Raw genomic sequence first — 72089 nt, 5'->3', positions numbered from 1 at the left:
TCACTATGTAGATCAAGGTAACCTAAAACTAAAAAATATGTTTGTCTCTGCCTCTACTTCCTGATTTCTCAGAAGAAAGGCATGATGCAGTATGCCCAGGAGGTCTGGGTGCTTTGACAGTAAAAAAAATAGTCATCTCTGAAAAAAAAAGTTGCACTCAAGAATAACATGACCAAGGTCCGATGAGGCTATTATGCTTTAGAATTGCCTATTACTTGATGACATCATCAGCACTTCAATGTGAAATGATGATACATTATTCCAGTGTCTGTGGTAGTATTATAAAAAACAACTTACTCCCTTATAGGAAACTCTACCATGCACAGTCACATGGAGTATATGAGACTTGGAGTGCTTGTGTGTGAATGTGTCACTGGCTTATATATTTCTTTCACTATTCATTTAACAGTATTTTGTGTTCTATATATAAATTAAAGTTAACTGTAAGGGACTGTGCTGTGTCAAGCTGGTGGCAACTTCATACATCTTGTATTTAGCTCTGTCCTTAATTGCACAAAGCATCCACTTTGATTGATTGACTGCTATTGTCTAGATTCGTGTTATGTTTACTCCATCATGTTCATTAACACTGAGATCTCCTCAGGAGCTCCTTTTTAGCAATGCCTAGCTGTAAAGAGAGATAGTTGTCACCTTAATCATGTGGGGCTTACAGGGTTTTATTTGAAGCAGGAAACTCATAAATACCAACCACTGTTAGATGAATATTGATAGGAAGCATCAGACTGACAGGGATATCTTCATCAGCGTGGAGGGTATGAGCTGTGACAACTCTTCAATTCCTTGTACCAGGAGTAGTTTTAGTTAAGACAGAGTTCCTCTGAGTGGGAAGTACATTACTGAGGCACTTCCTTAGCGATGCTGAGAATCAAACCGATAGAGCTTTGCATGCCAACCAACCTCTTGACTCCTGAGCTGTATCTACAAACAATTATAAGTAAAATATAATTATAACCATCATAATACTGCCATATCCACTGAAAGCTGGGGAAGAATGTGTGAGTTCTGTGAATTGGACATTGAAAAAAACCTAAGGTTAGAATCATGTTTGAATAATCTGTACTCCAGATGCATGGAGCACGCAGTGTTTCTCAGAAAAGAAGGGTTTAGGTCACCATTTACACATCATATTGGTGTCTTTCTAACACCATTCGTTTATATCCTAAAATCAGTGTTGCCATGGTATGAGATTAATGCAAGTTCACTGATCTTGTTTCTGCTCCCTGAATATATGTACCACACTTTAGACAGGGTAAAGCTTAATTTAGGAGAAAATGATTCCATTATTTCTGATGTTCTTTCGACTGAAAAGTGCTCAGAACCTTCAGGTTAGTTCAGTCTCAGATCTTCAAGTTTTAATTTGTTTTGTCTCCATGTCAGCAAAGGATCACTTTTATATACTCAAAACACTTTGCATCTAATGTTATGTCCATTGTATATTAAAAGAAAAAGTATTGGCTCAGGAACTCCAAGACCAAGTTCTCACCACAAAGGAGAATTATTTACCAGAGGAATAGGGTGCAGGGGAACCAAACACAAGGATAGAAAATAGAGAGTAAGGGAGAAGGAGAATGTGAGCTATCTCTGAAACTATTTCCTGCCTGTGGATCCCTTCCGCTAACTGGATCACTTTGTCTGGCCTCAGTGAGAGAGGGGGATCCTAGCCCTGACCAACATGATGTTTCAAAGTGATCAAAGTGTGTTGATACTAAGGTGGGGGTGGCTTCTAGGAGAAGGGGAGGAAAAGGGGAAGAGGAGCTGTTGGGAGGGGGGACTGAAAGGAATGGGGGTTTTGATATTTTATTTTGATAATTCCTAGTCTTTGTGCCTGAAAAATCTAAGTAGTAGCCTTTAAACTTGATTATTTGGACCCTTGTGTATTTATTGTTATCATTAACGTGTCTCACAATTATGAGGAATTTAATGTGGATTTTTCTTTCATTCTTTCATATTTCCAGTAACTTCTAAAAGATATTTAATTTGTAAATATTTAGTGTATATATGACAGAAATAAAGCAAGAAGGAAGGTAGACAGGAAGAAGAATGGGGAGGAGTGTTGGGAGTGATGCCCTTGAAGCCCTCCATTGTTGATATTATTATGGTTAGAATTAAGTATGACTGGGTTCATGGAAAATCCCCAGCCAGCTGCAGAAGACTAATACAAATCTGGTGGTCAAAATGAATAATAATATGATACGTCAAGATACCCAATGTGATGACCTGTAACCTTTCTGAAAAACCAATATCCTTCTGACTAATAGATATGACAAACCTGTGACCTATCTGACATCCTGTCAACATCAGACGATTCCCTGACCACACGAATATTGTGTCCTTGGCCTGCGTAAATGTTTCTTACTTCTCCCCTCCTTCTGTTACCCATGTTACAGTATATATTCAGACTTGGAGAAAAATAAAATTGTTGCCTTGATCAGACTCTTGTCTTGGTGTCCTTCTTTGTGTCTCTTGCCCCCTGTTCTCTTCCAGGTACACCCAACACCCTTCGCTTACAGAGGAGAAAAGAAGAAAAGCAAAAGAAAAAGAAAGACAATTAGTAGTTGGAACCATTCAGATCTAAAGAAAATAGACGAGCTTATTTCAATGTATCTAAAATATATTGGAATCCAAAAATAAAAGTGAAGAAACAATGAGCATTTTGTTCAAAAACACTTATCTGAACACAGCATTAAAATAATACTCTTCAGAAATACTATTTATTCTCCAAACTATAACACATATTGTAATTTTCAGCTATTGTTTTGTGGATAGATGTTATTATCTGTTTAAAAGCACTTTCAACTACTAGTTATTTAGTAAGACTTATGCCTTTATTTTTATCACTTATTTTGCACATACATAGTGTAGGTGTTAAATGAATAGTTGTTCATTGTTAAAATTAAGTATATAATTAATCATGCAAGTGACATTACCAGGCGTGTTGAACACTTAGGATTATAATGTATGTAACCTATTCTTAAGATGGTTATAATTTTTACCTGTGTTGAATGTACATTCTTATTATGATGAACATTGTAATTTCATTCGCATAAAATATTTTATTTAATACATTAAAAAGGTATAAGATGTACTGTGTGTTACCTCAAAATTTTAAGAAAATATTTACTGGAAAGCTGTAACTAGGTAGTTTGTCTATTATTTCATATATCTAGTGTTCTGAACGTCTACCTCATCAACAAAACCTAATATTTGCATAGTAATGAGGAGATATGCTCTAGGAAGGGCAATAAATCACTCGTTCACATTTGCTTCTTTTTCTACAGACTTTTAATTCAGAATTCCTCTATAAACATCTTTGTCTTAATGATTTATTTGGAAATATTTAGGCATTTGTATTCCTCTCAGCATCTCAATTTCACAAAATGATTATTTTGTTATTTAAATAATCTTATTTGTCTCTGGACTATTTATCACTGACAATTGTGAGTGTCATAAAGACCCCTGTAGACAGCACAAAGAAGAATGGAAATCATATAGCTAACTCTATTTCAAACGTCATGATGATTTGAGAATTTAAGATGGGGAGCAAGTCAACTGGAACAACTAAGCTAAGCCAAACTTTGAAGCACAATAAGACTTTGCAGTATATTCAATGGCAAACACATCACTGAGAAAATGAGTTCGGATCCTTATTCCCCTCTGTCTGCCCTAGAGAAAACACAAGAAGCTCTATGGAATATGGATTTAAGAAGTTATATAAAATTATTGGAAAATATTGATTGTGAGAAAGAGGCAATGTATTTTATTAGCAGCAATATGATTCATAATTTTAAGCAATAAAGGAATGATAAATCAATTTATACATGCACCCAAATCTGCTTTACTACAATAGAAAAGTATAGAAATTAAAACAATGTGATAAATATTTTTTAAAAAGTGATGTGGGAAACAGAGTTATAAAATATCGATGAACCATAAAGATTGAAAATAAAAAAGAATGAATGCCAAATTAGAGGAAAGGAATTCTAAGCTAGAAGCAATCCACAAAAAATCTGAAGGAAATAGAATCAGTAATGGTCTGGACCATGAAATAGGATGGACACGGGGCTGGGGATTTAGCTCAGTGGTAGAGCGCTTACCTAGGAAGAGCAAGGCCCTGGGTTCGGTCCCCAGCTCCAAAAAAAAAAAAAAAAAGAAAAGAAAAAAGAAATAGGATGGACACAAAGAAGTATGGGTGGAGATCGAGATCCTGTGCACAGGGAATGCAGTCACACTGTTCTCCCTTGTGGGTTGGGCATACTTTTAATTGCTCTGCTTTTATAAATGCCTCAGGCAAGTACATTTATCAGATATGCACTGATGTTCTAAGACTGTAACCACAAAATTAGCAATATATTGTGTTGTAGTCAGAAAATGTTCTAACGTCCAAAAAACAAAGTACTTTATTTTGGGCACTGTCCAAGACAAAGTATTCTTTAAAGTTTCTCAATTTCATATGACTATGACTAAAATTCCTACACAAAATATATAAAACAAGACATAAGGATGGTAGAAATATAGAAATGCCATACGGATTGGACAGATAAGTTACATTTGAATAAATGTGGACTCAAACATAAGATTTGTATTCTCATTTGCATATTTATTTCTCTTACTTCCATACGATAAAGCAAATGGTGTTCAGAGGACATTCTTGGTTACCACAGACACAACTTAGAAATATTGGAAGGAAGGAAAGAAGGAAAGAATGAAGGAAGGTACAAAAGGAAGAAGGAATAAAGAGAAGAAGAGGGAGGAGGGAGGTCCTAAGCTTGATGAAGGAGATAAACAAAGATGAAAGGGGGAGAAAATCAAAAAGAAAACAAAAAGACAAAGCAAGCAGATAAGCAGAGATCAACTACATTTTTTTAAAAGTTAAAATCAGAAAAACTAAGTAAGAAAATAGGGTTTGTTTTACAGAAACATGTTTGTAATAAGAACAGTACTAATTTAATTCAATTGCTGGAATAACAGTTGTGGAATGATAGAAAAAAATACCCAAGTATATGTGTGCTTTCTGTTATTTTTGCTGTTATTTAACACCAGTCATTGGGCATTCTGGTCTGATAGGATGCATGGTATTATTTCAATCTTCTCTCCTATCAGTTGAGGGTTGTTTTGTGACCAATTATATGGTTGAATGTGAAGAAGATACTGAACTTCAGAGAAGGATATGCTTTCTTTGTTTTATGGTGAAATGATCTGTAGATACCTTTTAAATTCATTTGGTTCATAACCTTTCTTATCAACACTATTTCTGTTTTAGTTTCTGTTTCAAGACCTGCCCATTGGTGAGAGTGAGGTTTGAAGTCTACCACTATTGTTGTGTGAAGTACAGTTTGCGTTTTGAAATTTCTTAAACTTTAATGAAGAATGTAAATGCCATTTGAATTTGGGGCATAGAAGTCCAGGATTGAGACTTTCTTTTTGTTTCTTTTTTTTATGTGATATTTATTCATTTACATTTCAAATGTTATTCCCTTTCCCTGTTTCCTGCCCATAAGCCCCCTATCCCTTTCCCCTCCCAATCTTCTACAATGCTGTTCCCTCCCCATCCACCACACTTACTGCCCTCCTACCCCTGACAATCCCCTATACTGGGGGTCCAACCTTCTCAGAACCAAGGGCTTCTCCTTCCATTATTGCCCATCCTGGCCATCTTCTGCTATGTATGCAGTTGGAGTCATGGGTCAGTCCATGTATTGTCTTTGGGTAGTGGTTTAGTCCCTGGAAGCTCTGGTTGGTTGGCATTGCTGTTCTTATGGGGTTGCAAGCCCCTTCAGCTCTTTTAATCCTTTCTCTAAATCCTCCAAAGGGGGTCCCTTTCTCAATTCAGTGGGTTACTGCTAGAGTTCACCTCTGTATTTGACATGTTCTTGTTGTGACTCTCAGGAGAGATCTATATCCAGTTCCTGACAGTATATATATATATATATATGGCACATGTGGGACAGGTTCTCAATGGCCACTACTTCAGTCTCTGCTCTAAACTTTGCCACCACAACCCCTCTTATGGATATTTTTGTTCACACTTTTAACAAGAAGTGAAGCATCTGCATTTAGGTCATGCTTCTTCTTAAGGTTCATGTGGTCCATGGATTTTATCTATGGTAATTTGAGTTTTGGGGCTAATATGTACTTATCAGTGAGTGCATACCATGTATTCTTCTGTGATTGGGTTACCTCAATCAGGATGATATTTTCTAGTAAATTCCATTTGCCTATGAATTTCATAAAGTCATTGTTTTTGAGAGCTGAGTGGTACTCCATTGTACCACATTTTCTATAGCCATTATTTGTTGAAGGGCATCAGGGTTCTTTTCAGTTTCTGGCTATTATAAATAAGGCTGCTATTAAAATAGTGGAGCATGTGTCTTTGTTGTATGTTGGAGCATCATTTGGATATATGCCCAAGAGAGGTATAGCTGGGTCCTCAGGCAGTGCAATGTTGAATTTTCTGAGGAACCTCCAGGCTGATTTCCAGAGTATTTGTACCAGTTTGCAATCCCACCAACAATAGAGGAGTGTTCCTCTTTCCCCACATCCTTGCCAGCATCTGCTGTCACCTGAGTTTTTGAGCTTAACCATTCTGATTGGTGTGAGGTGGAATCTCAGATTTGTTTTGATTTGTATTTCCCTGATGATTAAGAATGTGGAACATTTCTTTAGGCGCTTTTCAGTCATTTGATATTCCTCAGCTGAGAATTCTTTGTTTAGCTCTGTACCCCACTTTATAATAGGGACATTTGGCTCTCTGGAACCTAATTTCTTGAGTTCTTTGTGTAATTTGTTTATTAGCCCTCTGTAAGATTTAGGATTGGTAAAGTTCTTTTCCAATCTGTTGGTTGCCATTTTGTCCTAATGAGAGTATCCTTTACATTATAAAAGTTTTGCAGTTTTATGGGGTCCCATTTGTTAATTCTTGATCTTAGAACATAAGCAATTGGTGTTTTGTTCAGGAAATTTTCCCCAGTGCCCATGTGTTTGATAATTTTCCCCACTTTTTCTTCTATTAGTTTGAGTGTATCTGGTTTGGTGTGGAGGTCTTTGATCCACTTGGACTTAAGCTTTGTACAGGGTGATAAGAATGGATCAATTTAGATTCTTCTACATGCTGACCTCCAGTTGAACCTACAGCATTTGTTGAAAAAGCTATCTTTTTTCCATTAGATGGTTTTAGCTGCTTTGTTAAAGATCAAGTGACCATAAGTGTGTGGGTTCATTTCTGGGTCTTCAATTCTATTCCACTAATCTATCTGCCTGTCTCTGTACCAATTCCATAGAGTTTTTATGACTACTGCTCCATAATACTCCTTGAAGTCAGGTATGGTGATTCCCCAGAAGTTCTTTTATTGTTGAATATAGTTTCACTATTCTGGGTTTTTGTTATTCCTAATGAATTTGCAAATTGCTCTTTCTATCTCTTTGAAGAATTGGATTGGTATTTTGATGGGGATTGCACTGAATCTGTAGATTGCTTTTGGCAAAATGGCCATTTCTACTATATTAATCCTGCTAATCCATGAGCATGGGAGTTCTTTCCATCTTCTGAGATCTTCCACAATTTCTTCAGAGAATTGATGTTCTTGTCATACAGATCTTTCACTTGTTTTGTTAAGTCACACCAAGGTATTTTATATTATTTGGGGCTATTGTGAAGTGTGTCATTTCCCTCATTTCTTTCTCATCCTGTTTATCCTTTGGGTAGAAGAAGGCTACTGATTTGTTTGAGTTAATTTCATACCCAGCCACATTGCTGAAGTTGTTTAGCAGGCTTAGTAGTTCTCTGGTGGAACTTTTAGGTTCAGTTATGAATACTATCATATCATCTGCTAATAGTGATGTTTTGTCTTCTTCCTTTCCAATTTTATCCCTTTGATTTCCTTCTTTGTCTTATTGCTCTCACTAGGACTTCAAGTACTATATTGAATAAGTAGGGAGAGAGTGGGCAGCCTTGTCTAGTCCCTGATTTTATTGGGATTGATTTGAGCTTTTCTCCATTTAGTTTGATGTTAGCTACTGATTTGTTGTATATTGCTTTTACTTTTTTAGGTATGGGCCTTGAATTCCTGATCTTTCCAGGAATTGTATCATGAAGTGGCATTCAATTTTGTCAAATGCTTTCTTAACATCTAATGTAATGATCTTGTGGTTTTTAATCTTTGTGTTTGTTTATATAGTGGATTTTATGAAGAAGAAGGTAAATCCTTTCATCTGTTAAGTCTATTTGTTTCATAACTTCTATTAGTTAGTTTCTCTATGTCTCTGTTTAATTTCTGTTTCCATGATCTGTCCATTGATCAGATTGGAGTGTTGCAGTCTCCTACTATTATTTTGTGAGGACTTTTAGTCCTTTGTGTCAGTTGTACTGCATGCCAGAGCCTCCAGGAGATCTTCAATGTGTGATTTGATCTTTAGGAAGGTTTCTCTTTTGATGAATATGAAGTCTTCTTCCTAATCACACTTTATACCTTTGGTTGAAATTCTATTTTATTTGATATTTGAATGGCAACTCTAGCCTGCTTCTTTGGGCCATTTTCTTGGAAAACCTTTTCCCATCCTTTTATTCTGAGATAGTGTCGGTCTTTGTTATTGTGATGTGTTTCTTGTATTCTGCAAAATGCTGGATCTTGTTTGCATATCCAGTCTATTAGATTATGTCTACTAAAATTGAGAGTTCATTAATATTGAGAGAAATTAAAGGCAGATAGCTGTTGATTCCTGTTATATTTGTTTTTGTAGGTACCTTTATGTGCTTGTGGTTCTTTCCCTTTGGCTTTGTTGTGAGATGTTTAATATCTTGTCTTTTCTTTGATGTAAGTACCTTCCTTGTGTTGCAGTTTTCCTTCTAGGATCCTCTGTAGAGTTGGTTTGGTAGATAGGTAATCTTTGAATTTGGTTTTGCCCTGGAGTATTTTATTTTCTCCATCTAGGTTGATTGAGAGTTTTGCTGGTTTAGTAGCCTGGGCAGGTATTTCTGTTCTCTCAGAGTCTGCATGACCTCTGACCAGGCTTTTCTGGCTTCCAGTCTCATGTAATTCTGATAGGTCTATCTTTGTAGGTTTCTTGGCTTTTTCCCTTACTGATTTTAATTTTCTTTCTTTGTTCTGTTCATTAAGTGGTTTGATTACTTTATGCAAGAGGATATTCTTCTTTCATCCCATTTGTTTTGTGTTCTATAGGCTTCCTGTAACTTTATGGTCATTTCTTTCTTTAGGTTGGGGAAATTTTCTTCTATGACTTTGTTGAAGTCATTTCAGGTCTTTTGAACTGGGCATCTTTATTCTCCTCCATTCCAATTATTCTTAGATTTAGTCTTCTGATTGTGTCCTGAATTTCCTGGATCTTTTGGGTTAGGAGTTTATTATGTTTTCAATTTTCTTTGACAGTTGTGTCAATCTCTTCTACAGTATCTTCTACACCCGAAATTCTCTTTTCTATCTACTGCATTCTGTTTAGGATATTTACATCTGTAAATCCTGACTTCTCTCCAGATTTTCCATTTTCTAGTTTTCCTTCATTTGTGGTTTATTTATTGTTTCTACTTCCACTTTTAAGGTCTTAGACAACATTATGAAATTTTTGTACCTGTTTGCATTTTTCTGTATTTCTTTTTAAGGGATTTATTTGTTTCCTCTTTAAGGGCTTCTACCTGTTTATCTGTATTTCTTTCAGTGAGTTATTTATATTTTCCTTAAAGGACTTAAATATCTTTATGAGATAGGATTTTAGGTGTGATCACAATTTGCTATAGTAGAAGATCCGGGTTCTGATGATGCCCATGTATATTGGCTTCTGTTGTCTTTGCCATCTGGTTATCCCTAGTGTTTGACGGTCACAGTGAGAGTGTCTGGAGTTCTTTTGCCCCCAAATTGCTTCAGGTCTCCTGGTAGGCCTGTGGCCCTGACTGTAATAGACTTCCTATGGGGCCTTCCAAATGGAGCATCTTCAGAGTGACAGAGAAGCTGTTGATCTGTTGCCCTGCCTGCAGTAGATCTCCTGGCAGGCCTTCAGACTATTGGGTCTCCAGAGGAGTAGTCAATCTGCTATCCTATGTAAAGCTCTATTCTTGAGGGTGTGGGCTATGGACTGAGGTTTCTCTTTCCCTGTGTGCAGCCAATTTCCAAGGAGACTTTAGTCCTTTGGATCACTTGCCCTGCATGCCGGAGCCCTCAGGAGTTCTTCAGACTGTGATGTCTGTAGCCCAGTTACCCTGTGTAGAGAGGAACTCCTGGGATGACTTCAAGTTGTGGTGTCCTTAGTGCAGTGGATCTCCTAGGATATTTCTGGCTGTGGTGTCAGATACCCTGAGTGCAGCAGGTCTTCCAGGATGCCTCAAATGTGGTGTTATTTACTGATTCTATATGTAATTCTGAATCTTTTTCTAAATCTATGAATAATATCATTTGAATGGAGAAATTAACAACAAGAGATACTACAAAAAACATACAAATTCTTACAGATGAATAAAGTTTACCTTAGAATTAAGTGTAGTCATTGAAAATACATGGGCAAAGTTACAATATACTTAGAAACAAATAAAATGAAATTACAACTTATCATCTACTCTGAAACACAGCTACAGTGTCCTATGAGGAACATTTATAGATGTATGTACTCAAATTAAGAAATTGTAATGATCTCAAAATGATAGCCTGGGAATGCATGATAAGACTCCCAGGAAACAATAAGAATGTATAAGATTACAAAAAAAATAAGAATAGAGTACAAATTAGTGTGCTAGAGAAAAGAATAATATACAGAATCAACAACCAAAGAGCTCATTGAAAAAGTTACATGATTGAAAAGCTTTTACCCACATTATTCCCCCCAAAAAGGAAGCCAATAAAAATAAAAAAAGTAGAGAGAAGCACTTGTCCATGATGGAAATTGCATGAAACCCATAGTTGACTTTAGACAGTATGACCAATTTTACAATGTCTATTAAACTAATATAGTAGCCTGGGCAGCATCACCAACTTCTGTTATCCCCTTTCTTTATTCAATGACTAAAGAACATTCTTAATTTTTTCACATTCTCATTGAGATCTATTCCAACATACTTTATGGCCTACTGTTTGTTCAGTTTTTGAGATGGTTGCATATGCTGTTAATAAGAATGTTTATTATTTATGTCAGTCAATGTGCTCTATATAACTCCCAAATTCAGTAGATCTGTTGTGTAATTTAGCTCTGATATTTCCTGGAAGATTTTTATCCTAGAACATGTATCTAGATATGAAAAGGAATTTAAAGTAGAAATTATTATCTTGATAAAAGAAATACTTCATGACATTTAAATGTATTGAAGACAGATAAAATTATATTTGTTATATATGAAAATCTATTTGCTATAAGGAGATAAGACTTTATTTAACAATTTTCATCATACAAACCTAATAAAATTTGATTACAATCATCAGACATGTGTAAGGTTTTCTACAAGTAAGCCAATAGAGGAAGAAAGATTCTAAATATGATGGCGTCTCATCCAGAAATCATATACAAGCTTGACTCCGAAGATGTTATTTTGATTTTTATTTGTATAGTGTCTACAAGAATTTCTGCAAGAATTTTTGGTATCATTTATATGCAACTGAGATAGTATAAAATTGTCTTTAACAACTTTTATTCCACAGACATATCAGAAATGCCTCAGACATAAAATTGAACTGAACAAATATAAGAACAAAGATTATCAGAACTATTAATAATTATGTAGGAAATGGTATAAAATGTGACTCAGAGATTATTTTTACTTCAATGCTATATTTATCAATTTGCAAGGAAACGGAGCTTCTGTGAACATCAGAGAATACTAATTTGATTTGGATACACTACAAAGATGTTAATGAGTTTGGAGATTGGAATCAATTTATGTCTGGAAGGCTCATTAAAAGTCATTTGTTACTTTTTCTACTAATGAATTATATTAATAGCAATAATCAGATATCCTACAGTGCTGTGATCAAGGAATACTCATTTTTTTTCTAAAAAATAATTTAAGAGAAAGCAATAGATCAAAAATGTTCATTTTGATGCAGAAATGTGTTTTTAATATGTTGATGCTAATACACTTAAAGGATTGCACAGCATTTCATGAAATAAGAAGTGAACATAAAATGAAATAGAGTGCTTTATTACCTGGAGGCAGACTCTCTGAGATTTCTGTTAAAATCATCAAGAAATATCACATAGGTAGAATTAGAATTTTTTGCATTTATGTTGGCTCTCTATTTCCAAATTTGACATTAATAGAAATTATTAAGTCCAAATATAAAACAATATAATAGGGAAAACTAAACAGCCCCCAAGCCTAAAGTTTATTTTAACAAATTAGCTAATTGTCATACTCACACTGTAGCACAACACATATGGGAATAACTAACTATTCTATGTAGTTCTGTCTCAATTTGACACAAGCTAGAGTCATCATATAGGAAGGAACCTCATTTGAGGAATTCCCTCCATAAGGCTCAGCTTTAAGGTATTTCTCAACTAATGATCATTATGACACAGCTCAATCTTTTAAGGGCAGTTCTATACCTGCATTGGCTGTTCTAGGCTCTATAAGAAAGGATGAGCAAGCCAAGGGAAGCACACCAGTAAGCAGCACCTGTCCTTTTCCTCAGCATCTCCTCCTGCCTATAGATTGCAGCTCTGTTGAGTTCCTGACTTGAATTCCTTCAATAATGAGCAGCAATATGGATGTGTAAAACAAATACCCTTTCCTCCTCAACTTACTATTTGGTCATGGTGTTTTGTCAAATAGAAACCCTAACAAGTTGGTACCACCATAGTGGGGATTTGTTGTGACAGACATAACCATGTATTTGTGAAAGAACTTTGGAATGTTGGACTTAGAGGAGCCATTTAGTATTAAAATCTCAATGGAATATTCTGTAGGAGCTTGGAAGATAAAAATGTTGGGAGCAGTGAAGAAGATAGAGTCCTGGTTTGGGAAGTCTTAGAGGTAAGTTTGAAGACTAAATCAGGGCAATTTGCTATCTAAGATTTTGTGGTTCTGATCAGCTGCAATTCACAAGACACAGGAACTACTGAAGTGAAATATTTGCTGGAATACTTGATGCTGATTGGCTGGAGCTGAGAATTTAGTGGTAATTAAAAGGAAATAATCACCATAGAGGTGAAATGTTGGAATTCTTTCCTAAGAATCAGGACACAGATAGCTAGGGTCCTGAGTTGATCACATTTGTACCTCACACTGGCAGCCAAACTTGGTGATGTGTAAGAGTCATCTAGGTCATACTTGTTTTGAAGGCATGAAATGTGCCAAAGAGGGCATATATGAGTCTTGGTTTGGTGAGAAACCAGGAGAGGCTGTAGGTAAAGGTGCAGACTCAATAGCAGTTGAAGGCCCAGGACTGAAAGGGTCATGCAAAGAAGTTGAGGCTTGGTAAAACAAAAAAGAGCCTGTTAGAGGCTATTGGTGAATGTGCAGTCCAGTTGCAGCAAAAGACCTCAACATTTTTGATGATTCTAGTACCATGGGATTGCTACCAAGAATAGCAGTAACAATGGACTTGAGCTGGGCAAAATCTAGAAGACATTCTGCGTGTGCTATCCAGACATGGTCATGAGTTTGAAATCAGGCTCCAGTTGAATATGAGAAAACGGACTTCAAAATTTTCCTCTGACTTCACACACCAATGTGCAGTGGCATCTGCATCTATGCATATAATAATAATAATAATAATAATAATAATAATAATAATAATAATAATTGTTTAAAAGAACAGAAAGGATTATGAAGAGAATGCATAGAACTATGAACTATTAATAATTCTATATATTAAAACTAACAATGGGATTGATCACATCACCACCCAAAATTGGCCAGTTCAAATTTCCACTAAGGTACTTAAGTTTTCATTCTTGAAACTGGTTATATTTTTTAAAGTTTCTTGATTACCAAAACTAAATAACTAAATATATATATATATAATATATATACATATATATATATATATATATATATATATATAAGCATGTATGTTTTTCTGTATCTATCATCTGTCTGTCTTCTATCATCTATGAATCTCTCTTTCTCTATCATCTATCTATCATCTATCCATCTATCTTTCTATCATCTATCTGTCTGTCTGTCTATCTATCTATCTATCTATCTAAATTAAATATTACCATGGTGACTAGGGAGATGATTCAGCTGTCAAGAGCATATGTTACTCCCCCCACCCCCAGAGGACATGTATTTGGATTTCAGTATGTTAGTTTAGAGTCATCTGTAACTACCATCCCAGGGAATGTGATGATTGCTTCTGACCTCATAGGACACTATACACACATGATGCACTCACATACATCCAACCAAAACATACATATACATAAAGTAAATCTAAACGAAATTAAAACACTAATAATAAATGGTGGAAAATGTGACAGAGGCATCTTAGCAACTATTATTGGTGTAGCCAAGTGCAAATAAAAAAAAATATTTGATTCACAGGTTCTCACTGTTCATTGTGGCAGAAAAGCATAGAGGAAGATGGCTTCATGGTGGCAGGAGTTATATGTAGGAATCACTACCGCCCATTTTGGCAGTACCAGCATAGAAAGTAGATATGAGGTATCATTGGAAGAAAAGACCTCAACACCTACTTTCAGTTCTTTCAGTGAGGCTCCTTGTTCTGATTGTCCACAACATTTTGAGATAGTACCACCAGCTGGCACAAGTCTGTGAAATATGTCTAATATTCAGATCATAACTAAAAGTGACTTTAAAATTTGCAAAGATATATGCAATAATATTCATTAATGTGATTTCTGTGAATATATCTGGAACATGTCAAATCACTATGAGAAACAGTTGTATTCATTGTTCACAGCAGTTGCAAAAGTAACAAAATATGTGTATCAAAGGAATGATGAATAAAAAAGTGGAGAATTGAGCCATTTTTAAACAAGAAGTCCTACCTAGATTTTCTATGTGAACTTTGGATGAGAGAAGTACTGTGTTAAGCTGAATGAGTCAGAACCAAGTGCATTATTATATTAATATGTGTAGTCAAACATACTAATCACAAAAGAAGCAAGAACAGAGTGACTGTCACCAATGCCAATGGAAGGGAATATCAGATGCTTCTCAGTTACAATCCCCTTTTTTTCTGGACTGTTCTGTTATTAGTTGAGTAGGAGGATTGAGCTTTAGAGTTCTATTCTACAACATCATGACTAAAGTTAGCAACAACTATTTTCTTGCAAGAGTCAGTTAGAAATGTTCCCACTGCTAAAAGTGGAAAGCCAACTAGATTGTGTGTATAGTCATTGGGGGCCTGCTGATCAAATGACACAAAACCTAGTAAGATAGAAGAAACAAGTTAAAGAGATATCCCATATATCATAGTGGCTATAATTAATCAAAATTACATTGTATACTTGAGAATTATGCAAGACTATATGGTGCCTCTACTAAATTACTTGAGGTGCCACATTATATATGACACAGGATGAAGCTTATATATTTTAATGTACGTTGCATTCATGCCTGACACCTGTGGAAGTCAGGAAAATTGAAACCCTGGAAACAGTTACAGATAGTTGGGAGCTACCTTTTGAGTGCTGTGGATAAAATATAAATCCTCTGGAAGAGCAGCTAGTGTTCTTATCAGTGGAATAACTTCTTTTGTCCAGAATAAATGGTTAATTTGTATTTGTTAAAAAAAACAAAAAAATAAATAACTTATATTTAAATTAGAAGAATGTATGTGGAGCTTCCTGTGGTGTCCTACTGGTGCAGATTTTAAATTTTCATTTGGTTTGGCAGACCCCCAAAAGCCTCAACTGCACAGACTGTGTTGACTTGATCTGAGCCAAAACTCACAGTAAACAGGTTTTACTCCAGACAGCGTGTTGACAGGAATCAGCACCAATATTTCAATATCACAACTCACTGAGCCAGTGATGCCAGTTAAGGCAAATGCAAGGTTGAACAAAGCACTTAAAATGAGCATCAGAGCATAGTGTCCAGAGAGGGTTTGTAAAGCTCTCCAGTGTTCCTGAAGAAGAGTAAAGAGATATGTATAATGCATGCTTAGGAAGACCCACAAACTTCTAAACATCTCGTGTCAAGTGTCCTTCAAAATCCCAGTCAGAAGAGCCTTATGATAGAGGTTGAATAAGCAGGAATAGTAAAGATTATGCCCTGACATGAGCATATGACTGCTCAGAAGACAGGCATTCAAGGAAACATTTCCACTTAGATACATATGCAGAAGAGTAATTCATGAATTGAGAAAATACTTCATTATTAGTTCAAAATTTTACTAAAGCAAATAAATGCTAATGGTAAGTTATATCTCACCCATAAGGAACTGATAGTTTTAGTTTCAATATTAGCTATATTATCTTGGTCTAATTTCTTCCATTTGGAAAAATCATGAAACATAATAATCAATCAGAAAAAAATAGTACATATTCTCAGAAAAATAAGTTAAAATAGGTGTCCATGGAAAATCTAGGTTAGTCCTTATTTTCAAGGACTTGTACTAACTGTTAAATGCATGTTACAGGGACTTTAGCCATGACTCAGCACATACTGATCTTACAGAGTATCACACCATTTTCTTCATAACCCATATAGTGCAGCTAAAATCATGTGTGACACTGGCTGAATGACATTTGACATCCTCTTCTGGGCACCAGGAACACCCACACACATTTGAACACAAATAAACAGTGAAATACTTTTTTTAATAAAAGGTAAGCAAAACTCAAAGTAAGAGCTAGTTTCAGGTCCTACATTAAAGTATTATTAATGAGCTACTAGAGAGTACAAAAAATGTGCCTTTAAAAATGGAAAATTGTAATAAAGTGAGAAATTACAAAGAAAGTTAAAAGTATGGAGAGTGACAATGACATCCAGCCATAGCCATTAAAAGTGATCATTCATAAGAAGGTGTGAGTCTTAGAACTAGGCCGCTAGGTGAAAGTCTCAGTAATATTTTGGGTAGATCACATGTGCTTTTTGAGTGTAGGCATCAGAAACTTTAAAAGGGAAGAAGGTATTAAACTGGCCTTAGAGACATATATGGGGAAAGATCATTACACCAAAACTTGCATAATACAAATTAATAATGCAAAACATTAAGAAATGAGAAAGAAGGGAACAGTAAGTATTTTGCCTAAACTAGCCACTAAATAATTTGGTGTGTGTGTGTGTGTGTGTGTGTGTGTGTGTGTGTGTGTGTGTTACATTTCTTTGGACACAGGTTACAATGTTATAAGCAAAATGACTCACTCAAACTGCCAATGCCTAAACACAAACAGGAAACGTGGACCATCCCATCAGAAGAAGTAGTCACTTCACTCATGGCAAATACGGAAGAATCCTCAGAGGCCAGTTTCTTAGGAGAAAAATGAAATCAGCAAGACCACGTGCATTGAAGGGATGAAAAGATACTGTAAGCCAAGAATCCATATGTACCATAATCATCCTTTAATTATCAAAAGCAGATGAACTCATTCTGCAACAAACAAAACCCAAGTGAATACTTGTCTTACAGTTATGAAGTGTGTGAAACACTGACAAAAGGCCCTCGATCTGAAAGAAAGTAGAAAAACTAAACAAATAAGCATATAGAATATATCAGAACTAACCAATCACAGCACGGACACAGCCAAAGGGCATTGGTATGGATCTTACTGTCTTCTTTACTATTCTCTTTGGATAGTAAATTCAGGTAGGCACGGAGATTCACTAGGACAATCCCAGCCCTCATGCTGCTAATGAAAGAGGAGTACCACACATAAAACACTGGCTGTGTTACAGTAGTGAATTGTAGGTAAGACCACCTATGAAGCAAGACCTTGTCTTATAAACTTAAATAAATAATTAATAAATATTTAGGAGAACCCAGGAAACTTAATACTTGAAGTTGTACAATATAGAAAATACAGTATAAATGAAGCCACAATGAGGATAATTATCTAAGAGAAAAGCTTATATTATTGAAATTAAGCTGTTACTAATCCCAAGAAGGTTGTACAAATTAGTTCCCAAAGCAACCACTAAAAAATAGAAATAATAATAACTATTTTAAGGGAAAACAAAAAATTAAGATCACATTATAAAACTGTTTAATGTTGACAAAGTTAGCAATAGAGAAAAACAGAAATAAACTAAATTCTTAAATTGCAAAAATTAGCCCCACTTCATGAGTAATTGTATTAATGTTTTATGGAATAAATATTTCAATAATGAGACAATAATTAGAACAGTGCAGTAAAAAAATTAATCCAATTATATGCTGCCAATTTATATTCAGAGATGCAAATACTTTGAAAAATGGGACTGAATAAGTATGTCACTGAAATTGTTATCAAAAGATCACTTGATTTTTTTCAAATAATATCAACAAGATATACTTTAACATGAGCCTAGCTATTTATAAGGGGTGACATAGTATTAAGCCTACCAGACTGTTAAAACGAGGGAGATACTGTGATATCGCTGTCTAAATGTATCTGTACCTAACTATGTGAATTCCAACTAACCTACAGCAAATCTCAACAGAATCAAATAGAGAATAAACTATCTCACCCCTTTGTAGGGAAGTTGGCATTAACACTTAATTGTAGGTAGAGCAGAAAGAAATTTAATATAGAAATGAAGCACTTAAAAGGTTTTTTTTACCACTTAAATCTAGTACCCATTCTTAGTACACTCAATGTTTGTGAAATACAAAATATTTTCCCGAAATATTTACTTCATAGTCATTATAAATAAAGATCAATGAAAGTAGAAAAAGCAGAATGTAAAGCTAAAACAAGTTTATAGGACATTTTTTTGTATCTTAAACCCTGTATTTATAAACAAAGATGCAGGAAGCAAAACAATTACCTACATTTTCACACAGAGTAATTATAAGTTCTAAGAACAGAGAGGGAAAGGAAATGAGCTGACACAGAGTATATGAGAATAAGCCGGAGAACAGAAAATCAAAAATGATCAACAAACTTCAAATGTAAGGACAGAGGAGGTGACTCAGTGAGTCAGTGCACATATGTACATTCTGAAAAGCTGAGTTCCGCTTCAGTGTCCCCTGCAGTAAAGGAAGAAGAGCTACAGAAAGAAAAGTTGTCTTCTCATCGTTACACAAATGTGTACACACAATAAAAATAACACACATAACAATACAAAAGAGAAATTCTTTGAGAACAATAAGAATGAAGACAAGTTGTGCTTAGCATGACCAGGATAAAAGATATGATTCTGAAATCACTCAAACTGGAAATGAAGGAAAGGACGTTTTTATCTGCTTCGCAAATCTAATATCAGAATAAACATTATATACTAACAGGTGTTCATGGAGCTAGATAATACACAAAGGACAAAAACTAGGGAAATAATTAAAGTTTAAAGACAATAAGTTATTAATCACAGCCATTCAGGAAAGAAATCAAAACTTCACAGTTTTCCCTAAGAATGCTTCTAATGTGTTCTGTCTTCGAACAAAAGAGCCTGTAAGCATTATACCCATAGCTATGTACTTGCCCATGTGAAAAATTGGAACGAAAAGAAATTTTAGATCATGCCTCAATTTTATATGAAGCCATAAGTGGTCCCATATCAAAATGAGACATCATAAAAAGAGAGAAAATACAACCATTATATACACTCCACCACACACAAACAAAAACCAAACCAAGATAAAAGAAACACAAGTTGTCAATACAACTTTTGCAATACAAATTTGAACTTAATAAATTTTATGAGGATCCAGCTATACCTCTCTTGGGCATATACCCAAAAGATGCCCCAACATATAAAAAAGACACGTGCTCCACTATGTTCATTGCAGCCTTATTTATAATACCCAGAAGCTGGAAAGAACCCAGATGCCCTTCAACAGAGGAATGGATACAGAAAATGTGGTACATCTACACAATGGAATATTACTCAGCTATCAAAAACAACGACTTTATGAAATTCGTAGGCAAATGGTTGGAACTGGAAAATATCATCCTGAGTGAGCTAACCCAATCACAGAAAGACATACATGGTATGCACTCATTGATAAGTGGCTATTAGCCCAAATGCTTGAATTACCCTAGATGCCTAGAACAAATGAAACTCAAGACGGATGATCAAAATGTGAATGCTTCACTCCTTCTTTAAAAAGGGAACAAGAATACCCTTGGCAGGGAAGAGAGAGGCAAAGATTAAAACAGACACAGAAGGAACACCCATTCAGAGCCTGCCCCACATGTGGCCCATACATATACAGCCACCCAATTAGACAAGATGGATGAAGCAAAGAAGTGCAGACCGACAGGAGCCGGATGTAGATCTCTGCTGAGAGACACAGCCAGAATACAGCAAATACAGAGGTGAATGCCAGCAGCAAACCACTGAACTGAGAATAGGACCCCCGTTGAAGGAATCAGAGAAAGAACTGGAAGAGCTTGAAGGGGCTCGAGACCCCATATGTACAACAATGCCAAGCAACCAGAGCTTCCAGGGACTAAGCCACTACCTAAAGACTATACATGGACTGACCCTGGACTCTGACCTTATAGGTAGCAATGAATATCCTAGTAAGAGCACCAGTGGAAGGGGAAGCCCTGGGTCCTGCTAAGACTGAACCCCCAGTGAACTAGACTGTTGGGGGAGGGCGGCAATGGGGGGAGGGTTGGGAGGGGAATACCGATAAGGAAGGGGAGGGGGGAGGGGGATGTTTGCCCGGATACCGGGAAAGGGAATAACACTCGAAATGTATATAAGAAATACTCAAGTTAATAAAAAAAAAAGAAAGATTAAAAAAAATTTTATATGCCAAGGCCATTTGAGATTTATCATATAAATGTAAGATTGGTTCAATTTTGTCAGATATTATTAATGTTAATAGAATAAAAAGAAACATATGGTCATATCAAGGTATACAGGATAATTTGACAAAATTCAATGGCTTTCAGAACAAAATTATTACATAAACAATGAGCATGAAAGAGGTTTGCTACACTGATACTGAGGATCTTTGGAACTCCACATCTAACTGTATAGCTATTGTGTGGTTAACATAAAGAGATGAAACAAATCCCCACTCCAAGGTTAGGATCAATAAAGAGTATCCACAGTTTCCATATACATTCTGACTGATACTAGAAGTTCTACCCAAAGTTATCAAGCAGGAAAAATAAAAATATTCATGGAGATGGAAAATTAGCTTATGCTTTGTAAATATGTATTCACAGACAACTCATATTGATTTTAAGCTCTTTACATGCATGAAATACCAGAACTAAGCAATCAGTGTAGCGAGACTTCCGTATACAAAATTAACCAAGCATTTCTATATAAGAGCAAGCAGCAATCCAAATTTAAATTAAGAAAACATCTTTGCTTACAAAAATACAAATATGAAACATTTAAATAGTAATTACATAAATGCCTATAAGGCCTGTTACTGAAAAATAAAAACATTTTTTGAAGGAAATTAGTCTGGGTAAATGAAAACACATCTCAAATTTGGATCCAATGACTTAACACTGTTAAAAAAGCCTAATAATGGGCTGAAGAGAAAGCTCAGTGGGAAGTAATTTGACTCAAGCATCAAGACTTCACTTCAAATCCCAGAAGCTATATAAAAGCCAGGTACAGCAGCATGCATTTATAACCTCAGAGTTGCAGTATTGTGTCAGAAATAGACATCCTTCTGGTTTAGATTGGTGAGCTTCAGTTCCATAAGGGGCTCTGTGACAAAGAAATAAGGTGGAGAGCAATCAAGGCCAATGAACATCAGCCTCTGGCCTCTGGTCTCCACATATAAACACACAAAAGTGTATCTGCTTACATAAACTTGTACAACACATACATATGCCCTTGAAAATGCACAACACCAATAAATAACCCAAATTTGACTTACAGATTCAATGCATTCATTATTGAGTTTCATCTGTTTTGTTTCATAGAAATTGAGAAGCATACTTCAAATATTTTATTCCAGAGATCCCGTATAAATAAAATGCCTGGAAAAAGAAGAAAGTTGTAGGTTTTTCAAAGTTACAAAGTACATTGTCTTGACTAGAGATGTAGTTAGAATTCTCAATCTGTTAACAAACAATAAAAGAGAGAATGTGATTCAAGTGATTTTTATAGGAAAAAAAACAAAATATATTTACTGGCAACCTATAACTCATGAAAATAAAATAAAATATATTGAATGATATACAAATGATTCAAAGGAAGACATTACATTTAAAAATGATCTACTGCATGGTTCTGAAAATATGTAGGAAACAGTATTGAATTCTCAGAAGAATACAAATGTATCGATTAACTTATACAGAGAACAACTTGAAAGGATTTCCCAGAATGCACTAAACAAAAGATGAAATACAACAGAAAAATGCAAATGTATGGAGGCCAATTTGAAATGAAGGTTTATTAATGATTCTTTGAAAAGCATAAAAAGAAAGGGTATAGAAATGGCAGCTGTAGTCAGAAGCAACAGGCTTTTTGAGTGGGGAGGCAAAATTGAATCTTTTATAATTTTTAAAATTACTATGTTCTCAACAACATAAATCTAAAGACACTTTCATATGAATAAATAGAGGGAGAAAGCTCTGTGTGGCTCTTCTGAGGTATGTGAACAAGTTCCTTCTGATTAGACACTGAGAACAGAGCAAATCATTATTTCTCTAAAGGCCAGCTTGGCGATTCAATGCTTGTGCTGAGGTTACTTACAAGAGCATGGGTGATACAAAGTCAGCTAGATGTCTGCAAAGCATTTTCATCGTGATGACTCATGAAAGTGACATCATGGTGTTCTCTTCACAAACTGTAGAGAGCACTATGGGAGAGTCTATCCATAGAAGCTGTCATATTATATGTAACTTTGGGCTGGGAACTTGGGGACTTTATAAGCACTGAGCATCCGGGTAATCGGATATAAAATATGGAGAAGGTCATCCTAAAAAGGCACAAAGATGTAATTATTAAAGATAAAAACAGTCTTCATATATTAACTGATAAGGTACTGGCTCTTTCTGCTAAAACTTCAATAGAAATAAAGATAGACAGCATTGGAAATGGTTACTTAATTTTACAAAATAAAACCCTGTGATCATTTGTTGACGATTAAATAAACAATTTTTTTAATCTTTATTAACTTGAGTATTTCTTATTTCGATTGTTACTCCCCTTCCCAGTTTCCGAGCCAACATCCTCCTAGCCCCTCCCCCTACCCTTATATATGGGTGTTCCCTTCCCTATCCTCCCCCCATTGCCGCCCTCCCCTCAACAATCATGTTCACTGGGGGTTCAGTCTTAGCAGGACCAAGGGCTTCCCCTTCCACTGGTGATTTTACTAGGATATTCATTGCTACCTATGAGGTTGGAGCCCAGGGTCAGTCCATGTATAATCTTTGGGTAGTGGCTTAGTCCCTGGAAGCTCTGGTTGCTTGGCATTGTTGTACATATGCGGTCTCGAGCCCCTTCAAGCTCTTCCAGTCCTTTCTCTGATTCCTTCAACGGGGGTCCTGTTTTCAATTCAGTAGTTTGCTGCTGGCATTCGCCTCTGTGTTTGCTGTATTCTGGCTGTGTCTCTCAGGAGAGATCTACATCTGGTTCCTGTCAGCCTGCACTTCTTTGCTTCATCCATCTTATCTAGTTTGGTGGCTGTATATGTATGGGCCACATGTGGGACAGGCTCTGAATGGGTGTTCCTTCTGCCTCTGTTCTAAACTTTGCCTCCCTATTCCCTGCCAAGGATATTCTTGTTCCCCTTTTAAAGAAGGAATGAAGCATTCTCTTTTGGCCATCCTTCCTGAGTTTCATGTGTTCTGTGCATCTAGGGTAATTCAAGCATTTGGGCTAATGCCACTTATCAATGAGTGCATTGATAAATAAACAGTTTTAAGGAAAGTGGTGTGATAAATAGGGATCAAATAAAGAATGCTGAGTATAAGATCAAAAACGCAGGACACTGCAGGGATGTAGAGAAAGAGGAACACTCCTCCATTTCTGGTGGGACTGCAAGCTTGTAAAACTACTTTGGAAATCAGTCTGGCCATTCCTGAGAAAATTGGAAATAGTTCTGCCTGAAAATGTAGCTATAACACTCCTGAGCATATACCCAAAAGATATTCCAACATATAACAACTTCACATGCTCCACCCATGTTCATAGCAACATTATTTATAATAGCCAGAATCTGGAAACAAACCAGATGTCCCTTAACAGAAGAATGGAAACAGAAAATGTAGTACATTTACACAATGGAGTACTACTTGTCTATTAAAAACAATGACTTCATAAAATTCTTAGGCAAATAGATTGAGCTAGAAAATATTATCCTGAGTGAGGTAACTCAGTCATAAAAGAACACATATGGTATGTACTCAGTGATAAGTGGATATTAGCCCAAGAGCTTGAAATGCCCATGATGTTATCCACAGACCATATAGAGCTTAGAAGGAAGGAAGAGCAGGGTGTGGATGCTTCAGTCCTGTACTGAAGGGGGAACAGGTTGATCATAGGAGGTGTAGAGAAAGGAGAACCTGGGAGGGAGAGAGGAGTGGGAGGAAGAAAGAGGAACAGTATCAGGAACTACAGATGTGAGAAAAGTAAATATGTAGCGTGTGTGTGTGTGTGTGCCTGTGTGTGTGTGTGTGTGCGTGAGAGAGAGAGAGACAGAGAGACAGAGAGAGAGTGAGAGAGAGAGAGAGAGAGAGAGAGGATGAGGGAGGGAGGGAGAGAGAGAGAGAAACTGAGGATAGACACCATGAGGGAGGGAGGGAGAGAGAGAGAGAAACTCAGGATAGACACCATGAGGGAGGGAGGGAGAGAGAGAGTGAAACTAAGGATAGACACCAGAGGGTCCCATATACCAGGGAAACCTTAGAATTCCATAACCCAACCTGGATGACTTTAGTTGAAATTTGCAGAGAAGGGGTAGATAGAACCTGTAGAGACCACATCTAGTAGATAGGCACAGCCCCTAGTCGAGGGATGGGTCACCCATCCATCTCAAAGAATTTAACCCAGAAATGTTCCTGTCCAAAGGAAGAACAGAACAAAAATATGGAACAGAGACTGAAGGAAGGGCCAACAGGAGACTGCCCCACATGGAGAAACCATCCTGTCTACAGTCAGGAAACCCAACACTGTTGCTGTGTTCAAGTGGCACTTGGTGACAGCAAATTAGTGTGGTGGTTCCTTGGGAGGTCTAATCAGCAACTGACCAGTGCAGATGTGGAGCCAACCATCAGACTGAGGTCAGCGAGCCTGGTGTGGGAGCTGGTAGAAGGGCTAGAGGAGTAGAGAGGGCTTGCAACTCCATTGGAATAACAACATAGGCTGGCCTGGCCACCCAGCTCTCCCAGAGACTTGACTACCAACCAAGAAGTATACCTGGAGACATCCATGGCTTCAGATACATATGTGCAGAGGATTTTCTTGCCTGACAGCAATGGTAGCAAAGGCCCTTGGTCCAGGTTAGGTTTGATGCCATAGCATAGTCGGATGATGGAATGGTGGGGCAGGAAAGTGTGTGTGGGTGGGGGAGCATCTTTATACAGTCAGAGTGGAAAAGAGAAGGGTGATGTGGCATGGGTGTTGGTGAAGGGGTCACTGGAAAATGGGATATCATGCAAGATGTAAATGAATGGAATGATTAATAAAAAAAGTTAAAAATGTTTTCTAAAAATATATACTAAGGGATGAAGAGAAGGGTCAATACTCTTACAGAACACTCAAGGTTTTGTGTCTAGCACCCATGTTGATGCTTTCATATTAAAATCCTTTTCCACAGTAATGTGCACAAATTTGCAAACACACACACACACACACACACATAGACACACTCACATACACATTTAAAAATTCTTTAACAACAAAAACAAAACAGTTATCTTCTAGCCAACCAAGAGAGAAATAAGAATAAATGTCTACAAATTCAAAAACAGCTTAATAAAAATATTTGACATTAAGACAAGGATAAAATTTACATGTTTTTTAAAAAATTGTCAAAATTGTTAAAAGAAAGTTATTATTAATGTTATGAAATATACAGTTGGCCATTAAAGCCCAAACAAATTGCGGTACCTAGTTGTATGCTCTTCTAATGTGCTAGTTACAAATACTTTCTTTTTCTCACATTTACTATTTTTGCTTCTGTCTGTAATTCTGTTTTACAAGAATTTAAATCAAGACATGTCATTTATATATCCAGATCTTTGACATATTGAACTTGGGTTAAACCTGTTCTAATTCCTTATGCCTCAAACCACAGAATATAAATTCTAGAATTTTATATAGGCTTGTGGAGCTTATAGTAGACAGTTAGAAGTACCACTATATGGATCACAGTCACACATTAACAAAGGCAATGTAATGATCACCTCTCTCTCTCTCTCCTCTCTCTCTCTCTCTGCCCTTACACCTGTGTGTGTGTGTGTGTGTGTGTGTGTGTGTGTGTGTGTTTGTGCACACATTTCAGCATGTAGTGTAAGCCAGGTTACACAAAAGAACTTTCTTGGATGAAGAGTAAAATAGCATAAACAACTTAATGAAGTCTTTAGTCCCTGATCTGCAGAATCAAATTATAAAATGGATGACTTTTCAAAACCTTGTTTTCAGGGTGGTCTGTTCAGAAACAATAGTTTCTAAATAGACCAAATCTCTAAGTATGATATAAGTTGTACTTAGATACATAATTGGTAAGAATGAGCACACAGTTCCAGCTGAGTCAGTAGAAATTGAGATTAATGGGTTAATTAGATTTGACTTGATGTATTCTTTTGTCAAGGTCTGGAAGAAGAGGCAGGTAGATGGATTGAAATGGAAATTAGAAAAGCTGTTCTTTCTATGTGAGGTCATAAGAAAAAATAAGTGCTTTGTTAAGGGGAACATTTGCAACCCACTTTAAGATGTTGATGATAAGCTGCATCGCAAAGCAATCAATAATTAAGACTCAGAGTAGGGAAACATTTTTATTCCCAGAGACCCTTTTCTATGACATCAGCGCTTCTAAATTTCCTTCATAGGATGAAGACCTGTGAGTTCTTTCTTGTGGCTTAATCTAGTTGGAACCAATGTCATGTGTAATCCAATAACTATGGATTAATTTGATGGTACACTGCGTATTGTTCTCCCACCAGTCTGAATACCAAAGATTTTTTCTCAGAAGCAAACATTCTCTTCCATCAGACTGTTTCTTTAGGATGAAGTCTCTAGGTCCTCAAGAGACTCTTCATCAAGAACATAAATTATCACTGCAGTTGCTTGGGTTAGATGTCATTTTAGTAAATTAATTGTAGGAAATGCTTTACAGGAGTCTTTGCTTTTGGGTGAGATAAAACCAAGTTACTATAAGTCAATATTTACTATAAGTCAACTACAAACATCGAAATTTTGGAGAACTCATCTGACTTAAATAATTTAAAAGAATGAATTAACACTGCATCATTTACATATTTATAAAGGAAGGCAAGATTTAGTTAGGTAAAGTTCCATGTGTAGTAATGTTTTATACATATTTGTTTAGATCAATATTTCAATCACATTAGAAGCTATGCATAAGATATCAAAAACTAATCATTAAATCAATTGGAGAATTAATATTGAAGCTTCTCAACTCAGTCCTTTACAGTCATAGGACATTGATATCTGACAACTTAGCTAGCAACATTCAAAATAATGTTTTCTCTTCTAAATATCTGGCATAAAACACACAGCACCTTTTATCACAACTCATAAAATATTTGAACTATGTTTTTCCATTAAAGCTGAAGCTGTTTACATTGTATGAAAGGACACGAAAGTTCTCAATAGACTAGGAACAATTTGGAAAGAATAAAATGTTAAATAAGTCTGTCTTTGTTTCCCTGTCTCTCTACCTTTCTGTCTCTGTCTCTCTGTCTCTCTCTGTATCTGTGTCTCTCTGTCTTTGTCTCTGTCTCTCTCCATATCCTTCTGTATCTGTGTCTATCTCAGCACTTATGCATGTTGAATCCTCCCTCTCACTCCACTTTCTCTACCTATTCAGTCTTTATAGACATCTAATTATACAATTAGAACACCCACAGTATAATACAACAATGCAAAAATCCATTAGAAATTGAAAGTAGGGCTGGTACACTGATTTTTTTCCATCCATGCTATCATTTTCTAAGACATATTGTAATTTTTTGAAAGACATTTTATCCATGAGTTACTGAACAACTAATTTCAGAAAAAAGAGGACTATTAGACAGGAATATACTATCCAAAATCTACCTTCCACCCTCCTCCACATTGACTGTGACAGATCAGACCTAAGGGAACAGAAGATTTTCACAAAAGAAGATGCTTTCAGATATGGAGGAAACAAAAATGCTCCAGAGTCCAATGTTACATAGAAAGTTCTTGTTTGTTTGTTTGTTTCTTACCACACATATTTCACATGACTGTCTAATAGATGCCAATAGCTTTTATTAACAGCTCCTTAAACAGTAAAGAAATGGAGGCATCTGTTTCCTTCCTCTTGCTAGGCAGAAACTCTTCTGTCCTAGGGGTTTCTGTGTTTCTGTGGGTTTGAGAAGACGATTGGCTGAAAAGTGGTATTGCTGCCTTTCATGATCAATTTAAAATATTTACAAGTTTAAATTAAAAGAAAAAAACCCCAAAGATGGTAAGACAGCTATATATCAACAAAATATTGGATCTTAGTATAATAAATCCTTTCATTTTTGAGAAAAGGCATATACAATTTGCCCTTGTTGTCCTCCTGTGAGCTTTGTCTAGAGTTAAGCAAACCTCCAGAGAGTGGTGCTACAAAGGCACTGTCTAAGACATCAAGGCATATCTGTGCATACATGTGATAACACCCATGAGTGTCAGAGCTGGAAAGGGCTCTGCGTTTGTCAGCACATATATTCTTGCCATTGGAGTGGAATGGTATAGTAGAAAGATGGACCACTACAACTTTGGCTTTTTCTCACTGAGAGAAGTCCATGCAAACAAGTTCCTGAGTGTGTCACAGAAGCAGAATTTAAAGGAAAACAGATGATAAGTTCCTGCAATAAAGCAGAAGGGGAAAAAGTCTCTAAATATCTTTGATATGGGTAAAGTCGAAGGCCTTGATTAAAGATGTCTCTAGTCAGTGAGTAATTTAGGCAGATGTAAGGACTTGAACAGGAGCTGATCTGCCTTCAATTCTTGATTTGTTTGTTTGTTTTCTCATATGCAGGCTTTCAGTGGCTATTCACCAAGTCAGGCAGGGCAAGTGCAGTTTTCCCTGTGAGATTTTCCCAGGGAAAGCACCCTCCTTTTGGTTAAAAATTAAAGGAGAATTTTAGTATGGAGTTTCAGTTCCCAGGTCTGTCTGGCTCCATGATTTTCCAGGCAGGAGATTGTCACTTAAGTAGGTATTTTTAGAAGAGAGCAAAATTGAGCCCCATATGGTGGGACCCCTCACAGACAAACAGGCACTTTCTACACTAGTTAATCTACTCTGGTGACTTACTGTCACTCCCACAGACTTGTCTTATACCTGGTTCTAGGCCTGCTCTAGTGTGACAATCAACGTGAACCACCATAGTGTTGTCCCTTCTTGTGTTGAATATGTCATGGACATTGCAAGAAGTTCCATTACAAGGTTAGGAGAAGGGGAGCAGGAGAAAGTAGGAGAAGGTTTCCTTCCTCATCATTGAACTTAGGAAACTGCATGCTACACCAGTGTCATACCAATTAACTAGGTACCCAAACTCTTTTAAACTTTTTATTGTACCCTATGTGGCCTCTAATCCTATCTCAACTTATTGAGTGTTTTGGCATGGTAGGCCTGCATAAACAGGAGCAATTCTTCTCTTGTACTAAATCCCTTCAAAGGAATCACAAAAGTTCAACATGTTGGATACTTTGGTATGAACTCTCTCACTATCAATCTCCTACATCTAATTTTTAAGTTTAATGAGCAAAAGAGCCAGTTAAGATGTTTCAAAAGACTTACTCAGCAAATCAAAATTAATATTGCTCATGCATACAAAAAATATATATACCCAAATGAAAATTGCTGTCCTTAAAATCATTTTGAAAATCTAAAACTCTATTTTAATCCCTCAATAACTCTGATAGATAAATCATTGACTCATCACTACTTATACATATTTATCTTTGGAAAAAAAACTAGAGGTATCATACAAGTTGTTGTGATAAAATAATCTAAACGATACAATTTAGAGAAAAATGTGTACATATATTATAGAGCTCCTGGCCACAGTACATGATTGCAGAAAAGTTTCTGGGAAAAGAGCTTGAAGGAGCTGGTCACACTGTAATGATATTCAGGATCAGAGAACGATGAGTGCTTTAATGCTCATGTTCTGCTCACTTCCTCTACCCTTCCACAGATGAGAAGACTCTGTTTAGGGAATGCTTAAATTCCTAGAGGCTGCATTTTTCTGGGTTTAAACTGATATAAAACATCCAATTTTGAGGAGCTTGCTATCTCTTCTGGACTCCCATTGTACCCCCATCCCCTTCTCTGCCCACCTTCATCAGATCCCTAGATCCTGAAACATACAGGTTAGCTTCAATTCCATTCATCTTCTCTGTTCACTGAGTTCTCTGCACTACAACTAGCTGCCCTGAGGGGTCTGTTAGCCCAGACAGATCACAATTTTCCTACCACACTTCTCTACCAAGCTTCACTGAACATGAGGCTCCTGAATTCTGGAGAGTGTGGCTCCTGAACCATACCAACCTGCTGATCTGGAACCCTACAACACAAAGATACCATCAGAGTCCTGCCACACAAGGACTGTTGAGCTTAAACCCCTTCCCAATACCTACTACAACAGGAACATCCAGTGACCAAACTAAAAGCTCTCAATAGAACAGTTAACAAAAGCCAGGACAATATCACACATTCAAAACACAGCTACCTTACTACATCAAGGCCTGAATATCCTAACACAAATAAAGACAAAAAAATCACCTTAATTCCAATTGTATAAAGATGATAGAGGCCTCTTTAAAGCAGATACAAATTATTCCCTTAAAAATACAGAAAAAAATACAATAAAACAGGGTAAAGAAATAAAAGTACAAGACCTAAGAGTGGAAATAGAATTAATAAAGAAAACACAAACTGAAGAAATCCTGGAGATGTAAAACCTAGGGAAGAGAACAGGAACAACAGTTGCAAGCATCACCAACAGAATACATAACATGAAAGAGAGAATCTTGGGTATATAAGATACAATCGAAGATACTGATACATCACTTAAAGAATATGTTTAGATCTAAAACAGTCCTTACACAAAACCTCCAGGAAATCAGTGATACCATGAAACGACCTATTTTAAGAATATTAGGAATGGAAGATAATGAAGTGTTGCTGCAGGTAATTTTTAAAACACACTTGATCCTTCCCTGGGGTTCTACTTAGTTCCAAGATCATGTTCCCACCAGCCCATACTCTTGACTTAGCTCTGCCAATTTTAAGCTAGCTCCACTCCAGGAAACTAGACCTAAATTCCAATCTTTCCAGATTTAGCTCTGAGATCAGCTGCCACTGGCCTCACCCACAATTTGCCAGTTCCTTTTGACTAGCTTTGCCAAGCTGCCAACAACCACCCCATCTTCTTTCTTTGCCCTGTCTACTTTAGCTCAGTAGAAGAAAACCACTACACCACCTTATTATTTTAAAACTTGCCAGATAACACAAATACTAGGTGAAAAATGTCCTGTACTAACCTTATCAGCTAGCCTATTTCAGTCATCCACCAGTGGCAGAGACTTTCTGGTTGCCCTAAGACCTAACATGGTTGTTGTGTTCTTCCAAAGCCTGGTCAAAAAGACCTCCTCTTTCTCTCTGTTCCTTTTCTTCTCCCTCCCCCTAGGACCAGAATGTTGAACATTTTTCCTTTTCCCAGCAATTGACTTCTGCCTCCTTTATTGACATAATCAATAACCAATTAGGGAATAAACACCCCCCCATGTAGAGTGCCATGTCTAAGACTTAGAAAATATTTTCAACAAAATCATAAAAGAAAACTTTTCCAACTTAAAAAAATAACTACCTATAAACATACAAGAAGCTTATAGAACACCAATTAAAATAGATCTGGAAAAATCCTCCCACCAAAATATAATTAAAACAAAATCTTCAGAACAAAAAGTGGATATGAAAAGCAGCAAGGGAAAAAGGACAGGTGATATACAAAGGCAGAACTATCAGAATTACACTCCAATTCTCAACAAAGACTGGAAAAACTAGAAAGGCTTGAGTTGATATATTGCAACCTCTAACAAAACACACAGATGCCAATCTAAACTACTGAATGAAGCAAAACTCCCAATCACCATAGGTGGAGAAAACAAGATATTTGAAATCAAGTCACAATTCAAACAATATCTCTCCACAAATCTAGCCCTACAGAAAAAAACAGAAGGAAAATTCCAACTCAAGAAGTATAACTACATACATGAAAACAGAGGAAATAAAAAATTCCATACCAGGAAAAACAATGGTAGCACCCCCACCCCTACAAGCATAAACACATTAACCACCAACATCAAAATAAAAAGAATTAACAATCATTGGTCATTAATACTTTTCAGCATCAATGGACCCAATACTGCAATAAAAGGACAGAGGTTAACAGTGGATTCCAAAACAGGATCTATCATTCTGCTGAATACAAGAAACACACAACAGTTTTTGTGAGTTATTGTGATGGGTTGCATATGCTTGGCCCATGGAGTGGCACCATTAGAAGGTGTGGCCTTGTAGAAGGAAGTGTGTCACTGTGGGTTTGGGCTTGAAGACCCTCCTTCAAGCTGCCCAAGGATGCTCAGTTTGTTCCTGGCTTCCTTCAGGTGAAGATGTGGAACTCAGCTCCTCCTGAACCATTCCTGCCTGGATGCTACTATGTTCCTCCTGCCTTGGTGATAATGGACTGAACCTTTGAACCTGTAAGCCAGTCACTATTAAATGTTGTCCTTTATAAAACTTTCATTGGTCATGGTGTCTCTTCTCAGCAATAAAACCCTAAGACAGCCATACAGATAGATATTACCTAAGAATAAAGGAATGGAGAGAGGGAACAGGGAGGTAGAAGATGGACAGGGGAATGGGTGGGCATTCAGGGTCAGGTGTGGAAATGGACAGGAGACATTGCCAGATGGGCATATGAATGGATGTTAATTTGCACTGCTGAGTGTGGGGAGGTAGCAGACATTTCTAAGGTGTGATAGGGACATGGGATAAGGGAAGTTCTCAAGAATCAGTGGATGTGACCTTAGTTGTGACTCACAACATTGGGAATATGGAACTTGAAGATCCTCTTGTAGGCAGGCAGCAACCTCAGTGAAACTACAGGAACTCCAAGCCAACCACAAAAATTTTAACCCAAAATTTATCATGACTATAAGAAATGCAGAGATGGGGATTAAAGTATAGAGTAATAGAACATCTATCCAATAAACCAATAACTGTCCAAACTTGAGACCCATCTAATGGGCAAGCACCAATTTCTAACACTATTAATGATGCTCTCTGTTTTGCTTGATTAAGAAGTCTTTCAGGAGCAGTAATACAGAGAAATAGTGAAAAAAAACTGTATGTTATTGCTACAGAGACAGGCAGGTAAATCAATGGAATAGAATTGAAGACCCAGAAATGAACCACACAACTATGGTCACTTGATCTTCGACAAAAGAGCTAAAATGATCCAGTGGAAAAAGATAGCATTTTAAACAAATGGAGTTGGTGTAACTGGAGGTCTGCATGTAGTAGATTGCAAATCGACCCATTCTTACCACCCAGTGGAATGCTCAAGTCCAAGTGGATCAAGGTTCTCCACATAAATCCAAAAACACTCAAGAGCATTCACTTCTGTATTTGTCACACTCTGGCTGAGCTCTCAGGAGACAGCTAGATCAGGCTCCTGTCAGCATGCACTTCTTGGCTTCAAATAATGCTATGAAAAATGGGGGTACACGTGGGAGAGAGAGCTCACCACCCGGATAGGTGGGCACTGCGGAGACTGCAGAGCAGAAAGAGACCACCAACACAGCACACCCCTTCCCACATCCCTGGCCCAAGAGGAAACTATATAAGGCCTCTGGGTTCCCTTGGATAAGGGCACAGGAGCAGCAAGTCCACTGCGTCTGAGACACCACCAGAACCTGAAGGGACCGACCAGATAAACAATTCTCTGCACCCAAATCCCGTGGGAGGGAGAGCTAAACCTTCAGAGAGGCAGACACCCCTGGGAAACCAGAAGAGACTACACTCTGCCCACATCTCTGACTCCAGAGGAAAACACCAAAGGCCATCTGGAACCCTGGTGCACTGAAGCTCCGGGAAAGGGCAGCACAGATCTTCCTGGTTGCTGCCCCCGCAGAGAGCACATAAGCAACACCCCACGAGCAAACTTGAGCCTCGGGACCACAGATAAGACAAACCTTCCTGCTCCAAGCAACCTGCCTGGTGAACTCAAGACACAGGCCCACAGGAACAGCGGAAGACCTGTAGATAGGAAAAACTACATGCCAGAAAGCAGAACACTCTGTTCCAATAACCGGCTGAAAGAAAAGAGGAAAACAGGTCTACAGCACTCCTGACACACAGGCTTATAGGACAGTTTAGCCACTGTGAGAAATAGCAGAACAAAGTAACACTAGAGATAATCTGATGGCGAGAGGCAAGCACAGGAACCCAACCAACAGAAACCAAGACTACATGGCATCATCGGAGCCCAATTCTCCCACCAAAGCAAACACGGAATATCCAAACACACCAGAAAAGCAAGATCTAGTTTCAAAATCATATTTGATCATGATGCTGGAGGACTTCAAGAAAGACATGAAGAACTCCCTTAAGAAACATAGGAAAACATAAATAAACAAGTAAAAGTCTACAGAGAGGAATCACAAAAATCCCTGAAAGAATTCCAGGAAAACACAATCAAACAGTTGAAGGAATTAAAAATGGAAATAGAAGCAATCAAGAAAGAACACATGGAAACAACCCTGGATATAGAAAACCAAAGGAAGAGACAAGGAGCCGTAGATACAAGCTTCACCAACAGAATACAAGAGATGGAAGAGAGAATCTCAGGAGCAGAAGATTCCATAGAAATCATCGACTCAACTGTCAAAGATTACGTAAAGCGGAAAAAGCTACTGGTCCAAAACATACAGGAAATCCAGGACTCAATGAGAAGATCAAACCTAAGGATAATAGGTATAGAAGAGAGTGAAGACTCCCAGCTCAAAGGACCAGTAAATATCTTCAACAAAATCATAGAAGAAAACTTCCCTAACCCAAAAAAAGAGATACCCATAGGTATACAAGAAGCCTACAGAACTCCAAATAGATTGGACCAGAAAAGAAACACCTCCCGTCACATAATAGTCAAAACACCAAGTGCACAAAATAAAGAAAGAATATTAAAAGCAGTAAGGGAAATAGGTCAAGTAACATATAAAGACAGACCTATCAGAATCACACCAGACTTTTCGCCAGAAACTATGAAGGCCAGAAGATCCTGGACTGATGTCATACAGACCCTAAGAGAACAGGAGCTGGATGTAGATCGCTCCTGAGAGACACAGCCAGAATACAGCAAATACAGAGGCGAATGCCAGCAGCAAACCACTGAACTGAGAATAGGTCCCCCGTTGAAGGAATCAGAGAAAGAACTGGAAGAGCTTGAAGGGGCTCGAGACTCCATATGTACAACGATGCCAAGCAACCAGAGCTTCCAGGGACTAAGCCACTACCTAAAGACTATACATGGACTGACCCTGGGCTCTGACCTCATAGGTAGCAATGAATATCCTAGTAAGAGCACCAGTGGAAGGGGAAGCCCTGTGTCCTGCTAAGACTGAACCCCCAGTGAACTAGATTGTTGGGGGGGGCGGCAATGGGGGGAGGATGGGGAGGGAAACACCCATAAAGAAGGGGAAGGTGGTGGGATTAGGGGGATGTTTGCCCGGAAACAGGGAAAGGGAATAACACTCAAAATGTGTATAAGAAATACTCAAGTTAATAAAAAAAAAAAGAAGGGAAAGGGGTTGAATAGGGTAATTATGGATGGGAAACTGAGAAAGTGAATAGCATTTGGAATGTAAATAAAAAATATCCAATAAAAAAAGAAGTCTTGCAGGACTGCCCTCTGAGAAGATCATCCCCACAGCTGAATCAGACAGATTCAGAATACCCAGAAAAAGAGTAGATGGAGCTTGGGGATTCTTATGGAAGAATAGGGGTAAAGATTGTGGGCCCCAAAGAGTATAGGAACTCTAGAGGAAGTCTAATAGAATAAACTAACATAGACCCCTGGAGCTCTGAGAGACTGAAGCACCAACCAAGGATCATACACGCGCTATACCTAGGCCTCTCCACACACATGTAACAGATGTACAGCTTGATCTTCATGTATGTCCCCAAGAACTGGAGCAGGAGCTATTCCAAAGATCTTGCCTGTCTGTGGGATATGTTCTACTGGCTGGCCTGCCTTTTCTGGCCTCAGTTGGAGAAGATGAGCCTAGCCCTGAAGAGACATGATATGCCAGGGTCAGGGGATACCTAGTGTACCCACTGCTCAGGGAAGAAGAGAAAGAGGGAAGGGGGAAAGGATTGTGGGAGGGAATGTCATGGAGAGAGCAGTGAGTGGGATATAAAGTATATAAGAAAAGAAAACAATATGAAAAAAAACAAAAATACAAAACAAAACAAAGAAACTCACACAGAACTGTACAGAGAATTATTTCCAAGGTGATTCTACTGCCTAAAATGACTGTCAACTGCTGACATATATTATAAAAATTACACATATAATTAAATTTATTTTTTTCATTAAAAAATTCTAAGTATCTTCTAATATAGGAGTTGTGAAATTTGAGAGTCAACTGTTACTTGCTCAAATGGCTATTGTCTATGCAAACATGTAGTTCCCTAAAGATGAAAATTCGTTTTAGTTTCATGAAAATATGAAAATTGTTGAATAACAAATATTCCCCCAGACTCTTAATTCAAAAATCCTATGTATTATTTCCAAAACATAAACCATTCACATACTTTATAATAATTATCATACAATATGTTATATACATACATACTTACACATATGTAGTATATTTGTCAAAATACATCTATGATAGAAATTAGTTATCTAAGGACAAATACTATAATAATACTCATAAGGAAATCATACTATTATCTCCAGTGAAGGTATTGATAGAAGGCAGTGACAAAGTGTGCTTGCCCTGGACTTCTCCCTAGGTGGCTTTCACGGGCACTAAGTTCTTGTAAGATATCCTATGGCAACTGTCCCCGAGGCTCCTCCCTGCATGTCTGTGAACACTATCATTGATCCTGTTACCTATCTGTTCCTCGTAGCTCTCTGTGGCTTTCCTTGAACTGAGTGATGGTCCAAGTTAGTAATTGATTTGGAAAAGCTTCTGAGGATTGATCTCTTCTTAGAATTACCAGGAAGGAAAGTCAGACAATGTTGCTGGCAGTAGTAACTGACAAAAATGTTTTCATAATATTGCAGAAAAAAAAAAGAAAGAGAAAACCCTGGGCAACTTTAAAACTTTCCAACACCATCTTCTTGCATTCACTTATATTTTTTTTCTGATTCCACACATTCACTCTCCCATTTTCCCATTCCCATCCCTGCTATGGGCACAAGATGTTACAGAGGAATCCCAAAATGTCTTGAAATAGAACAAAAATTGTTGCCACACAAGAATTAATGCTGTTATATGTCTAGACCAATTTCATGAACAGAAAGAGGCAAAACCTCATATAGTCTAATGCTAGGTTGCACTTTAAATTTCCTTGTTCAAATAGATGATGTTTAGAGCCTAGAGCGATGATACCATGGCAAAGAACACTGGGTAATCTTCTATAAGACGAGGTTTCAGTCCTAGCATCCTCACATCAACATACAACAATCTAAAACTCCAGTTCTAGATAGTTTAGCACCTTTTTTAAATATCTTTAGATGAAGTGAGTATTCACGTGCTACACAGATATGCATTCCAGTAAAAGATCTTTCACACAAAAATATAATAAAAAGTAGAAGACATTTGAAAGACATTGGTATCTAAGTCTGAATTTCAAAACTTTTAAAAAAGCAAAAAAGCAATATCACAAACAAAGCAAAACAAACAAAGAAATAAAAACAATTTTGAAAATGCGGAAATGATCTCAAGAGGATATTGGCACAATTGTAAATTCACAGAGCCAAGGATTGGGACAGAGTCAATATTGGGAAGGATTAGATTTTGTCTTTTGTAGCTGAGGCTACCAGTAATCTGTAGCTGAGGATGATTAAGAATGTCTCATTTAATTGTTCTTACTTCTAAAGTCATGATCTAACACACCAAGATTGGACAATGCTTTTAAACTTTACATTTTACCCACAGAGTACTTTTCTTATTCAGCTTAAGGCATATCGAAGCACCAGGAAAGGATATGTCAGACTTAAATTGCCAGGAATAGTTTTGAGTTCAGTTCCCCAATACATGACATAGAATCAATGGAGTTTTGTGCCCAATATAAAAGGGAGGTACTTCTGGTTATGGTTTTCTTTCTCAAGAAATCTCAAACTTCAATCTTTCAAGGTAAGGATGTATTTGTGTATTTATTCATAGTCACATTTTTATGTAATGTTACGCTTTTTCTCCTTCCGTACCACAAACTGGGATGGCAACTTGTTCAGTTGGTGATAAAAAAAGAAAGCAGGACTAGAAATGACAAGGCAAAGAATACTTTACACTGAGTTATTACATGGGTCTGGTGAAAAAGCCAAAAATTGTAAATTTAATGAATTTACGAAAGATATTACTGGCACCTAGAGAAAGTGAGAAGGGCTAACATAACCTTGGAACCTTGGGAAAGGATAAAGTACTCAAAGCAAGTTCAATACATTTCTGCGGGGAGAAGTTGAATATTCTTTATTGCGTCATCACATCACATAGAGAGAATGCAACCAAAGGTATTTAATATGGCTGAGAAGGGTATTTATAACATGCTGATGTTCTTTATAGGCACAAAGTAGCTGAACAGCTTATGAACAATTTTGACAAATTTTCTTTTCTTTTTGTTTTTGATTACCATTGGTGCCTACAATTTTAGCATTTTTACCTTCCTCCTTCTATTCTCTACTCATCAACTCCTCCATGCTTTTGCTCAAACTCATGGCCACAATTTTTATTAATTGCCATTGCCCATATAATATGTATTTTTTACACATATATTCTTAAATATAATGTACTCATTAAAAGTTCATTTTTCAACAAATACTGTTTTAAAACTAAGTTAAGGGAAAATTAAACTAAATTGATTTATAAAATCTCTACTTTTACAGAGTCAGAAAGTGAAGTCATATATTAAGTTTGTATAATGCTCTTCCAAAGGAACTCTGTCCCACAGTACAAAGCTCAGTTACAGCACCCAAGGTTATAGCTCATACTCACCTGTAACTTCATCTCCTGGGAACCTTATGCTCTCTTCTGGCCTGTCTGAATACCTTCATACACACACACACACACACACACACACACACACACACACACAAACACACACACACACACTATATATAAATACACATATAATAAAATATATTAGTACATTAAATATTTTAATTATTATACTCATACTTTTAACTACTTAAGAATGTTCTCCAGTGTGATCAAATACAACTGGAAATTATTTTTAGTTTGATAGTTTTGTGTTGGCATATTTTAGGACATAAGAAGATGTTCATTCTCTTTGTCTGTCTATCTTTAGTCTAAAAATAACAAGAATCAAAACTTCTGAGTCTCAATATCTATGAGAAGGGTGACAGGTGGTATTCCAGGTGCACAAGCTGAGACCTAATCGTCACTTGAACAGCACTAATGAGGTGACACCTATCAGTGAGTCACTTGGATAGGATAGCAGCTTGTGTCCATCCTCTCAGCAGATGAAAAAAGCTTTATACCAAAAGTATTAAAGATAGCAGAATCTGTGTCAGTGTCCCACAATGTATTGTAATAGTTCTTCTAGTAGAAATGAAATAACATAACTTGCCTGATTTTGTAACCTATGGTTTAGGACACACAAGAGCATGATAGGAAATACCATGTAGTTAAAAGAGGAACAAACTGTTTTTACTTGATTTCCTTAATTTGGAAGCAATTAAGACCACAGAGTAAAATAGCACTGGATTGTGAACCAAAATACATTTTTTCTTAAATTCTTTCCAACAAAACACGAAGTCATTTGTGTGAGTGGGTCTTCACCTTCGTAACTGGATTAAACACTCATTAACTAATTTAAACTAGAGAGGCTTTTTTGGAAACCTTGTGTCTGGGTTCAGTCATGAATGCAATTGCTTATCAGAAACCCCAAAGTCATTACTAGAAATAACTGGTATGGATGACAATGCAAGAAGCCATTTTAAAATAAAATTTTTGATAATATTACTCACCTATCAAATGATCATACTATTATGAAGATCATGAGAAAAATTAATTATGAAGACACTTATGTCTACAATAAGATTCTCTACACATTTATTCTTTGAAATAAGAATAATTATTGTGATTATTTCCACAAATATACTACAAAAACACAGCATGTGTTTAATTAATAAAGTTATTTATTTACTTTCCATCTTGCTCTAAGCTTCACCTCTCTTCTCTCTTTGCAGGCTTTCCCTCTCCCTTCCCTTTCTCTACCATTCCATCCTCCTTCGCCCTCACCTCAGAAGAGGATAGGCCTCCCATAGAAATCAACCAGCTATGACATATCACATTACAGTAAGCCTAGACACAGCTTCTATCAAGGCTAAGCAGGGAAGCTAAGTTAGGGGAAAGGGATCCAGAGGTAAGCAATTTAGTCAGAGAAAGCTAAGCTGGGGATATTTTTTATAGGGAAATTTGGAAATAAATATATGCGCATATGAAATAAAATGCTATTTAGCCATAAGAATTAGCAAATATGTATAAATGTGATATGTTATGGATATATAGAACATCCTTCTTAAAATGTTAGGAATAATAAGAAAAGTTGGTATAAATTGTCAGATGTGGAAATAAAATTACTTTTAGTAGGATTTTATATAATTTGAAGTTAGCATATATACATATCTCTGTGTATATATATATATATAAAATCACTCATGAATATGTGCAATTATATGTATATATGTGGTTAGAGTCATCATATAAATACATTTATAGCAATATTCTTGACAAAATTCAAATGTGCAATTGATTACAAACAGAAAAATAAACTGACCTCTACAGTAAATTATTTTATAGTACCCAAAATAATCAATGTCATTAAATTCTACTTTTGGTTACAGAAATTCAGTATAATATAGTTAAGCATAAAATATGACAAATCCCTTTTTTTTCTTACCTGTGAGGAATGTTTTTGTGGTGTTTTAGTACTAATTTCCATGAATTTATTGTAAATCATTTATTATAGAGCAAATATATGGAAATATAGATTAGGCTTAATTTTTTTCTCTAAAGAAGAAAAAGGTAACTATTGAGTGGGAGTCTGCAGGCAGCTTGTGAAGGTGGAGTCGAGTGAAAGGTACAACTATGTAGACACGGTTTTTAAAATTCGATTCCCAAGTTTAACCTACAGAAGTAATTAGTGGCAATGCTCCATTCATGTTCAGCAGTCTGGGACTATAAATTCTGTTCTGTATTTAAATAAAAATTAAGCTTTTCTGTGAAAAACAACTTATCTCACAACTAAAGAGAAATAAGATTATCAAAACGCATTCTGGATTCAGAAATATGTTTTCTGAATGTTTTGAAGTTATTATGAAGGAAATATTAAAAATTAATGAGATAATTTAGATTGCATTTTCACCATGAGTAAAATCACTGATCATTGTCATTTATCAAAGCAGGGAACAGGAAATCCAAATTCGAAGTGATTTTCAAAGTATGTTGTAAGGGGGAAAAAAGCTCTCTTCTTCTGAGTCCAGTGACAACATAGAGCAGTACTATAAGATTCTCAATGTTTGGGTTACCTCACTCAGGATATTTTCTAGTTCTATCCATTTGACTAAGAATTTCATGAAGCCATAGTTTTTAATAACTAAGAAATACTCCACTGTGTAAATTTACCACATTTTCTGTATCATCCTGAATGAGGTAACCCAACCACAAAAGAACACACATGGTATGCACTCACTGATAAGTGGATATTAGCCCAAAGGTGTGAAATACCCAGGATACAATTCACAGATCATATGAAGTTCATGAAGAAGGAAGACTGAAGTGTGAATGTTTCAGTCGTTCATAGAAAGGGGAACAAAACACAGGAGGAAATATGGAGACAAAGTTTGGAGCAGAGACTGATGGAAAGGCCATCCAGAGTCTGTCCCACCTGGGGATTCAGCCCATATACAGTCACCAAATACAAACACTATTGCAGATGCCAAGAAGTGCATGCAGACAGGAGCCTGATATAGGTGTCTTCTGAGAGGCTCTGCCACAGCCTGACAAATACAGATGTGGATGCCCCCAGCCAACCATTGGACTGAGAATGGTGACCCCAATGGAGCGGTTAGAGAAAGGACTGAAGGACCTGAAGGAATTTGCAACCCCATAGGAAGAAAAAACAATATCTACCAACCAGACTCCCCAGGGACTAAACCACTAAAACAGTATACATGGAGTGACCCATTGCTCCTGATGCATATGTAGCAGAGGATGGCCTTGTTGGGTAACAATGGGAGGGGTGGCCCTTAGTCCTATGAAGGCTCGTTTCCACTATGTAGGGCAATGTCAGGAGGGCAGGCGAGAAGAAATGAGTGGGTGGATGGGTGGGTAGATGGGTGGGTGTGTGGGTTGGTGGGGGAGCACTTTCATAGAAGCAGGGGGAATGGGGATGGGGTAGGGGGTTTCTGGAGAGGAAACCAGGAAAGGGGATAACATTTGAATATAAATATAAATGTAAATAAAGAAAATGTCCAACAAAAGAAATGAAAAAAGGAAAAAAAGGATTCTGAATGTTATATTTTAGCAACCATTAATTTTATAATCAATGTGAGGCATCATCTGTGAACTTTAAAGTTGATGAATAACTTATGGAAAACTATTCTGTGACAAGATGTTTCAAGCATTTGCATCTAACGCCTCATTGATTACTTACTAATTATGAAAGTAAAAGAAAATACTTTAATGGCAAAGTGAGCTAGTTAACATCTAATTAATATCACACACAAACAATCTATCACAAGGATAGACTTTTTTCATTCTGGTCTGCAAAAGCAATAGCAACATTTGAGTTATGTACATTCAACAATTTTTAAGATGAGCTAAGTTATCATCCAGACCATAGAAAATAGTATAACATAACTGCCTTAATCTTTTAAAATAAAGACCCCATTCAATAATGTAAAGAATTTAAGGGATTTTAAGGAGACATAATCAACTCAACTGTCATATACCTCATTGGATTTTGGATTTTTTTTAATTGAGTCTTTAAATTATGGGGAAATTTGTATCATCTTTACAATGAATATATTGATGAAGGAAGAATAGATAACAGGATATAATAGTCAGAACTGAAACAAAAATGTCATGTCAGAAGATGTATATTATGTTAAATACTTTGAATTGAAAATCTCATTCTGTTAACTTTAAATATATGTAGTGAGTAATTTACATGATCAAGAGAATAAAACATGGTATTTTATCAAAGACTAAGAAAGTTATAAAGGGAATTTGGTGGTAACAGAATTTTTCTCATAGAAAAATTACAGAAATTATATATTATAAAATATCCTTGGACACAAAATGGAGAATTGAGTATTGTTAAACTATAGTGTCATATACAGGGTAAAGCCACTCTGTATTTTATTATACCATTTACAACCACTAACCTGTTTATTATTTTCCTTGTATATCTATGTTTACACATACATATATGTGCTTATGAAAAACAGAATAAAATATTATTATATTATGAGTTATTTCAGTATTTTTTCTTTTTATTCCTTTTTGGTATGGGTGTTTTGCTTACATTATCAAAAGGAGAGTCTCTACATTCTGGTCGGCAATTGCAAAAGTGATAAAATATATGAGCAATGTACAGTCTTTCAAACAATGGTTAAGATGAGATTAGTCATAAAAATCGAGTCATAAGTACACAATCTGCATGTCTGATGTCCTTGGATCCCTTGAGACTGGAGTTACAGATGTTCTGCACTGCCATGTGGGTAGTGGGAATTGAGCTTGTGTCTTTTGAAAAAGCGGCCAGTGCACTTAATCAGTGTGCTGTTTGTGCCATGTTGACAGTTCATGTAATTCAATCTTGATAAGTCTCTAAATAAAATAATTTAAAACCTCTTACAGATATTTTAACAAATAGTTATTTATATGCAGTCTATGTAAATTCAATAATTGAACAGTGATGGGTAGAGACACATTGGGATCTATGCAAGCCACCCAAAAAGGAGGTCAGAAAAAAATTTCCCTTAATGCCCAAATTTAACATAAATCTCTACTTCTGACAGGACTTTGGTTTGAATTTTAGCACCTTTTTATTTCTGCAGAAATTGAACAAAAAAAAAAACTAAAATACATTGGTAAGGAAGCCATGTTTTTATTCCATTTTATTTTATTGAAAATTCAAGATAGTAATAACCTACAAAGGAAACTTTGATAAGGACAGCCAAACTCTTCAGGCAAATGGAAGCATACAGAGTGAGAGCAAAACAGCAGCAATTTTCTGAAAACACTAGTGCAATCTCAGTGTTCAGCGGGAAAGAGATCACACTGTATGACAGAGTCAATGTCCCATGTGTGAGATGATGGGAGAGCATCTGGTTTAGCAACATTTATCAGATGCTACTGAAGAAGCAGAGGATTGAGAAATATCCACAGGGTACTGCTCATAAACAATATTTCCTAAAAGCAATTGTCTTCATGTCAACAAAGAGAAAAAAACAACTTTATGAAATGCATTCTGAGAATATCCTGGACCTCTTCAGAGAGTGGCCTGAGACAAAACTCATTCAGGAGACTACCACTCATACAGTGCCAACTTTCGGAAACTGTGGAGAGAAATTCAATCTAAAACTTTCAAAACACTATGTGCAAGCCCACTCACATCAATCATCAGGAAAAAAAGGACGCCTCAGACATCAGATACCATTCACCAACTACTGACACTTAATTAAAATCAACAGTAATGGAGTCATTAGGGCATTTGGTGAGAATGCAGGAGAAAGTTAGGTGGATATGTCTATAACGGAGTAAAAACATCCTTTCAGATGTAATGAACTGTTAGTTATATGCAGTCTATGTAAATTCAATAATTGAATAATGATGGGTAGAGACCTAAATGCTTCATTAATGCTTTGGAAATTTATTTCTTATCCTTCATGTGCCTATATGTATGTATTTTTGAACGTTTGTATACCATAAGTAAGCACACTCAGAGTGTGTCCGAACCCTTGGGACTAGAGTTGCAGATGTTCACAAGACACCTGATGTTGCTGGGAACTCCATCCTGGTTTTCTGCAAAAGCACTGTACATGGTTCCCTACTGATACACACTTCTTTATAATTTTTCATTTGTTTCTTTCTTTTATTTTGACATGCATGAGACTCATCAGAGAAGCACATAGCTTTTGTATAAATATATTCAAACTTCTTGTTGCACATCATAAATATTGGCAATCTCAATTGTTCCCTTGGCTACCAGGGCTGGTGCTCCTGCCAGAAAGGAACGTGTTGATGAAAGCACATCATACGTCAGCACGAGGAATCCCCTTAAAACCTGTGGACCACCATGGATATTGTAACCAGTAAAAACATTAATACATATTTTGAAATGGATGAATGTATGATTATAAATACTTTCATCTCAAAAATAAAGTGTAGAAGTAGTAAGTTATCTAAGGACTAAATCAATTAGCATGCTTTAATTGCTCAACAAGATACATAGACAAATGATAGATATAGACAGATGATAAATGTAGATGTATATATAGATATACCCTATCACACTATACAAAATTAATATATTCAACAGTTACTTGTTCAAAAAATTAATAAAAGCATTTTTTTAAAAGTAACATTAAAAATCATTAAAATTCAGAATTAAGATGACACTGCAAAGGAAGAATTATCACAGTGGAAGAAGCAGTTATGAAGCAAATAAAAAATGAAATGAAAATGTTAAAAAACAAAGAAACATGAATATCAGTGTAGAAGTATCAGATATGCAGGGCAGGTAGATCTAGTAGACAAGAGCCCTTTGACAGTCTTTCCCAGTGGGACATATGCATAAGATGCTCACCTAGGTTTGGTAGCACAACATTCCAGAGGGAAAACTAAACAATAGAGCATTAATCATTAGAGACAAATTTACAATTAAATTATCATTTGTTGATAATTGAAAGTGCACTTCAGTTGTAAAATTTAATAAAAGCTTCCAAAACATAGAAAATATTTTAACTGCTATAATGGCCAAACATATGCTTTTAGTAATTAAAACCCAACCAAATATTACAGAGCTAAAAAGTTTCTGTGTTTCTACTGTGTTTGAATGCTTAAGTATATATTGATGAGTAATGTAACTACATATATTTCGGACTTCCTAATTTTTACTTTAGTTTGAAAACTTTATTTGTGACTATTTCATTAACAGATGTTTTCTTTCTTGATTTTTTCCTATAGATTGATGCTTTACACTAATTCTCTTCCACAAACTTCAATCAAAACACATTCATGATCTTGCATTTTCTTTGAAGTATAGCTATGTTAAAAGAGAACAATCCCACCAAAACAAAACAAATCAAATCAGACAAACAAACAAACAAAAAAAAAAAACCCCAAACAATCAAAAAACTATGCGTGCAGAAAGCATCCAGAAGTGACTGAGGGTTTGCTGTGGTATGTGCTCCATAGATAGCCCGAGGCAGAAAAGCAGGGAATGGAGGACGATCTTATATATACTCAGCATAATACAACATTACTGATTAAATATAGGGGTTGGGAATTTAGCTCAATGGTAGAGCGCTTGCCTAGCAAACGCAAGGCCCTGGGTTCGGTCCCCAGCTCCAAAAAAAAAGAAAAAGGAAAAAAAATTGAGGACTATTCTTTCTTTATATTGTTCACTAGGAATGTCAGGCATGTGAGTTCGAAGTCAGGTTTCTCCAGGACTTGTGGACTATGGCAATGGAACTCAGGTCATCAGACTTGATAGGATGCACGTTTACCCCACCCCCCAGAGTCATCCCAGGCTTACTCATGTCCTTTTCTCCTTACAGATGGTATTCTTATTTGTTGGTTAAAGATGTAAGCTAACTATCTAACACCCCAATTACACTGTAAACCAATCTTTGAAATAACTTTATGGTTTTAATTTAAAAACACATAACAGGGCCTAAAAATATGGCTTAACAGTTAATAGAGTTTGCAGAGAACCCAAGTTTTATTCCCAGCATCTCGACCAGGCCATTCACAGAGGCCCAAAACTTAAGTTCCAGGGAATCAAAGCCTTCTTCTGGTTTCCAGAGGCACCTGTATCCACATGCACAAATGCACATAATAATAATTATTAATAATAATAAGTTGATATTATTATTTTATGTAAATTTATTATGCTCCTGTTTTTTTCTCCCTCCCCGATCCACCCTCTGACTATTCCAAATCCCATACCCCCTTTCCCCATCTTCATGATGATGTCACCGCCACCCCAAACCCCACCAGACCTCCCCACTCCCTAGGGCCTCCAGGGAAGGCCTGAGTGTTAGGTACATCTTCTCTGACTGAGCCCAGACCAGGCAGTCCTCTACTGTATATATGTTGGGGGCCTCCTATCAGCTGGTGTTTACTGCCTAGTTGGTGGTCCTCTGTCTGAGAGATCAAAGGGGTCCAGGTTAATTGAGACTGCTGGTCTTCCTAAAGGGTTTCCCTCCTACGCTTCCTCCAGCTTTCCCCCAATTCAACCACAGGAGTTAGTAGCTTCAGTCAATTGGTTAGTTGTAAATGTCTGCATTTGGTTCTTTCAGAAGGTAGTCATGATAGGTCCCTGTTTGTGAGCACTTCGTAGCCTCAGTAATAGTGTCAGGTCTTGGGGCCTCCCCTGGATCTAGGTTACACTTTGGGTCTGTTGCTAGATTTTCTTTTCTACAAGCTCTTCTTCATTTTTGTCCTTGGTTCTTTTAGACAGGGTCTATTATGGGTCAGAGTTTTAGACTGTGGGATGGCAACCCCTTTCCTCACTTGACGTCCTACTACTGCAGGTAGACTCTACTAGTTCCCTCTCCCCACTGCAGGGCATTTCATCTAAGGTCCTTCACTTGGTTTCCTGAGAGTCTCTCACCTTCCAGGTCTCTGGTACATTCTGGAGAGTTCCCCCAACCTCATTTTCTAGTCATTAATAGAGTTATCAATCCAGCCATGATCAAAGAAAAATCATGAGAAATCCTGTATCCAAGACAACACTACTATTTAATCTGAGAATAGGTAATAAATCTATAACCACAGAATACCAAAGTACTTGATCTTAGAAGTGTAGAAAAAAAAACTGATATCTGAATCTGAGTGCAGGCTGTAAGAAAGCATGAGTCTCTATATTTACAAAGAATATTTACCATTTCTCAGCTTCGCAAAGGCAGACATGCTCTCATTTGAGTACAGCATTCACTTCTAAGACATTGATATATTTTCATTTAGTAATAACTGAATGGCCAGTATATAATTCATACCTGGCTATTTTTTTGGTTCAACAAATTTAAATATTTAGTTAGTAAGTATTCATGTGATAAATTCATAAATATTAATAGAATGTTCTGAAATGTATCATTTATTGTTCATGAATGGTCATGAAATATAGTAAAAGAACTTGATTTAAAACACAATTTAAATTTCTAATAAAATGGTTCACTTCATTGGGGATTCTCCTGTAATGTCACAATTTTATCTTTTGTTATTCTTTTCATCGTGAATATAGAAAATTGCATTAAGGGCAACTATGAAATGAAGTCTGAGGCTCCACAGCATAACAGAAGTCACTGCTTACATGATGCTAAATGACTCTACTCTTTGTTAAATCTTTAACTTTGCATCTATTCACCCAGAATGTGGTCTTTATTTAGATTCTTACAGGTATCTGATTATTTTTTTATTTTTTTTCTTTTTACACTCCAGATTTTATCCCCGTTCCGGTTCACCCTCTGACTGCTCCACATCCCATACCTCTTCCCCACCCACCTGACTCCACAAAGATGCTTCCACTCCTCCACTCCCCACCCCACCAGACCTCTAAACTCCCTGGGGCTTCCAGTCTCTTGAGGGTTAGGTGCATCTTCTCTGACTGAAACTAAACCTGGTAGTCTTCTGCTGTATATATGTTGGGAGCCTCATATCAGATGATGTTTGCTGCTTCGTTGTTGGTCCTTTTACAGAGAGATCGAGGGGGTCCAGGTTAATGGAGGCTGCTGGTCTCCTACAGGGTTGCTCTCCTCCTCAGCTTCCTCCAGGTTTTTCTAATTCAGCCACAGGGGTCAACAGCTTCTGTTCATTGGTTGAGTGCACATATCTGCATCTGACTATTTCAGGTGAGTTGTTGGGTCTTTCAGAGGACAGTAATGGTAGGTCCCTTTATACCTTCACTAATAGCACTCCACACCTTCAGTTATGGTGTCAGGCTTTGGGGTCTTCCCTGGAGCTGTATCCCACTTTGGGTCTGTCTCTGAACCTCCTTATTCTAAGGTTCTCCATTTCCATCTTTGCAGTTCTTTCAGACAGGAACAACTATGGGTCAGAGTTTTGACTGTGAGATAGCAACCCCATCTCACACTTGTCGCCCTGTTTTTCTACTAGAGGTGGACTATACAAGAATCTGCAACCAGAGCTTCCAGGGACTAAGCCAGTACCTAAATACTATACATGGACTGACCCTGGACTCTGACCCCATAGGTAGCAATGAATATCCTAGTAAGAGCACCAGTGGAAGGGGAAGCCCTGGGTCCTGCTAAGACTGAACCCCCAGTGAACTAGACTATGGGGGGAGGGCGGCAATGGGGGGAGGGTTGGGAGGGGAACACCCATAAGGAAGGGGAGGGGGGAGGGGGATGTTTGCCCGGAAACCGGGAAAGGGAATAACACTCGAAATGTATATAAGAAATACACAAGTTAATAAAAAAAAAAAAAAGAATCTGCTTCCCACTGTAGGGCATTTCATCGAAGGTCCCTCCCTTTGAGTCCTGAGAGTCTCTGAACTCCCAGGTCTCTGGGAAATTCTGGAGGGTTCCCCGACCCCTACTTCCCAAGGTGGCCTGTTTCCATTCTCTCTGCTAGCCCTCAGGGATTTAGTCCCCTACCCAATACCTGATCATGTTCTCCTCTTCCCCTCCCTTTCTCCTCTTCAACCAGTTCCCTCTCTCCCCCGTCCTCAATCACAGGACACATAGTTTTTTAAAGGTTAAAACTTTAAAGTGATTCAAGCTAACACTCTGAAAAATTCTAAAATTTATATTTGTTCACAAATTGCTTCCTAAAATGCTGCTCATCAAGCTAGAGTCTAAAATTTGACGAATCTCCCCAGATTTCCTTTAGAAAAGTGCAGGCCTTCGAGTGATATCAACTGAGCCCAACTTAAGGAGCTGCAGTAGGACTAGGCACAAACCTAAGTGCAAGGCTCGGCAAGTCAACCCAGTAGGAGAAAGGGGGTGATATCAGGAGCATTTACTTCCATTCAGCCTTGAAAATTACATAAATAGAGTTTGTGTTCCAGTTACTTTTAAGCAGAGTATGGAAAAGTGATTCAGTTAAATTTATTAGGGAACTTGTTCAAAGTACTTTATTAATGTCATAGTTCACATATGCATGTTCACCGTTTTTACCCATGAAATAATTATTTTTTAATCACAACATTTGTACTTTAAAACAGACCCAAATTCAATGTGTATGTGTGTGTGTGTGTGTGTGTGTGTGTGTGTGTGTGTGTGTACACATATCCCTACTACAATGTAAGTAGAAGTCAGAGGACAATTTGTGAGAGTCTGAAAACTCCTTTCTTCATGTGAGTTCTGGGAATCAAATTTAAGTCTTCAGGGATCTTGGCAGGGGACCTTTACCAGAGTCTTCTTATGGGTTCTACACTCATACCTTTTAATCATAAGCTATATAGAACAGCAAATCTGATATGAAAGGCATTCTGTTCTTTTTTTCAACAGAAAGAACAAGGCAGAGCCAATCCTATAATACTTCAAAATCTACAAATTTTCATTATTTTTATATTAAAGGGATAATAATGCCACATCTAAGGATTTAACCTGTAGTCATGCAAACTCTGTCATTTACTAGCCCATAAAGGAACTTAGTTTTATAGCTATAAATAATATTAATCTTATAAAAATTTTATAGTGATTTTTTTAAAATATTAATTAAATAATGCCATAAATATATTTGTGGACGTTTATATTAAGAAATAAACATATATCTTGGGGTTTTCAGCATACCCATGAACACAGTTTTCATTTCCTCTACTCTTCCCAGTCCCACTTCCATCTTCTCTCTCCTCCAGATCCATTCCTCTTTTGTTTTCTTTCAGAAATATGTAGATCTCTTAGGAATAACAATTGGACATGACATAACATGATACAATAAGATTGATACAAACCTGATTATCAAGGCTAGATGAGGGAGCCCAGTAGGTGAAAAATTGTCTTAAGAGCAGGAAAAAAAGAGTCAGAGACACCCATCACCAAACTCTAACATATATGCATAGGACCTAGTCCAGACACACACAGACTGCTCTGATGCTGTTTTGGTGTGTGTGAGCTCCTAAGTGCCCTGCTTAGTTGATGTCTGTCTATGGATCATGTTTTCTTGGTGACCTCAACCCCCATGGCTCCTATAATTTTTCCCCTTCTTCCATAGGGTTTCCTGAGATCCAGTGGGAGAGACTGAGTGGAGATCTCCAATTCGTCTCCCTTTCTGCGCGCATGCACACACACACACACATACACACACACACACACACATACACACACACACACACACAGACTGTGTGTAGTGCATAATCTAATTACTAGAGGGCCATATTAAACTTTCCAATTTATATTATTCTTTGGAGTTCATGATGTATTTTCTTAGTGATAATAAGTGTGTTTTGATACAAATAGAGAAAGGGAATAATTACAAATGCACTATTAATCCAGTGCTGGCAAAACAGATAAATTATAAAAAACATTGTTTGCTTATTCCTGTAGATGTGGGTCTTTCTTATTGACTATTCAGCCTGGGATGCATTGGTTTCAAATAAGATATCTTCTTCTAGTAAAGTTTTATAGATCTTCAAAATGTCTGATAGCATTTGAAAGCTGATTTTAACAATCATTTTTATGAATGTTATAGACATTCAATATATTAAAATATGTATTAAATCCACTAAAATAAAATAAGAAAAGACTTGAGAAAAATCCAATTAATAATGATTTTAGAAATTTCACTGGAAATCCTAACGTACAAAGAATGGTCCAAGATGCACTAGTTTTGGTCATTTCTTTATCTGTAAATTTTACTGTTGTAGTGCACAGAAACCTCTCCATGATTCATTTGTTTGTGACCCTGGTCTTTTGTTCTTTATCCTTTAGATTTAAGTTATTTAAAAAGGATGCTAATGTAGAACTCTATCTATGGCTTAGCCACAGTGTCAGCTCGTGACTATTTGTAACTGTCAGATTACAGAATAAGAAGTTTATTTGGTTAGGAAGCTCAAAGAAATGATGCTTATAACAAGGCAGATGTAAAAATATTATGTTTAAAGAGTTTTATCACACACCTAAAGAGCTAAAGAGAGCTGTCCAAAATTCTTCTGTAGTAGTTTTTTTTGCTCATGGCATATTGTTAAAATTAAGATGTGCAAGAAACATATACATACATGCACTCACATACTAAAATGTGTATATTTTACCTTTGATTGAATTTTTAGCAATATGACAATGCAAATAGTATGACTAAAGTAACTCAAGATATGTTAACTAGAAGGCAGCTATGAGGAGAGAAATAAATGCATTAACATCATTAATTTAAGAAAGGAAAGTTGTGGCTAATTTTAACTCCAAATTTCATGTCCTCAATCCTGGGTTTGACTGACATCAAGGCATGGAAGGAAGTATACTCAGGCCTGCTATTTCCAAACAGAATGCTGACTAACACTCTCTACTAGAAACACACATAAGAAACAGCATTAGGTAATGGATGGTTGAAAGAAAGGAAGTTCTTTAATAGTTTTAAATAATCTCATGTCAAATATATTTTTTATAAATTCACTTTTATGGCATTTACCTCCTTAAAGCCATAATAATCAGGTTTTAGAATTTATTAGGAAATACAGTATTGAGTGTCAAAAGGATTACATTGTCTACACTGTGAGCTACCTGAGTGGTTGCCCATGTTCAGGCTACAAGTCAGCTTTTCAGCCTGAAAGGAGACTTCCATGACTATAAGAAGTCACATATTCACAAGTCCTTCAGTATTAGGAGCTTAAGCCCAATGATAGAAAGACATAATTCTCCCAGAAAAGCAGCAATGAGCTGAATGACACATGTTTTGTATTGCCTCATTACCAGTTTCTGAAAACCCAATTGTACTTTCTGTGTCAAAAAGTGACTTTCTAATTCTGAATTGCCTGGCTTTCATAGTGAATTTCTGAGAGAGAGGAATTATTTTTCAAAATTAATTGAAGATACTGTTTTTAATATTGTCTTTGTTTGGGTTTACATTCCTATGGAGAGAAATCATAACCTCTTCCTTTTATTCTTGACTCCAAAGCCAGAGAACCACATGGCTAAACCTGCCAAGTACTGCTGGCTGCTGAGGCTGTGAAAAGACCCACTTTTTCAATTACATCTTCACCAGCATTCTGTTTCAGTGTTTTTACTATCTAAGCTTGACTGTTCCGTAGACCAGGCTGTCTCTGTAAATTAGGCTGGCCTTGAACTTTATGTGAGAAATGATGAGATGGCTTAGGGTATGAAGGGACTTGCAAAGCCTGACTTTCTGAGTTTCATCCCTTGGACTCAAATGTTAGAGGGATAAAACTGACGCCCACCTGTTATACCTTGACCCACACCACTACACTTTAGAGATGGATGTTCACAGTGAGAAACACAAGCATTCACGCAGGCACATTGAGACACACACATATCCAAATGCACAATCTTTATATAGTTTAAATAGATGTTTATATAGTCACAGACATGCATAAGAGCATATACACACTCACACATGTCTTTCCATAAACACGCTAAATGTAAAGAGGAACTTAGGAAGAGAAAGTGTGAAAGATTGCGAACACTTGGGAGTTACGTTTGTATACCCTTCTTTCCTTCTCCTCTTCCAGGATCTCCATCATCTTCTTGGTCAGGATGGTCTGATTTATTTCTGTTCTCCTTCTAAGACAAACACTACAAATGACTTCAACTCCTGAAACTTTCATGTTAACATTTTCCATAGATTGAATAATTTTTCTCTGCAAGGAGAGGAGAACGATCATAGTGGTTCAAGAAGCTAAGGAATCATAGCTGGCTTAAGAAATTCTTTAAAAAAGTGAAAAACTGAAGATGCTCAGAAAACTACTAGACTTGGCGCCTGTTCCTAGAAGATGATAAGCAGAAACTTGCTGGGGGTGAGGGGAGGAGATGTCTAGGTAGCACAAAAGGAAGCTGTGCGAGGAACTTCAGGCATCACTTTCCTTTGATCAATAGGAGGCAGTGGATTTCTCAATGAGGTGGAGAAGACCTACCTTCCTCTAGCAAGAACCCAGTAAGCTTTTTAGTTCACAAAGTTAGACCTGGATGGAACGATTTCTTGAGTCTGTCATGATTCGTTCTGGAGCACATAGCTATTTTTGTTCATGACACTCTTGGAAAGATGGCACAGAATGGTCATTATTATAGTATGTAATTTTAGTTGCTTTAATAATTCAGAATCTTTTATGTATGAAAGAGTTCTCACGCATGCTCAAATATATCTCAGGGTAATATTGCATGCTTATCTAGTCTTGGTAGTTAACTTGAAAGTGACATGTTATCTTAAGTTCAGGTATACTCTGGCAGGTGATGCTAAAGAGATTTGTAAATCCCTGTTCCATTTAGTATTTATCTGAGTGTGGAAGAGAAACTCCATCTGGAATATTTAGTCAAAAGCTAATATCAACATTCATCAATGAATCTGAATTTTGAACTCTTATTAAAAGCCAACTCAAGAGCACAGATGTTTCTTTACCTATTTACAGTAGAAGTGTACTACGTAATCATGTAATAGAAGTCATGTCTTAATAAAAAATGGTAAGAACAAAGTATGAACCTGCATTGGAACAGAGCTTCCACGAAGCCAGGTTTACATGTGGGACAAAGGATAAGCTGCACTTCCAAAGCCAGAGTGTACATGCTATATTAGTAAAAGACAAGCAAGGAAGATGTATTCAGACACCAGTGAACGTTTTCCTGTTTTGGAGATTGTAAAAGTAACTTTTTTCCCCCGGATATAATTGTTGGCTCGCACGCAGGTTTACTGCTGAACAAACTCACCCTTTCCAGCTCTTTCTGAACTCTTGCTGGCTGGTACAACTTAGTTGTCCTGTCTGAAACTCTTCTCTAAGCTAAGAGATTCAAACTGGCTTTTGACTGATTCCTCTGCTTGGCTTCAAACTATATCTGACAATTTGTTCTAATCTTCTAGCTCCTTCTCATTCCTGCAACCTGTCTCTATAAATTTCCCCCCTCTCTCTCTCTCTCTCTCTCTCTCTCTCTCTCTCTCTCTCTCTCTCTCTCTCTCTCTCTCTCTCTCTCTCTTCCTCCCCTGCCTCTTCTGTCACCTCTTTCCTATGTTGTTCTCATAACAGTTGAGCATATCCTATCTCTGACTCTTTCCAATCTTCCTTTGATTCATCACCTTGGCTAGCTCTCACTTTCAAACCTGGCTGTTTCCTTCTTCTATAAACACAAATTGCTTTCACTGTTAGGGATTAGGTCTTTTTTGTATTCCAGCTAGTGGGATTAAAGGTGTGTCATTCCAGCCAGATCACTGATTTAGAACGTCTTTGTTCTCTTTTCAGAGCAGCCATATTGCTGGATTAAAATTCCTTTACAGGAATTAATGCAGATTTTCTTTTTCAAAGCATTATAATTAGCTGGACATCAAATATACATATGTATACACACATGCTTTTAAATGGATTGTTTCACTTCAGAAAAAAAAATTGAATGAAAAAATGTGCTTCTTTAAGAACATTAAAAACAGTGACAGGAACCAACATTGTCTGAAACACACAAAAAATATTTTAAAAAATTTAAAATACTGACAGATTAATTAAACTCTAACTTTTCATTTCATAATAGCAGGAACATATTTAGAAGCCTGTAAAAGTTTAAAAAAATGGCAAGCAGGATGATTTTAAAATTTTAAGTTTTATTGCCTGGATCATAGCAAAGAGGCAAAATTACTCCACAATAAATAAATCCCAGGAAACAGAAAAATGGCAATAAATGAATAAATGACAAGGAATTCGTGTTCCATGATGTGTTTTTTTTTTAAACTAAAAATATAGACTCAGTTTTTCTTTTAGTGAAAATACTGACTTAGTACCAGACATACTGTACTGTGTCTGTATCGGCAGCCTAGGGAATGCTATCTTAGCATCACTTTGCGTATGAACTTATCATTCCCTTGGCTATAAAACAAAGGTTAGAGCAATATTGTGTGAGTAGTTTTTAAATGTTTAATTGCATACATTTTAAAAGATGTCTATATGTATTTTTGTGAGTGTGAGGTGGAAGTTATGGCTGTCATGGCATGCATGTGGAGATGCTGGGATCACTCACAGACGGTCAGGTTTGGCAGCAGGTGTTTGTAGCTGTCTGTCTCAACAACCCCTCACTGCAGCTGTTTTATAACATTTATGAGAAAATTTGAAAGATCAATTAGCTAGTATTTCATAGAAAATTCTCCGTAACTATGATAAATGTCTAAAGTATTCATACATCAATGAAAGTATTGACTTTCTACAACTACTTTGATAAAATAAAATGCTTTCCAACCCTCTAGGATTTCCTGAAGAGGTATTTTATTTTTATTTTTTCATGCTACCACAAATTAGGAAACCTCTTGGAATTTTAATTAAGGATGACAATAATTTGCAGGAGACACACCTCTCTTAGCTTGTACTGTGGAGGCACATTTCATAAACACAGAATCATCTCTCTAGCCCTAATATTTATTAAATATGCTAAAAATCACAAGTAAAAATGTGCATAAAGGTATGGAAGACAAACTTTAGTCATGGGGAAATTGGACTAATACATAGCAGGACCAGACCCACCCTAAAAAGTGATGTGCCTGTCCATACATTCAACTTATTTCAAATTGATTTGTCTTCATTTTAACTATTTTCCTGTAGCAATTACATGTACATAAAGATTTTCATTCATTATGTATCATTTGAAGTTTTATCTGCAAGCTACCTTTTCATATTATTAGTAACAAATTTAGGAAATAAATACCTTCAATTTTATAGGGTAATAATTTTCAAGTCTTTTGAATTTATTATCTGAATCATTTCGATGTTATTTTTAAAATATTCTTCAGATAGAGAGATAACATCTTAATGGTTAAGTATACTTCCTGCTCTTGTAGAAGGCCACAGTTCAATTTTCAGCACCCAGGTCAGGTGATTTAAACTGCTTATAACTCAAAGTCAAGTGGATGCAATGCTTCTGCATCTAGAACGCCTGCACTTATCCATACAGAGATAAGCATGCATGTGCATAATTAAACTATGTCTTAAACATATCCCCTTATTCCAGGCCATTCTTTTGTTCTATATTCTTTATGAAATATTTCTTTTCTAATTTTAGACTAAAGACTCATTTCGTTATCTTAACAGCTCATTTCGTTATCTTAATAACTCATTTCGTTATCTTTACTTATCAAGTAAAATAAGCTTTTTTGTTGTTGTTGTTTTTCATTTGATAGAGTGTCCATAAATTATGATCCATTGAAAAGACTATGTGAGGGGGCTGGAGGGATGGCTCAGAGGTTAAGAGCACTGACTGCTCTTCCAGAGGTCATGAGTTCAATTCCCAGCAACCACATGGTGGCTCACAACCATCTGTAAAGAGATCCAATGCCCTCTTCTGGTGTATCAGAAGACAGCTCTGATGTATCAGAAGACAGCTACAGTGTACTTATATATAATAAATAAATAAATCTTTAAAAAAAAAAGAAAAGACTATGTGAGGGGCTGAAGAGATTGCTCAGTGGTTAAGAGCCCCGACTGCTCTTCCAGCGGTCCTGAGTTCAATTCCCAGCAACCATATGGTGGCTCACAACCATCTGTAAAGAGATCCGATGCCCTCTTCTGGTGTATCTGAAGACAGCTACGTTGTACTTATATATAATAAATGAATAAACCTTTTTAAAAAAAGGAAAGAAAAGACTATGTGAACATGGCCATCTGAATATTTATAAGAAAAATCAGCAGATTATATAGGAATGGGTCCAAACACTCAGAGTTCCACTGGCCTATGTGTGTATCATTACAAAAACTCTAAAATACACCATTGCTTTCTTGTTTGTTTTATAGTTGTTGTTACAAATCATTGCATGTCCATCTTCTGAACTTCTTTTTGCACTAGGAATTTGACAATTCTAGTTGTTTTGCATGTTACATCCTCAGCCTGCCGAGATAGTTAAGCCACATGGTCCAGCTCTATATTTTTTGCAAGCATTTACTCTAGACAAATAAGCTGGCATGGATAAGGCTTGCTTGTTTGTGACTTTTCTTGTCTTCATGAACCAAAAGGGTATGGAACAGTATCCAATAAACATATGGCTTTTCTGCCTGCTGTACATTGACTGAAAACCAAGGCTCATTGCCACATTTTTCTTCCTTCTTTTTCACTAATGTTTAAGTATATCTCTTCACCATTTTATCTACCGATTGCTTTTCATATAGGCCTAAAAAGCAATATTTTCCTTCAACAGTGTGCCAGCACATATTAATTTTGTTATTGTCATGCTTTGGTTTTAAATCTTTTCATAACCTTTTGATCCAAGTTATTTTAATCTTATTGCGGCAAAGAAAGGATGAAAGATGCAGGTAGAAATGGCAAGGGATGAGATCATATATTTCCTTTGTGATTTCTTAAAATACAGACCTTATAAAAGCAAAATTAATGACACAATATAAAATCAATGAAAAAGATTTTGCAGTCAATATTGTACTTTAACAAAAAACATTTTATAGATGGTTGTGGGGGGAAAACTTTATATACAGAAGATAAAAAGTTTGGATAATGTTGAGGCTCTTGCAGATGCCTTCATGTTGTCTCTGTCTGCTTGAACTGTAACCAGTGACTTCTACCCAAGTCCCCAAACCTAGTGCCCTGCCATCAGGAATCTAGGAGCCGAATTGAACATGATCCTGAGGAAAATAAAAGCAGAGAGGATGAAGCAGAGAAACACCTCTGTCTTCATGAACCAAACTGGTATGGAACAGTACCCTAGTCTCCTTGCCTCCATTATGTCCTTCTCACTGAAGTATTAAAATACATTTAATTTATTTTGAATGTTTCTAACATTTAATATGGCTTGAGTGCCTTATTAAAACAAAAACATAAGGCCCAGATTACTACTGAAGCAAAGAATGCATTGATCATTGATGGAGAACAAGCATTGACAGTACACAAATGACTTCAGCAAAGAACAGACCCATTCATTCTGTTGAGCAAGATCTGTTTATTTCTCATCCAGCCCATGAAGAAACATTTATGATGTCCTGTACTATGTTAATTGCACTCTGTGCTAATTAAATGCTTTCAATTACTGCCAAAGCAACACTTAGATGTAGTGTTCATGTCGGGCAAAGAGTATATGTGCACATGTAATAGATCCCTTGAGTGATAATGAATTTCAGTTGCAAGTAACAGTACAGTGAAATCACAGGTATCATATGAATATCTGAAGGTTATCTGAAAACCAGGTAGAAAACTCAGTGAATCCATCATACTTGGAAAGGACTAATATAATTAATTGTGAAATTTGACATTTTTGATGAAGAGAACGTTTTCATCCCAACATGATCATGATGTGAGAACTACCGAAGGGGACAACAAATTATTTTTAATTAGTAGAAAGAAATGACTCCAGTATTAATCTGTCCCAAGAACTATGACTACAAGTTCAAAAGTATGGCATAAAAACAGGTAGACATGTGATCTATAACCATTACAAGAGTCCTGTTTTAGTGTCTATCGGAATAATTATGGAACACAAAACTATGTCTAAGAGAAATTATACAGCAATGAAGTTGGGAAACAGCCTTGTGTGTAGGAGAATTTGTTTCAGCATAATGAAGACTTTGATTTGAATCCCTATTACCACCTAAAAAAGTCATTATGACCCCACATCTGTAAGCCTAAGACTCTGAAAGTCAATGAAGGAGATTCTCTGAAGTTTACTGGCTGCCAAGTTAGCCACAGATTCTTTGAAAGACCTTATTTCAAGGGAATATGACAGTTAAAAAGCAAACATTCAGCATCATCTTTCACATTCCATACCTATTGACATGTACATGAAACATACACATGTACAACCTGAGTACATGTACAGACAAAACACACACACACACACACACACACACACACAAAGGATGTGTACTGCAGTGATTTTTTCAAGATTCCTTTTGCAAAATCTATTTTAATCAAAGCAAATTAAAATTATCATACATATCCATAAAGATAAACAAATGCCTGTTTTAATAAAAGAAAACACCACCTGTCACGTACAACAAAATAACTACTTACCTGGAATGCTGCATCTAGCACCCAAAACATAACATTGCATAAAATTAAAACTCACAGTACCCTAGAATATACTTTAATAATTGAAAACATAATTTAAAAATATGGAAATATATTAGGAAATATAATATTTTAGGCAAATATCATAAGAAAAATATAGATGAAAATAAGCAATTAAGACTTAAGAAGAAACTGAAAGTCATGTCTCAGCATGTCTCAATTTTCTTTGAACTTGTAAAATGAAATGGGTTAGCAAATTGTATATATATTCATATGTCATATATTCAAATATAAAATATCATTTGTTTCACTTTCTGATAAAAAAACAAAATCTTAGACTCATTATAGTAGGTGGAATTATTAATTTTAGAATGGTTGAAATTTTTTCAGCTTTTGCTAAATCTATAGAAATACTTGTCCCCATTTCCTTGCTCAACAGAATTCTCTTTATCTAAAACTTTTTATTATTTTATTTTGTATTTACTTTTTAAAATGTCATACAAGTGTAGAATGTATCTTGATCATACCTATCCTTACCCCATTTTGCTCCAAATTCCTCCCGATACCCCTAATACCGCCTTATTATTTTATATCGACTTTTTTATGATTTTAATAACTTAATTAAATCTTAAGTCCACTGAGAGTCCAATTGTTGCTGCATACTTATGAGTATGGAGTTGTCTACAGGGACATGACTAACCTACCAATAGCTACATTCTCCAAAGAAAAATTTATTTTCTTATATGCCATTAATTATTAATAGCTTCTTGGATGGGGCTCAGTCCAGGGATTTTTTTTCCCTTTGCTATGACTGGATTATTAACGGGCTTGAACTTTTACAGATCTTCTGTAGTTACTACAACTTTCTGTAATTTCATATGTACAATAGCCATGTCTTCTCTGGAAGATAGCATTTCACAGGGTTTCTGACCATAGGTTGTTTTTCACAGCCTTTTGGCTCCCTTCTTGCTTCATAAATCTTGAGTCTTGGAATATGAGAGGATATAGATGTCCCATTAGCATCTGAGGGCCCTCCGTCACTTATTCTCAGAATGGTTAATTTCTCTGTAATAGCCAATGTAATAAGAAGCAGCTCTCATCATGACAAGGAGCAGGAAAACTTTGCAAGCTTTATGGTTTTGTTTCCTATCTTGAGCATTACAAATGGTTTTGCTATTTAAGGAGCAGTTAACCTGTATTTGAAAATAAACATTGCAGCAATTAATGAATAAGTTCAGGTATAATTGTTGTTCCATGGTTTATGTATATGTTTTGTCATAAAATGGTGGCTATATAAGGGAAATATATAAATAAAGGAAAGATAAAAGATAAAATATGAACAGGTTGAATTACTTAAAATATATCAAAGTACTATGATGAAAATTAATGTATAAATGTAAGTAAAAAGCGAACACTTACTGACTATTGAAAGAGGGAGAATCTGCCTTCCCCAGGGATGAGTCACCTAACTGACCATCCAGTACCAAGTGAAATCATATACATATACATATACATATACATATACATATACATATACATATACATATACATATACATATACATATACATATACATATACATATACATATACATATACATATACCCTGAAATCATATACATATACAAGCAACACTAATGCACTGACTTGGATGTACTGCTATGTTTGTATACATATAACAATAATCAGAAAAGAAATATAAAACATAGAAATGATGCATTAAAAAATACTAGTTTATAAAGCCAAGATGCAAAAAGAGGTAAATTCTGGTGAAGAAAAAAAATTATCAGAAACGTAATTTGTATAGTTTGCTAAATTTAGTGAAGTGTTAGTTTTGAGGTGATGTCATGATTATTACAGGGCTTTTGAGGATCACACTTTAGGTTTAATTAAGACAGGGAGTCATCTATATAGTTTAAAGCTGATGACCTTTGCTGGGACAGCCTCAGCTTTCTATCTAAACCTTTTTTTTTTTTTAATTTATTTTTACACTCCAGATTTTACTCCCCTCCTGCTCCACCCCCAGACTATTTGTATCTAAAATGGGTAGAATTCATTACCCAACATTACTATTACAATATTCTTGATCATTTTAACATTCATCTTTGTCCTTTAGTACTTGATTCTTTTGCTCAATTGAAAAACTCCACTTCTGCTCCTTACTGCTAGAGTCATTCACTGCCATGCCACTATGCTCTCAGCACAGGATCTTCGAAAATCCTGTTTGATTTTTACATTAACTGCAAATTTCCATATCATTGTAGGGAGGGCCTTGTCTCACATTGCATGAAGGTGTGTCCCTGTATTTTCTCTTGTTAATTGCTGTGCCAGCTGAGAGCTAAATGTTGGAAAGACTTTGGTAGCGTCATTTCTATGGGTCATCACCGGTTTCCTAAATGTACATGCTTGTCCTTTCTTTTTCATCTTCCCAAAAGATGATTCTTTGAGATTATCTTAAAAAACAAACAAACAAACAAAACAACAACAACAACAACAACAACAAAAACAGGATGCCATGGGAAGGTCAAACAGCTCTTAATGCCAAAGGACAACTCTTAGAGATGGATCAGGCATTGTGTTGCTGCTGACTGGTTCAGACTAGAATGTGACCTTTTCTAGGGTAAGAGCTGACTGCCAGAACTATTTTAGGACTTCCTGATAAGAAGAGATACAAGAGAATCAGGCAGAGATGCAGTAGATGGAGGGAGACCCAGAAGGAGACAGAAGAGAGACTGACAATGCTGGAAGCAGACAGTGAGAGCCACCTGGGATTCATGGGGTGGCAGAGAACTGTATGAAGGAAGACCAGCAATCTCAATTAACCTGACTCCTTGAGATCTCTCAGACAATGAGTGGGTCACCAACCAGGCAGCATACACCAGCTGAGATGAGGTCTCTAACACACATACAGCAGAGAACTCCGGGTCTGGGTACAGTCAGATAAGATACACCTAACCGTCAAGAGACTGGAGGCCCCAGGAAGTTTAGAGGTCTGGTGGGGTGGGTGGGGTGGGTGGGGATATATTTGTGGAGACAGGGTGGGGGAGTGTGGAGGGGTGGGGAGCAAGTATGGAATGTGGAACTCTCTGGGATGGGTGGGGAGGTGGACCAGGAAGAGAATAAAATCTGGAGTGTAAAAATAAATTTAAAATAAAAAGAAACAGTTTAGATAGAAAGCTAAGAGACTGTCCTAACAAAGGTCATCAGCTTTAAACTATATAGATGACTCCATGTCTTAATCAAACCTAAAGTGTGATCCTTGAAAGCCCTGTAATACATCATAACATAATCTCAAAACTAACACTTCACTCAATTTAGCAAGCCACACAAATTACATTGATCATAACCGTTTTTTTCACCAGAGTTTACCTCCTTTTCTGTCTTGGCTTTTTAACTTAATTTAAGCCAATTTCAAAAGTATTACAATATTTTTATGTGTTAATAAATCTTTCTTTGTCCTTTCTTAATTTCGTATAATATTGAAGAAAGCCAATAGCCTGCCTAACTTCTTTTTGGACTTACAAAACGATGGTCCAGAAAACACACTTTTAAAGTAATTATTATTTTAGATTTACTTTGGTGTTTGGTTATTATAGTATACATTTATGTACACTATCATACCAAAAAATTCTATATTAAACATACAAATGTGAAATGAATGAAGATATATATGGTTAATCTCCACCCATGTAAATATGCTACATGCTTACACTGTCATGAGTGACAGCACAGAGCATCTGAAAGGAAGCAAGGAAGAAGATGGTGCCACTGTCGGATGGTTCAATCTCAACACTAAGGTATTTGGAATCTGAAATTACATACCTCTTCTACTAAAATAGCCTGCACAGAAACTCTGCCATAGACTTACCTGAGTACAAGCAGATAGAAAGTGTAAACCTGCTGTTTCTCGTGAAGGAGAAATTTTACTCCTTGTGCTGAGAGAAATACTTTGGGCTCGGCTGTACTACTCACGCTGCATTTATTTAGTTTCATTATTTTCTCATGTATTCTACAACTCCTTCCCTTCATGGAACTAGTAACACTTTCCTATGATTACTCATTTTCTCATGTTAGTATTCTTCTGCGTCCCCTCCCTCCATGATCTGGTACACGCTTCCTCCTCATTACTTTCCACGTTGGTTTTCCTTCTAGAAGGAAAACATGATCTACTTAGAAAGCCAACACATTTTTACCACCATATAGCCACCTGAGTACATTACTTTCCTATGATTACAAATGTTACTTCTACAAAATCTTTCATGTAGATATAGGAAGAAACATCATATTAAAGCAATAGAACCATCTTTTATTTTTTCAAAAACTCAAGAAACTCAAATATTTTCCAATTCTGTTCCCTTTATCTCTATTTTCCTTTTTTAAAGGCTTTTATGTTGAAACATGTATAATATACCTGACTATTTTCTATCAACAAAACATTTTAATCCCATACTATACTTGAACTACCAATATTCACTTATGATATTTGCAAAATAATTCTTCCACAAATGTGAGGATGAAAGCTGTGCCTCTGGAACCCATGGGGATGATTGGGCCACTGGTCTGATAGGCAGGTAGAAGTCCCCTTCCTCCATCCCTGCTTTGTGTATATCACTCTCCCAGTGACAAGCTCAGAGAAAGAGGACAAACTTCCCAGATCCTGAGGAACAGATCTTTAGCAAAGTGTTTATGTGCCTGCACTCAGTACTACAACTCTCAAAACAATTTTCAAAATACTCCCACATCTCTGTTCTACTTTTCATTTTCACTTCCATTCCTAAAACATTCTAGTAGTACTTACATAAAAATTCTTCCAGACTATTTAAAAAAAAGTTCTCAAAATGTCTAAGTTGAATTGTTCACCCACTTTCCTTAGCATTATTATCTACACCCTAGGGCAATACACTATCATATGTATATATGCATATATATTACAAAAAAGAAAAGAATTGAATTGAAAGAAAATGCATTATGACAAAATAGTTTATTTGATAAAAAACATTCACAGGAGGAACTGACTTTGAATCTCTAGGATCAGGGTCAACAGTCATTTAAGGCCACAGTCACAATTCTGACTAAAGCTTGGTCTATATGGAGTATCTCTGGGAATTGCTTTCTCTCACCTAGTTTCAGGTTCTATAAGATGCCCTATCTCAAGAGGGGAAGGTAGGAAATAATAAACAACAGTCACCTAGTCTTCAGTGAATGTGTGCCCAGATACACACACCTATATACAAGTGTGTATATACCATATATTCATGCATTGTTTTTGTTGTGTTTGTGTCTGTGTCTATGTCTGTCTGTCTGTCTCAGACATAAAAACACCCATAGAGAGTGGAAACACTTTTCAATGCTTTCATGTTCTCAAAGATGGGATTTCAATTAGGTCCATTGCCTTAATGTTTGTCTGTATACAGTATATTGAATAACCTTGGAAGTTAAAAACATTATCTCCAGGTAGTCTGATTTAAATGTCTAAGTAATTTTCAAAGCTCTGAATTTGAGGTTTTATAATGTATTGAGAAACAAGAGTTTCTCATCTAGAGAAGCCTTCATAGCTTACACTCACACTTTCGCTTACTTGCAATTCAAAAGTTTAGAGAACATCATTTTATGCATCCTTTTAGAGATAGAGAAATTAGATAGATAGATAGATAGATAGATAGATAGATAGATAGATAGATAGATAGATAGATAGATAGATGGATAGGGGAAGGTTAGGAGTGAGAAACAAAGAGAGTAAAGAAATGAAAGCATTTGAACTAGAAAATATATCTATCAGGCAATAAATAAGTAGGATGTAATACAGGAGCCCATGGCTCTTTCCTCTGGACTTTGGCACTGAAGTAGTAACTCAAGCTTTAGGAGAGCAATGAAATCCTAAATAACTTCAATTTTGTGCCTGTATTTTATGAGATCATCAAAACACTTCAAGTAAATTACAACTTCAAAATCAATTTCTCTCTTTAGCCAATCTTCTATTCTGTATGATTGAAGCTTGCATCTCCTAACTGGTATTATCTCAAGCAAAGTCAAAGCGAAAGTTCTTATTTAGTGCCAGCAGATTGGCACCTTGAAGAAATAGAAATAAAAATGCTAATGTGTGGACATTGCTTTGAGACATAGCACTGTTTTAAATACTTGTGTGAAGAAGATAATTGTAAATGAAAGAGAGTAGTCAACTGGAGGTAGAAGAAATAGTTAAGGTTTCTCTTTTAGGGGCTTTCTTTAATTAGCCTTTCTTTGGGGACTTGAAGTTCTTTCACAGGTCTTTCACTTGCTAGGATAGAGTTATTTTATGTTATTTACAGCTATTGTGAAGGGCAGTGCTTCTCTCATCTCTGGCTCAGCCAGTTGGCCCTTTGTGTAGAGGAGGGCTACTGATTTCATTGAGTTAATTTTGTATTCAGCCACTTTGTTGGGATGTTTATCAGATGTAGAAGTTCTATAATAAAAAATTTGGGGGTCACTTATATATACTATCATATCACTAAAAATAGCTATACTTTGACATTTTGTTTCCCATTTTTATCCCTTTGGTCTCTTTTATTGTCTTTTTGCTCTAGCTAGAGCATCAAGTAGTAGAAAGGAGAGATATAGGGAGAGTGGACAGCCTTTTCTCTGATTTTAGTGGAATTGCTTTAATTTTCTCTCCATTTAATTTTATGTTGGCTATTGGCTTGCTGTATGTTGCCTTTATTGTGTTTAAGTATGCCTCATTGTATCCCTGCCCTCTCCAAGACTTTTAAAATAAAGTGCTGTTGGATTTTTTCAAATGCTTTTTAGGTATCTAGTGAGATGATCATGTATTATTAATTCACATTAATAATATAAAATGTCTTGATGCAATTTTAACTAAGCAAGTGAAAGATCTGTATGACAAGAACTTTAAATCCCTGAAGAAAGAAATTGAGTAAGATATCAGAGGATCGAAAGATCTCCCATGTGCATGGATCAGTAATATTAACATAGTGAAAATGGTCATTTTACTAAAAGCAATCTACAGATTCAATGACATTCTCTTTAAAAGTCCAACACAATACTTCACAGATCTTGAAATGACAATTCTCAACTTATATGGCTTGCCTCTCAGTGGCCCAACCAGAATCTGACCGAAACAGACATAGATACTTCTACTCAACCATTGGACTGAAGTCAGGGATCCCTGTGGTTGAATGAGGGGAAGGATGTAAGAAGCAGAAGAAGCCAGTGATCTCAACTAACCCCGACTCGTGGAAGTCCCCAGACACTGAGCCACCAATCAGGCAGCATACAAGACCTAGTTCAAGGTCCCTGACACACATAAATAAGAGGAATGACTGTTCTGGCCTCAATGGGAGAAGATGTGCCTAATCCTCCAGAGACTTGAGGGACCTCAGGGAGGGAGGAGACCTGTTGGTGGGAGAGCATTCTTTCAGAGATAGGGGGAATGAGGAATGGGACGAGGAACTGTGGGAGCATGACAGGAGGTGGAGCAATGGCTGAATTGATTTTAAAAAACATAAAATGAGAACAACAAACTACCAGGATAACTAAAACAATCCAGAACAATTAGAAACATCTGGAGGTATCACCATTCCTGACCTAAAGCTGTACTACAGAGCAATAGTAATAAAATCTGCATGGTATTGATGTAGAAACAGGCAGCTAGAACAAGGGAATTGAATCAAAGACCCAGTAATAAATCCATAGTACACCCCACATACCCAAAGAAATTAAACAAGAAAGGCCCAAGAGAAGATGCTTGAATCACTTATAGAAGGGGGAACAAACTAGCCATTGGAAGCAGAGGGAGGGAAGGACCTGGGTAAGACAAGTGAGAGGAAGGGGAATATGGGGGCAGGGCCTGGTATAGGGAGATACAGGAGAGAGGCCCAGAGGCTCAGGAGAATGAATGGAAATATGCAACTTCCATAGATGGGGGGTTGGAGAATTCTGAAGGAAGGTGCAAATACTAGGAATGAGGGAGGTTCCTGGAAGTCACTGCAGGTGGCCTTAACAGAAATGTCTAATAGTAAAGATATGGAACCTGAGGAGACCACCCTCAGTAGCCAAACAGAACCCCAAGTGGACAGATAGAGATGCTAAAGCACTTAAAAAACTTTTTTTTCTTCATCTTTATTAAATTGGGTATTTCTTATTTACATTTTAATTGTTATTATCTATCCCGGGTTCCCCCCAACCCATCTCACTCCCCTTCTATATGGGTGTTTCCCTCTCCATCCTTCTCCCATTACCACCCTCTCCTCAACAATCCCGTTCACTTTTGGTTCAGTCTTGATGGAATCAAGAGCTTCCCCTTCCACTGGTGCCCTTGCTAGGCTATTCATTGCTACATATGCAGTTGGAGCCCAGGGTCAGTCCATGTATAGTATTTGGGTAGTGGTTTAGTCCCTGGAAGCTCTGGTTGGTTGGCATTGTTGTTCATATGGGGTCTCAAGCCCCTTCAAGTTCTTTCAGTCCTTTCTCTGATTCCTTCAACAGGGGTCCCGTTCTCAGTTCAGTGGTTTGCTGCTGGCATTTGCCTACGTATTTGCCATATTCTGGCTGTGTCTCTCAGGAAAGATCTACATCTGGTTCCTGTCGGCCTGCACTTCTATGCTTCATCCAACTTATCTAGCTTGGTGGTTGTATATGTATGGGCCACATGTGGGGCAGGCTCTGAATGGGTGTTCCTTCTGCTTCTGTTCTAAACTTTGCCTCTCTATCCCCTCCCAAGGGTATTTTTTCCCCTTTTAAAGAAGGAGTGAAGCATTCACATTTTGGTCATCCCTCTTGAGTTTCACATGTTCTGTGCATCTAGGGTAATTTGAGCATTTGGGCTAATATCCACTTATCAATGAGTGCATACCATGTGCGTTTTTCTGTGATTGGGTTACCTCACTCAGGATGATATTTTCCAGTTCCATTCATTTGCCTATGAATTCCATAAAGTCATTGTTTTTGATAGCTGAGTAGTATTCCATTGTGTAGATGTACCACATATTCTGTATCCATTCCTCTGTTGAAGGGCATCTGGGTTCTTTCCAGTTTCTGGCTATTATAAATAAGATTGCTGTGAACAGAGTGGATAATGTGTCTTTGTTATACGTTGGAGCATCTTTTGCGTATATGCCCAAGAGAGGTATAGCTGTGTCCTCAGGTAGTGCAGTGTCCAATTTTCTGAGGAACCTCCAGACTGATTTCCACAATGGTTGTACCAGTCTGCAATCCCACCAACAATGGATGAGTGTTCCTCTTTCTCCACATCCTCTCCAGCATCTGCTGTCGCCAGAGTTTTTGATTTTAGCCATTCTCATTGGTGTGAGGTAGAATCTCAGGGTTGTTTGCATTTCCCTTATGATGAAAGATATTAAAGATTTCTTTAGGTGCCTCTCATCCATATGGCATTACTCAGTTGTGAATTCTATGTTTAGCTCTGAACCCCATTTTTTAATAGGGTTATTTGTTTCCCTGCAGTCTAACTTCTTGAGTTCTTTGTATAGTTTGGATATGAGCCCTCTATCAGTTGTAGGATTGGTAAAGATCTTTTCCCAATCTGTTGTTTGCTGTTTTGTCCTAAGAACAGTGTCCTTTGCCTTACAGAAGCTTTGCAGTTGTATGAGATCCCGTTTGTCGATTCTTGATCTTAGAGCATAAGCCATTGGTGTGTTGTTGAGCAAATTTTCCCCAGTGCCCATGTGTTCAAGACTCTTCCCCACTTTTTCTCCTATTAGTTTGAGTGTATCTGGTGTGATGTGGAGGTCCTTGATCCACTTGGAATTAAGTTTTGTACAGGGTGATAAGAATAGATCGATCTGCATTCTTCTATGTGCTGACCTCCAGTTGAACCAGCACCATTTGCTGAAAATGCTATCTTTTTTCCATCAGATCGTTTGGATCCTTTGTCAAAAATCAAGTGACCATATGTGTGTGGGTTCATTTCTGGGTTTTCAATTCTATTCCTCTGGTCTCTGTAATAATACTATACAGTTTTTATTATTTTTGCTCTGTAATACTTCTTTAGTACAGTGAGAGTGATTTACCTGGAATTCCTTTTATTTTTGAGGATAGTTTTAACTATCCTACATTTTTTGTTATTAGAGAAGTATTTGCAAATTGTTCTGTCTAACTCTCTGAAGAATTGGTTTAGTATTTTGACCAGGATTGCATTGAATCTGTAGATCACTTTTGGTAAAATGGCCATTTTTACTATATTAATCCTGCCAATCTATGAGCATGGGACATCTTTCCATCTTCTGAGATCATCAATTTCTTTCTTCAGAGACTTGAAGTTCTTATTCTACAGATCTTTCACTTGCTTGGTTAAAGTCACACCGAGTTATTTTATATAATTTGGGACTATTATGAAATGTGTCGTTTCCTTAATTTCTTTCTCGGCTTGTTTCTCTTTTGTGTAGAGGAAGGTTACTGATTTATTTAAGTTAATTTTATACCCAGCCACTTTGCTGAAGGTGCTCATCAGGTTTAGTAGTTCTCTGGTGGAACTTTTGGGATCACTTAAATATATTATCATATAGTATATTTGCAAATAGTGATATTTTGACTTCTTCCTTTCCAATCTGCAAATAGTGATATTTTGACTTCTTCCTTTCCAATCTGTATCCCTTTGATCTCCTTTGTTGTCTGATTGCTCTGGTTTGGAGTTCAAGAACTATATTGAATAAATTGTGAGAGAGTGGGCATCCTTATCTAGTCCCTGATTTTAGTGGGATTGTTTCAAGTTTCTCTCCATTTAGTTTAATATTAGCTACTGGTTTGCTGTATATGGCTTTTACTATGTTTAGGTATGGACTTTAAATTCCTATTCTTTCCAGGACTTTTATCATGAAGGGGTATTGAATTTTGTCAAATGTTTCCTCAGCATGTAATGAAATGATCATGTGGTTTTTAATCTTTCAGTTTGTTTATATAGTGGATTTCGTTGATGGTTTTCCATATATTAAACCATCCCTGCATTCCATGGGAAGAAGCCTACTTGATCATGATGGATGATTGTTTTGATGTGTTATTGGATTCGGTTTGCCAGAATTTTTTTGAGTAATTTTGTGTCGATATTCATAAGGGAAATTGGTCTGAAGTTCTCTTTCTTTGTTGGGTCTTTGTGTGGTTTAGGTATAACAGTAATTGTGGCTTCATAGAAGGACTTCGGTAGCGCTCCATCTGTTTCAATTTTGTGCAAAGTTTGGGTAGTATTGGTATTAGTATTGGTATGAGGTCTTCTATAAAGGTCTGATAGAATTCTGCACTGAAC

The sequence above is a fragment of the Rattus norvegicus genome, chromosome 4, assembly GCF_036323735.1.
Source record: "Rattus norvegicus strain BN/NHsdMcwi chromosome 4, GRCr8, whole genome shotgun sequence".
Taxonomy (NCBI): Eukaryota; Metazoa; Chordata; class Mammalia; order Rodentia; family Muridae; genus Rattus; species Rattus norvegicus.
Note: the sequence above shows the minus strand (reverse complement) of the source record.